At 37.5% G+C, this 72089-nt stretch overlaps 4 protein-coding genes across 8 annotated transcripts; 3 read left to right on the forward strand and 1 right to left on the reverse strand.

Annotated features, from left to right (window-relative positions):
* Nucleotides 1-6125: 6125 nt before the first annotated feature.
* Nucleotides 6126-10998, forward strand: LOC130935332 (monodehydroascorbate reductase 4, peroxisomal). 2 transcript variants are annotated; one of them, XM_057865031.1, is made up of 7 exons: nucleotides 6126-6425; nucleotides 7230-7281; nucleotides 7755-7835; nucleotides 8553-8671; nucleotides 8922-9141; nucleotides 9308-9426; nucleotides 10016-10998. In XM_057865031.1, the coding sequence occupies exons 1-7, from the start codon at nucleotides 6306-6308 to the stop codon at nucleotides 10745-10747; spliced, it is 1443 nt and encodes a 480-aa protein (XP_057721014.1). In that variant the 5' UTR covers nucleotides 6126-6305; the 3' UTR covers nucleotides 10748-10998. The 2 variants fall into 2 exon arrangements, with proteins under 2 accessions (XP_057721014.1, XP_057721015.1); XM_057865032.1 differs by lacking the exon at nucleotides 6126-6425 and adding an exon at nucleotides 6432-6909.
* Nucleotides 10999-12084: 1086 nt separating this feature from the next.
* On the reverse strand, nucleotides 12085-16506 carry LOC130933024 (uncharacterized). Of its 3 annotated transcripts, none has more exons than XM_057862516.1 (2): nucleotides 15799-16506; nucleotides 12085-12313 (listed from the first exon to the last, which is right to left on the reverse strand). In XM_057862516.1, the coding sequence occupies exon 1, from the start codon at nucleotides 16437-16439 to the stop codon at nucleotides 15942-15944; it is 498 nt and encodes a 165-aa protein (XP_057718499.1). In that variant the 5' UTR covers nucleotides 16440-16506; the 3' UTR covers nucleotides 12085-12313; nucleotides 15799-15941. The 3 variants fall into 3 exon arrangements, with proteins under 3 accessions (XP_057718499.1, XP_057718498.1, XP_057718497.1); XM_057862515.1 differs by having other exon boundaries at nucleotides 12086-12313; nucleotides 15411-16506; XM_057862514.1 differs by lacking the exon at nucleotides 12085-12313 and adding an exon at nucleotides 12741-12922 and having other exon boundaries at nucleotides 15411-16506.
* Nucleotides 16507-34889: 18383 nt separating this feature from the next.
* LOC130935263 (PWWP domain-containing protein 3-like) lies at nucleotides 34890-38345 on the forward strand. 2 transcript variants are annotated; one of them, XM_057864942.1, is made up of 2 exons: nucleotides 34890-35027; nucleotides 35221-38345. In XM_057864942.1, exon 2 carries the CDS (start codon nucleotides 35278-35280, stop codon nucleotides 38050-38052), a length of 2775 nt encoding a protein of 924 aa, XP_057720925.1. In that variant the 5' UTR covers nucleotides 34890-35027; nucleotides 35221-35277; the 3' UTR covers nucleotides 38053-38345. The 2 variants fall into 2 exon arrangements, with proteins under 2 accessions (XP_057720925.1, XP_057720926.1); XM_057864943.1 differs by having other exon boundaries at nucleotides 34892-35027; nucleotides 35226-38345.
* Nucleotides 38346-64855: 26510 nt separating this feature from the next.
* Nucleotides 64856-65951, forward strand: LOC130935709 (uncharacterized). The gene has a single exon (XM_057865583.1). It carries the CDS (start codon nucleotides 65001-65003, stop codon nucleotides 65718-65720), a length of 720 nt encoding a protein of 239 aa, XP_057721566.1. The 5' UTR covers nucleotides 64856-65000; the 3' UTR covers nucleotides 65721-65951.
* The last annotated feature ends 6138 nt before the right edge of the window (nucleotides 65952-72089 follow it).

Raw genomic sequence — 72089 nt, forward strand, 5'->3', positions numbered from 1 at the left:
GAGGTCTCCTTAAAATTTGAATTTCCGGCTTCAAACAATCAGGCAGAATATGAAGCCTTGATTGCCGGATTAAAATTAGCAGAAGAAGTTGGCGCTACAAAGGTGATAATCTACAGCGACTCACAAGTGGTGACGTCCCAAATAAGTGGAGAATATCAGGCAAAGGACCCCAATATGAAGAAATACTTGGAAAAAACCTTGGAACACCTCGGGCGCTTTGCGGAAACCGAGGTTAAGCACATAACTCGGGATCTAAATAGCAGAGCTGACGCCCTATCCAAGTTAGCAAGTACCAAACCCGGAGGGAACAATAGAAGCCTGATCCAAGAAACCCTCCAAGAGCCCTCGGTATCAAAAACAGAGGATCAACAAGAGGTACTTGAGGTAGTCGGCTTAAACCTCGGATGGATGAATCCCTTAGTCGAATACCTGAAATTCGACATCCTCCCCAAAGAGGAGAAAGAGGCTAAAAAGATCCGAAGGGAAGCACAACATTATACTTTGGTGAGAAATGTCCTTTACAGAAGAGGGATATCAACGCCATTGCTGAAGTGCGTACCGACCTCAAGAACCACCGAGGTGTTGGAGGAAGTACATAGTGGGATCTGCGGAAACCATCTCGGAGCAAGGTCGCTGGCCAGGAAAGTAATCCGAGCAGGATTCTATTGGCCGACCTTGCAGAAAGATGCAACAGACTTTGTGAAAAAATGCCAGCCATGCCAGATGCATGCAAATTTCCACGTGGCTCCACCAGAAGAGCTCATCAGTATAACTTCCCCCTGGCCTTTCGCAAAATGGGGAATGGATTTGTTAGGTCCTTTTCCCCAAGCACCAGGGCAAGTCAAATACTTGATCGTGGGAATAGATTACTTCACAAAGTGGATAGAAGCAGAACCACTAGCCACTATCACCGCTCAAAGAAGTCGCAGGTTCCTCTACAAAAACATCATCACAAGGTATGGAATACCTTATTCCATCACCACAGACAATGGAACTCAATTTACTGACGCTACCTTCAGGAGTCTAGTAGCCAGTCTGAAAATCAAGCATCAATTCACCTCGGTTGAACACCCACAAGCCAATGGGCAAGCCGAGGCAGCTAACAAGGTCATACTGGCAGGACTCAAGAAGAGGCTACAGGAAGCAAAGGGAGCTTGGGCTGAAGAGCTCCCTCAGGTGCTATGGGCTTATAGGACAACTCCCCAATCCGCCACGGGAGAAACACCCTTCCGACTAGTCTACGGCGTGGAAGCCATGATTCCAATAGAAATCAATGAGCAAAGCCCAAGGGTAATTCTCCATGACGAGGTCGGAAACATACAGGGGCACAAAGAGGAGCTCGACTTGCTCCCCGAAGTCCGAGAAGGGGCCCAAATAAAAGAAGCGGCATTAAAACAAAGGATGACTGCCAGGTACAACAAGAAAGTCATTCGAAGAACATTTGCCCTAGACGACTTGGTCCTAATCAGAAACGACATTGGAGTCAACAAATCAGGAGAAGGAAAGCTCGCCGCAAATTGGAAGGGGCCATACAAGATCAAGGAAGTGTTAGGGAAAGGTTATTATAAAGTAACCGACCTAAATGGCACTGAGCTACCAAGGTCGTGGCATGCTTGTAATTTAAAAAGGTACTATAGTTAAAAGCGAACTCTACTCCCTGATGTACTCTTTTCCCAACTTCATGATTTTTTCCCAAAAGGGTTTTTTTCTGGAGAAGGGTTTTTAACGAGGCATCATAGTAGAGACTAAGGGAACAGACTATCAAAGCCCTTAGTAGCGAAAGAAGGTACCTCCCCAATCAATAAAGATCTTTTTCATTTATAATATCTCTTACAAATATCCTCCTTTATTTTTCTAAGTCTTTCTACGAAACGCGCCGACTTAAGCTCGACAAAACGTGAAAATCCCATGAATCGACCTAGATGGTCGTCAGGATAAAACGACGAGGTACAAGTCGGTGTAAAGAGGTTATATGAGTCGATCGTATAAACTCGGGAAACAACCCGACTCATAAGTCAGAACAAGATCCCGAGTAGGAAAACTTGGAAACACTTCGATCCACAGATCGGAGTATAAAACCGAGTAGAGGAAAAACGCATCGCAAAAATAACCTAAGTCATAAAAACTCACTAAAGCAAAGTTGAGTATAAAGGATAACAAAAGAGATATGAAAACCTGAAAAGTTTAAAGTTTGCATATAAGCCTTTGCACGAAAAAGGCTCGAGAAAACAATACAAGCTAACAAGGGCTCTTTCCGAAAAGATCAAATACGTTCAAAACAGAAAAGCATGCACACGCGCAAAGCAACTTAAACCCTTATCCAAAAAAGGGCATTTATTTTGTTTAAAACCCTTATCCAAAAAGGGCACCGAACAGAATATTTTGTTTACGGCCTTAAAAGGCCAGAAGAAAATTGTTCACAACCACCAACAAATAAATAGAAGTTTAAAAAAGGGGGGACCCACAAGCCGGGTCCCCATATAGCCATAAAAAATTAAGAGTCATTTCTTCAAAGGAGTCGAGGAATCACCACCGCTAGGCTCGGGAGGGGCGCCACCAGGACCGGCCGGAGGAACAGAGGAAGAACCCGAGGCATCCTTAGGACGAGGAGGAGACTCTATAATCCTCTGCCCCCGAGTCTTCAGGTCTGACTCGGAAATGACCTCGGGGACAGGAGGATCCACGATGGCGCCATCAATAACTACCTTGTCGGGATGTAAAGGAGAAAGGTCCAAGTCGGGAGCAATAACCCTGACTTGTTCCAAGAAAATTCTCCAAGACTCCTCGGCACCATCGGCGATAGAGTCCTCCAACTCGGCGTAGGCGTTCCGAGAGTTCAGCAAGTCCTTCCTCACAGCAACAATATCTTGAAATAAACTGTGGTAGCTGTCTTGTGCTGTTTTCCTCAAATTTGCCTCCAAAGTGCATTGAGCCCGCAGCTTACCTACCTCCTCCCTGAGGTGATCCCTCTCCTTCCTCAATTTGTCTCTCTCCTCCTTCAACTCCTTCTCATGTTTTTCGTAAAGAAGAATCCTCCCCTCCAACTCCTCAACCTTCGAGGATGCCCCCAAGGAGCTGAGGGGAGTCTTCTCAAAAATGTCCAAAAGTTTGCCACAAACACCCGCTGTCCTAAAACTCTCCTCGGCCATGGTGCTGAGGTGGTTTCGAACAGAAACATCATCCATATTTATAAAAGGATAGATGTTCTTTCGGACGAATGCCAAAGCATCCGCCTTAACCCCACCATCAAAAGAAGAAGGGCCAGACTCTGAAGTCTTGCGTTTCTTCTTCTCTGGCTCGGAGAGAATTTGGGCAGAAGGGGGTGGTCGAGGCAAACTTGAGGAAGAAATAACAATGGGTTGAGAGGGAGTCCCAGTATTTGTAGGAGGAGGAGGAAGAGGAGGAGGAGAGGTGATCGCCCTGGCACCTCCCGATCTAGCCCGGGACTTCGCCTTAGCTTCCTGGACCCTTTGGTAGGCCTCTTGCGCATTCTTCTTTGCCATATCTACAAGAAAAACGACCAACAGTCATAAGTCGGTAATGTCCAAGTCGGTAATGTTCAAAGTCATTAGAAACAACTCGGAAATCAAGAATGCATGCACTACCTAATTGAGTTTGAACAAAGGTCGGCGTTCCTTGAAGGATTTTTCGGGTATCCAAGTATGGGGACCTCCCCCACGCTTCTCGGAAAAACCCCACAATAGCCGCCTCCACCTCGTCCAGGTCATCTGGACCATATTTTTCACAAGGGGAGGCCGGCAACCAATAAAGGGGAAAGCGAGGGGAGGAATGCTCATCCAGGAAAAAGGGATGGTGACCCTCTACAGCTTGAAGTTTGAAAAAGAAGTTTTTGAAGTCATGAAAAGATTCGTCAAAAAGGGTGAAAATCCTCCGACCTTGTATGGCTCGGAAGGATACCCACTGCTGTTTGTTGTTTAGCCCACTAAAGGGCTTGGTCATATGGAAAAGAAAGAAGAAAACCCTCAAAGAGGTCGGGAAGTCCAGAGCATGGCTTATAAACTGGTAGATCTTTAAAAAACCCCAAGAATTGGGGTGAAGCTGAGTAGGGGCAACTTTACAGTGGTGCAAAACAGATATCTCGAAATCGGAGAAAGGAAGAAAAACACCCAAACGGGTGAGCATACACTCATACATAAAGAAAAAATGAGGGGCCGCCTCATTTTCTCTCCCAAAACAGACCCGGTCTTCAGGACCCGGGGTTATCAGTTCATATTTGGGCTCGTCCTCCTCCGAAGTACAGAGCCGGTGATGAGTGCGAAGATGAGTGATAAACTCAGCATCGACCAGGGGTTCCTCCCCAAGAACAGTGTCATCAACCCACAAAGAAAGAACATCTACGGAAGCCATTTTTTATACAAAGAAAAGTGGCAGAAACCTACAAAAAGAAAAAGAAAAAGAAAAATAAAAAAACACGGCCCCTAAAGAGAAGAGATACGAATCTGAGGTCTATGGGTCAACCTATCTACTCGCTAAACAAAACATGCAAACAAGACATGGAGAAAGCAAAACTAACCTTTATCCGAAAATGAAGGTTGGAGAAGAACAGAAGTCTTCGAACGCAAGAATGCAGCACAAACAAGATAAGGAGAAGTTTGAAAGATTGCAGAAATGGAAAATAGAGAGAGAGGGAAAGTATTTATAAATGCACCCAGGGGCATAATGGTAAAAACGAAGCAGTCATTAATGAGATTGCACCGTTACCAAAGCACTTCCCCAACGGACACGACGCTTGAACTGACGTAACTGTCAGAAACAAAGGGTCGCGAAAATCACGTCGGTTTCTAAAACCCACGTTTTCTTCAAACAAGTCGACTACGCACCCGAGTTGAATACTTGAACCCAAACTTTTAAGAAAATTTGGGCTCAAGTAGGGGCACTGTTCATACCCTGGCCCAATGCGAAGGCCCGGGTCCAACCAAAAGGACTAATCTAAAGGATTAGAGCCTTGCTAAGTGCCGACCTTCACATAAGAAGTCGGTGCCAACCATGACTTGGTCTGAAGAGGTCGGATGTGAGATTAGCTGGCAGATAAACACTCATTCAAATGAGTAACCGCCCCTAAAATCTCTCTAACCGCCTCATAAAGCCATATCTTAACCTCCCCAAGATATTAGGGACGGTTACCACCCTAAAGATATGGCACTACCCCAACGGTGGTTATTGGCTCACCATTATAAGTACACTGACACCCCTCAGGTATCTCTAAGCCCAATACTCTCTAGACCTGCTCACACTCTTGCTAACTTAGGCATCGGAGTGTCTTTGCAGGTACCACCCCCCATTCACACGCGAGCACAAGTCGGACGGAGCCTCCCGAGTTGCGGACCTACCCAGAATTCTCCTCCACCACACACTTGGGCCGCTAAACGCCATTCGTCGTATTAATCTCCGGTTACCTACCGTAACAACAACTAAATTCAGCCAAATTTAAATAAGTAAACAAACTAACATCATAATTAACTTTAAAAATATTATCTACATAAAAATTTTAGGATAAACAGTCTTAAAAATACTAAAAAGAATTATACCTATTTATATATAGTCTTAGATCCATAACCATACTTTTAATGAAAAATTATAACTATCTTATAATCTGTCTAATGATTTTCAGCTTATTTTTCCATGACAAATTTACCATGCTTATCAATAATTATTTCTCACTATTTGTTATAAACTTATAATGGACCGAGAAGTTATGGTTGTTATCTATTTCGCATTATTTTTGTTTAGAATTATAAAGTAAAGAATGTAATAAATTATTTTACAAAATATGGTTCATTTAATGAAAAAAATAAATAATAGAATATATTGATTTTTTCCCAATGGAAATGGGATTCCAATTAGAATTTGTCAGTTGCTCTAACTTCCCTAAACCAAAAATGCCCCCCTGATTCACGCAAAAGACGATATGTACGGCCAGGATTCTACGTATCCAAAGGCATCTGCTGCGCCAAGCAGCAGAAGAGTGGCAATGAGGGTATTACAGTAAATACAGTTCCCATTGTCACTCATCGTCGTTGTCATTGTCATCGTCATTGTCATCTTCATCCAGAGGCCCCCACCATATCGCAAATGTGTTAAGACAATAGAGAGAAAGAGATCTTCCAAAAGTTTTGTTGGGACTTGGGAGTGTCTTGAAAGAAAGCGCTCCCAAAAAAATTCAGCACCTTTGAATTCAAGATAGATATACAGATAAAGAGATTTGTATTTATTCAAATAATTATATGTGAAGAAGAATAAGAAGAAGAAGAAGCAAGAGTCTCGGTGGGGGAACCGAACCGAACATGGGAAGAGCCTTCGTTTACGTGATTCTTGGCGGAGGCGTCGCTGCTGGCTATGCTGCTCTTGAATTCGTCAAAAAAGGAGTCTCTCATGGCGAACTCTGCATTATTTCTGACGAACCCGTGAGATTAACAATCTTTCTCTTCTTTTATGGTTTCGTTATTATAATCATCGTCATCATCATCATTATTATTGTTTTCGATGGATTTTGCGTTTTATAAGTTTCCTTTCACACTGGATGGATTTGGTTAGGTTTGTATCTATTGTGGATATGGAATATTTTATTTATTTAATTTATTTATTTATTTATTTTTGGTGTTGCGTAAACTTGGAATGCATTCTGCTATTGCTTTACATTAAATGTTGTGGTCTTTAATTTCTTTGGTTTTGGTTCTCACATGTTGATTGTGTAATTCCTCCGGCTATGAGTAATTTCGTTGAAGTGGGTGGAGTAAACCATCAGTACCTTAAACATTTGGCGCTAACAAAATAGACCCGGAAAGAATGAAAATTCCTCATGGTTCTTGAAAGAATATCGAAGTTTGACAAAGTGTTTATGGGTGGGATATCATACATACTTCTTATCAGCTGCCTTGGATGACTCAGGTTGGAGAATTTTGTCAAACTTACATAATTTTTCGGGGTACACAGGGGATCCAGCTCTTTTGGATCCATTTTTTGTAATCTTTCCAATAATGTTTGGTGGTTTACTCAAGTGTGATATTCTTCTGCTGGGATTATTGCTCTTAATGATGTATTAATAGCTATTTGTTTATTTGTGGATGGTCCTCTGGATTGATATTTATTCAGAATTCAGTAAGGAAATTGTTGATTAATATTTGCTTGCATTTTTTCTTAGTAGTAATGACTATATGTGAGCCTTCATTTCTAAATATGTAAATATTCTGAAAGGCCTATTATTTCAGGTTGCTCCTTATGAGAGACCTGCACTAAGCAAAGGATTTTTGCTTCCGGAAGGTAAATAGTCTCACGATACAAACCTCCTTGTGAATTTCTTTAAGAGCAATATCAAGACAATATATGGCTGAACCTTTGAATCTACAAAATTATGTTAAAAATATCACAGCAAACTTATATGATTTAATACAAATGAATTTTTTTTATCTGTAATGAGGAGGCTAATATATAAGCTTCATCAGAGTCTCTTGACTGTTTTTGTTTACTTTTAGGGAACAATAACTGTACCTTTTAGTTTTGTGCCATCAATGCATTTTCCAAAATATGTAAAATGGATTTATGGAGGTAAACTTGATTGAATTTGAAGTTAGGACAATATATGCTTTAGGAAATTTGAATTCTTCATTTTTGAGATGGATGATGCTACATATTTCTGCATTGCCCTTCTTTGTCTTGTATTTTCCTTTACTTTGTCTGTTAACTTTTTGGCTTTTTGCAATGATCGGCTGCTGAAATAGTGTTTTAACTTACAGCTCCTGCTCGGCTTCCATCCTTTCATACTTGTGTTGGTGCAAACGAAGAACGGCTAACTCCAAAATGGTATAAAGAAAATGGTAATTATATATTTCATGTCACGACATGGATTATTTTGCCCTTATGTAGTAATTTTGCAATTACTTCCTATTTCTCCTTTGAAATAGTATGTATTGAATGCTTTCCTTGTCTGGTATTTGTTTTGTCTTGTTTAACATTGATCCAGTCTGGTAGTTGATGCCATCTTGATTCAGTGAAATCAACCTGAATCATCATTTCCATTGATTAAGAAATTATTAACTTGAAATTTTGACATTTTAAGGTGAACAACTGTATTTCTTAGCTAAGGATGCATTAAACGAAAGCTATAATTTTTTTTTTTTTTTGCCTTGGTTAATCATCTTCTCATGCAACCTTTAGGGTGGTTGACACCTGTAGTGATCCTATGTGAGACAGTTGTTATATTCTTGGAAGCTAAATTTCACTTTTCTGAACATTATGTGTGGCTCATGTGGTATCAGTTCATTTTCCTGTTTTGTTGGTGAGAGTTTGTTCAGGCTGTTGCACCTACAATATAAACCTAGTTGATGAGAATATATGGGATAAATTTGTATTCTCTTAAATAATTATCTAAATCTTTGACTCAGTAAATGATAGTTGTTATTTTCTGTCTTAATTATCTTAGTATTTTCCTCAGTAAATGATTGTTGTTACTGAAAAGAACAGTCATCATGCTATGCTATATTTTTGTTTAAAGAAGTTTCCTTTCCTGAATATCTAATTCTTTCCTTTTTCAGGAATTGAATTAGTACTTGGAACCGGTGTTAAGTCTGCTGATGTGAAGCGGAAGACACTATTAACAACAACTGGGGAGACCATAAGTTACAAGATTCTTATTGTTGCAACTGGTGCTCGGGTATTAAAACAGATTTTCCATTGGGAATTTTCCTACTTAAAATATTTTTTTTCCTGGAGTATGCATTCTAATCTTGAATTTGTCCACCATATTTTCTTATCCACCATTTCGACTTGTCCTCTCCGTGAACTTGCTAAATGCCAATGTTAGAAAAAATTGAAGATAAATTCTCCAATCTGTTGAAGCAAATAGAATCTTTTCTCTCTTTACGGAAATAATTTTTTTTAACATATTTGCAATTTGAATTTAGGCTTTGAAGCTGGAAGAATTCGGTGTGAGTGGATCTGATGCGCAAAATGTCTGCTATTTACGTAATATAGCAGATGCAAATAGGCTTGTCAATGCTGTGCAATCTTCTCCTGGTGGGAATGCTGTTGTCATTGGTGGTGGATACATAGGCATGGAGTGTGCAGCATCTTTAGTGATCAATAAAATTAACGTAACCATGGTCTTCCCTGAAGCACATTGCAGTAAGTACTTTAAAACTTGAATGTCTGTTAACTAAAAAATATGTTAAAAGAGTTATGTTAATTTGCATGTGTTACACTGAATAAAGAGGATGCATGTTTTTCGCCCTTGTGAATGAAAACATAACTTCAAAAACTGATATTCTTTTTAAACCTGTTTTGTTTACAGTGGCTCGTTTATTTACACCAAAGATTGCAAGCTACTATGAAGAATATTATAAATCAAGAGGAGTAAATTTCGTTAAGGGAACTGTTCTGTCATCATTTGATTTTGATTCTGATGGAAAGGTACTTAAAAATATATCTGTGAAGTTCACCATGCATAAAATGGTTTTATCATTTAACAAAGTTTTCAGAAGATACCCAGTAAGAAGAGTTGATAAGTTGGCGGATATCACAATATTCAATTTATATAGATATAGGAAGACCAAAGGAAAGATTATGAGAACACAAAAAGAAACTCTTCAACCTAAATGGACTTCACAAAGATTTGGCTTTTGATAGAACGAGTTGTGCTGTTTGATCTAAGTCGCACATCTGTAGTTTTTGTTTGTGATACCAGAAGGTTTTCAGTGACATGGAAGACTGAAACTGTAAAGAAAAAAGATATATGAGGTTTGGTTGCGTCAAAACTTCCTCTAATTGAAGCTGAGTAAAATTGGTGTTTTTTGCTGGTAAACTTTCTCCAATTTTTTAATATTTGCATATGTTGATATCTGGTAAGCTTCTTGTTTATTATTTTGAATGTAAACAAATTAACCATAACCATATCCTAGATCCTAGAAAATTATTAAAAGAATCACTCCAAAATTGTGCATGTTTGCATGGGGCATCTGTTCAAGTCGAACCATAACTAACTAACTAACTCTTTTTACAGGTTACAGCAGTGAATCTTAGAGATGGAAGGAAGATATCTGTTGACATGGTTGTAGTGGGAATTGGAATACGTCCAAATACCAGTCTGTTTGAAGGTCAACTTACTTTAGAGAAAGGTGGAATCAAAGTAAACGGAAAGCTGCAGTCAAGCAACAGCTCGGTCTACGCAATTGGAGATGTTGCGGCATTTCCAGTCAAAGCATTTGGGGAGACTCGTAGACTCGAGCATGTGGATTCAGCACGGCAATCCGCAAGATATGTTGTTGCTGCTATTATGGAACCTGGTAAAACAGGGGAATTCGATTACCTTCCGTTTTTCTACTCAAGAGTCTTCACATTGTCTTGGCAATTTTATGGGGACAATGTTGGAGAAGTCGTCTACTTCGGAGATTTTTCCGGTAGTACATTCGGAGCATACTGGGTAAACAAGGGCCACCTTGTTGGGGCATTCCTTGAAGGTGGGACTAAAGAAGAGTACGAAGCTGTAGCTAAGGCCACTAGGTTTAGGCCAGCTATTGAAGACTTAACCGAGTTGGAGAGGCAGGGTTTAACATTTGCAGTTACTGTTAGTCAAAAACAGTTGTCTTCGCCACCACAGATTCAGGTTACCTCCTCCACAGACTTGGTTTTGGAGAAACCGTTATATGCTTGGCACGCTACGGCTGGGGTTATTCTTGCTGCATCAGTGGCTGCATTTGCATATTACTATGGGAAAAAGCGCCGCAGATGGTGAACCTTTCTGGAGAAGATTATTAGTTCAAGGGTGTCAACATACTATATACAGATTCGTAAGCTGTAACATTGATAGGCTTAGGATATTTTGACATACGTAATTGTATCCGAATTACTGGACTAGAGTTGTTCAGTTCCATTGTGCATACGGTGTTATTGTTGTACCAAAACAACCAAGAAAGCAAAATATAAATGGCCATCCTTCTTCGGAAGATATTCTTGTAAGAGATCAAATCCATGTGTTTTCTATGATCTATTACTTAGGAGTTGGTGTTGATCCTATATCTCTAGACTAAATTTTTGATGATCAACAAATGAAAAATATAATCTTATAAATTTTTTAATTTATTATTTGTGAATATGATTAAAAAATATTCATATTTTATAATTAGAGATGAAATTTTTAGATTTGTGAAAAACAAAATATTTGCTAAGGATATTTTTATTAATCAAAAAAGAAATTGAAACTCAAAATTAATTAGATAACGTATTAGTTTTAACCATAAACGATATTGATCATGGATTAACGAATATTTCTTTTAGGATTCTATCGACACCTTCTGAAAAATGAAAAATCATTTATTGCAAATCAGAAATGTACAAGACTTTAGAAGGGTATATTTATTACTTAACCTGAAACATCAAAATTATAAAATATGTTACTAATTTAATAAAAAATTTATATAATAACAAGAAAACATCTCACTCTAAACATATATTACATCTACTATAAAAATTATCAAGTCTCTCGTAGTCAACTCTCTCGCCATTTAAATAAGTGTGGTGGATTCACATTTTACATTGTGTATACAATAATTTATTAGCCAATAATAAAATTTTAAATTTGCGACGAATTAAATTTTGATCTGCCGAACAGTAGGATATCGTGAAAAATAAAAATTGTTATATCGTAAATAATACATTCCTATGCGCTACTACGTTTTATGAACAAAGTTTATATTTAACTATGCAACTATAATTCCAATCTACATTGCGGAAATAAGAAACTTGAAAAAAGATTAACATGTATATGAATTTTATTTTCCTATCTAGCAAATGTATTGAAATACATTTACTTCTAAAGTTATGTATTATAATGTATGAAGAATTAACTTGCTCATTCAAATGATTGACCATGTGTTTATCCTCGTTCAATTATTTAACAGAGTAAATAGTCAAATTAATTCTTGAAAGATTGTGATTTTTAAATTAGTTCCCGAAAGATTAAATTAATTAAAATCGTCATTAAAAGATATAAGATTAATCACATTAGTCCTTCCATCCACTCTCTGTTCATTTTATTACTAACGATGTTAAATTTTACTTATGTAACCATTAGTGTGACATATCAGCAGTACAAATTACTGTACAATAGTTAATGACAAAATATGTTTAAAGAAGTATGTCAACTTAATCCCTTTTTCTCCTTAAATGTCATTATTGTTGCAGCAACAAATTGATTTTCCAGAGGCCAAAATTATTGTTGAACTGGATCATGGGTAGTGTAACTGGAGGGCGCAGTCGGTCACTGTCGCAATCACACGGTAGGAATGGTTCTAGCTCTTCGCTGCGAATAAAGAGGAAGAACATGGATCAAATATGTTTTTGTGGGTTGAAAACAGTGATCAAGAAATTTGGGACAATAGAGAATCTAGATAAATTTTTCTATGTTTGTCCAAGATATCGGGTGAGTTATAAATATAGTCTTCTTCAACCTCTTGATTATCTGTGGGGTTTTTGAAATTTTTGTAACCTAATTTTTTGCAGAAGGACAGCCACTGTAATTACTTTAGGCGTGTAACACCCTAACTACCAAAGCTCACGCTTCTGGCTGTGCAACTCTGATAGCTCGGACATTACGGCGACACTTATACTATTTAATACCAAAATATGAGCCTATTTAAAACTTTAAACCGCCATACCGCTCCCAAAATTACTTTTGTTTGATAACGTACATCCATAGATACCACACAACTTACAAAACTCATAAAGAGTACACCCATACGTATAAACATACATATATATAAATAATATTACAAGCATTACCCAATACAATTCCTATCCCTCTTACAGAATATATCAAGATAAAGGCGAGGGTACAAAATAATAATCTAACGCAATACAGAGCATCTCAATAACAAATAAATAAACTCTTCGTGACTTTTGCGCCCATATCCTGAAAGGGGAAAAATGTAGGGGGTGAGAACATCATCCTCGAAAGGGTTCTCAGTAGACGGTTTTTGGGAATTACTGTAATAGGATACATGAAGATAAACCGTACCAGTGATTAATAACTGTCTTATGCCTCTTTTCAAAAACAACGGTTTACAATAAAAGTAAAGTCGGAAATCTTTTCTGAAAGAGGAACCGTTCAATTTTCAAAACATCAAAAGCCTTTCAAAAAGGTTTATCTAAACTGAACCAAAATATCCTTTCATATTTTATTCCAAACCAGAAACACAAAACCGAAATCAACCATCGGTTCATCTCATTCCAACCACGGCCCTAGGCCCAAACAATCCAACCATCAACCAATCACCACAATCCAACAGAGTCCCAGATGCAAACACAGATAGGAAGTTCAAGCACAAACAAACAGTTACAGCAAGTAGAACAATTAGCAGTTAATCACAAAGGCAAACCAAATACAATATGCACACCCAAACAATGTCACATAGATGCATATGATGCATGCCTATCCTAGTGGCTGATGATATCATCTATCGGTTATATAGCCAACCCGACACGTCCTGGTAGCTAACCATGGACAGAAACACCCATTGCTACTACCCGCTCAACCCAGAGCCAGTGGAATAACCACTACTGCGGCTACTACCCAGGCGGGTGTTTAAAAGCTCAACCTGGACCGAGTGGAATCACCACTACTACCGCTACTACCCAGGCGTCACAATCTTTGACCTGGAGCAAGTGGGACGAACCACAACCCTTGCTACTACCCAGGTATCTCAAGCATATATTCATTCAGTCCCAGCCATGGATCAACATCCATCTCAGCCATCCAGCTTAAATTCGTAATTCATAGTCAGCCATACGGCCCATAATTCATTCGGTAATCAACCGTAAATCAATATCATACACAGCCATTCCGGCTCACGGTTCAATCCGAAACCAGCCAATATTCATAATTATACATAGCCATTCCGGCCCATAACAAAATAGCACTTCCACCATTCAACATCATCAAATTCATAAAACCGGCATTTAAGCCATAAATCACTTTTCTCAAGCCATTTCACTTTGAAATCAAATTTCAACTCTTTTCAGCCTTGGCTTTAAAGATCTCATTTCTCAAATCATCTCAGGCTCATAAGCCAAATTTACTCAAAGTGAGTTCACTTTTTAAAACAAAGCCACTCCCGGCATTCTCTTTCCAAAACTTCCAAAACCATGGCAAGTTAAAGATTTATTTCAAAGTATTCAAAACCACCCATCCAACAATGGGATTTTATAACAAAAGTTTCTCGGCAGAGTCCCAAGTTTTTAGGGGAGAATAATAAAACTTAGTTCGCCAAATTCATTTAAAATCATTAAAACCTTGGCTTTCCGTTTTGAGTAATAAAATAGGATCTAAGTCAAATCGAGTCACGTAATCATTCACTTCTTTCAAATCTGTTTCCTCTACTTAGGCAAAAACCAACTTCAACCCCCATGATAAATTCTAGAACGTTTCAACTGTTCAAAATTGTTTTAGTCTTGCAATAATTCAGAATTCAAAGAGTACTTAAAACCTTTCTCAAAACATTTCAAAATGAAACAAGTCAAGAGACATTCAAGTTCTTTCAAAGTCATTGAAACTCCGCTAATTGAAACCCTCAAGTCAAATTCAAAGGCATTGCCCTTGTCACATTTAAAACAGCTTAAAAACATAAGTTTCATCTAAGTAACTTTCTCTTAAAAGAGATACAATACCTTTCTTAAGAAGCAAGACTAAATCACAATTTCCTCTTTAATAATTCATTTCAAAAGCATGAATCATCCTTTTCTTGATAATTCAAAGAAAATAGTAGAAGCCTTTAACCCATCATTTCTCCATACAACATTCAATAAAGACTCAGATTTTATAGAAATTTTGGCAACACCTCCCCTAAAACTTGGACTTTTGCCACCCGGTTCGGGTCCCAACTAAACTATTTTTCATTCCTTTTCAACAGCTCAAAACCAGAAATCAATTCAAAAGCAAGCTAAAACCAAGAGTCGCCTCAGTGGCATATCTCAAGGAAACCATTTCAAAATCAACTCAATATCAACTGATTTAACTCATTTCCAAAGTTTAAAAGAATCGGTTCAGCAATAAATCATTTATCAAAGACCAAATTAATTAAAGTAACCCAGGCTGAATTTCAAGAGTATTCTATCTTTCACATCATCAAAATAATTGACTCAATCCAAACCAATCCTCAACGGATTAAACTCATATTTCAAATCTTTAAAAAATCAACTTGAAAAACATTCTGTTTCACAAAACCACACAACAATCCGTTCATCAAAACCAAATAATAATCCATTCAAATATATAATAACATTCATCCAAGATAATCAACATCACATAAGGCTTATAAAATCACCAAATACATTATCTCACATCAGTATCCATGTGTAATAATTCCGACATATAAAATATAGTTTTTGGAAAGCGCCCCTACCTCAAAATGCAATTCCATAACCTAAATGCCTCATCAAGTCCTTTCCGTCTCAAATCGAACTGACGGCAACCAAAACCTCAGCTCCAAGCCACTTTCGCAACAGTCTCAACAACTCTAATCGCAACATACAACAACCGAACTCAATCTCATAGCAATTAACGCCACAACCTCAACGTATGATAACAGAACGGTAACTAAATGGCTTTCAAATCAAAAACGCTTATCAAAACGTAGAAAGAGCGGCTGAACCAAAACAGCGATGGTCTCTGAAATGGTTCGGCGGTAGCCCGGCAGCCACCTCAAGCAGCAGCGATGATCTGAACCATATGCAGTGGCAATGAGGTTCCCAGAAACTCAACGGAAAGGAGAACCAATGTAAAACCCTTACCGATAGAATTTTCCGGCAACGGCAAAAGCAGCCAAAAGCTCCGGCGGTGCTCCCGGAAGTCACAGAACCACTCCTGGCGGTCAGAATCACAATGATGCAGCTCCCTTTTTCCGACAGCGACACCTACAGTGGTTGAAACCCCTTTATAACGGCGACAGCTCCGGCAGAGGCGGCATCGGTGACGCAAGCACGGCTGGGCACGGTGGTTGAACCCCAAAAGCGCCGGCGCAGCTCAACCGGGACGAGTTCCTCCGGCCCGTGTAGCGGCGGTCTTCCCTGGACGACAACGGCGGCGCGACAGACCGGAGCAATGCGGCGGCAGCGAGCTTCGATCGCGGCAAGGGGCAGCGTCGTTCCTCCTTGCACGGTTTTGGCAGCAGCTTGTTGCTGGACCTAACGGCAGCGGCACAGGGACCGCGGCGGTAGCGCGACCTCCTCTCCCTCCTCCTCTCTTCGAATGCGTCGCTATCTCTCTCCTCGGTCCCTCTGCTGCGGTGGTGGTGAGGCAGTGTGGCACGGCGGTCTTCTCCCTCCTCGGTCAGGCGACGGCGCGATGGCGGCGGTGAGGCCTCCTCTCCTCCTTCCTTCTTCTGCGGCAGCTCAGTCTCCCCCTGTCTCTTTGCTTCAGATTCTTTGCTCATGGAGGAAGGGGAAACCGTATGGTTTGCTGCTGCTGGGTCATGGGGGAAAACGGGTATTGGCTAGGGTTTTAGAGTTTCATTCTTTTTGAGTAAAAATTAGGGTTAGTGGCAAATTGATAATTTCAAATAAAAATTGGAAATAATATAGTAATTAAAATTTAAATTAAATCCAACACTAATTGTATATAGAAAATACTATTTGATCATTCATTTTTATAAATTATTTTTAATAAAATGCCTAAATCAAATAATTAGAAATAATATACTTAATTTTTTTATTTTCCAAAATAGCAGTATTAATATTTAAAATATTACTTACCTAATCCAAATCATACAAAATCCTTATTATTTCATAACTATCAACTTTATAACTCAAATATAGAAAATAATCCAATAATTATAAAATTGGATAATAATCATAACTCATCTCAAATTCAATAAATCAAAACTTGCCTTAATTATCTTTAATAATATAATTTCTGAAATTAAGGCTATAAATAACTATGATTTGAGACTTGATCATAATAAGACTTTTCAAAGGTTTTGGATCTTACAAGGCGGGTTAAGAATAATGAGTATGAAGGATTAAATGGTGCAAACGAAGATGATGAAATTGATGTAGAAGTGGAGAGTGATCTTGTTGACTGAAAACATAACCTATCATGGAAAATGATGAGTTTGGAAGATGAAGTTAGAGCACCTAAGATGCAACTGTATTTTGGATTAATAGTTGTCATTGTAGTTATTATGATTATGTGTATGTTATTTAGTTCCCAGTGAAGCACTATGATCAAATTGTGGATGTTGTAAACTTTGTCAAATATAGGGTCTTATGGTATATGAAGAAACTTTCAAAAAATATATTGATATGCCATGTTCATCTTAATTTAGTAATACAAAAGCTTCAACGTCCACCATTTTTTTACCATAACATAATTTCAGCATATCACAAAAATAACACATAACATAATCAATAGTCTGCTAGTTACCATTGTTTCAAATAGAAATAACAACACTCTTTTAAGATGATATAACATAAAGTAGTATCAACTCCTTCAAAGTAGTATGCTCCAAAAGACTAACATTAGTATGTGCTTCTATGAAGGTTACCATTACCTAAAAAGTTATACAAAAAATAGGGCTATCAAATAAACTACGGCTACTACATTGTTTATAAATGGCAACTTTTGGACCTTTCAAAATTGCAAATACGAAGCTCTATACATTATGTCTTCAAATCTTCAAGTCATGCTTTGTTTTTTTTTCCTAGGAGGTTTGAACCTCGAAATTGGAACAAATGTCATCAAGCTAGCAACTTTCTTGGCCATTGTAGAGCTACTACTCTTGATGGTTTCAACAGATATAGCAACTGATGTCTAAGCAACAGGATTTGAAGAGGCATTTCCTCTTGCTTTGGCCTTGATGACATAGAGTTTTAGAGGCCTATCTCTAACTTTAGCCTGCATCAAACAATATTCATCATTAAAACAAACAAAATAGATTCATATTCAACAACGTAGGGTTATATTCAATAGATTCAACAAATTCATATTGAAACTGAATACAACAAGACAACTTGACAATCATTGGTTGAGTTATGTGATTGTTGTGTTAGTGGAAGTTGAGCATCCTGACTAGTAGAAATTTTAGTCTATTCTTCTGTGTTGGCTGGTGGGATCAGAAGGAGTGTCTAAATAGGATGAGTGTTAGCTACACCATCTACACCAGGGACAGGAGCACCATCTGCACCAGGGGTAGGAGCACCACCTGGTGGTGGCACAATTGTAAGCTGTAATTGCATTAGCCTTGTCTTTTTCTTAAGTATCCTCTTGCTTTCTCTTTTTTCAAGTTCTCTTGTTGTGACCCACCTCTCCACAGTACATGTACTTAATTGGATTATACTTCCTTTTTATCTTTGTTCTTGTGCCAGTGGGTCCTTCATCCTTGTCCTTTCTTCTCTTTGTTGTTGGTCTTCCTAGTTTGGGTTTTATTGGTGGTGGAACAGGTGCAGCTGAACCAATTTTTTCTCACAATTCTTGTCCCTTGACGGGATTTACATTGTATCAATAAGTTTCTTCACATTGAATCTTATAAGAAAACACAATTTTTAAAAATGATCTTAATCCAAACTATATGTCACGTATTCAAAACTAGGGTAATTGGCAAATAATGTATGGTGTCACACACTTTAAAAACCACTATGTTTAGTAGATTTTAAAAGTCATGTGACAGAGTTTTCAATCATAATTCGAATATTAGTTCTATCAAAGCAACAAATAAATTCAAAACGGGATTAGTATGCCTGTTGACACTACTAATCCTTTAGGGATGAAGAATGAAACAATCAATCATAAAACAGATCAATGCAATACTTTAAAATAGAAGAAAAAACTTTGGTTAATAATTCATAAAAACATAAACAGAGTTCTTAACCCTTTGTAGAGGAATTAGTTGCTCATGGTGGATGCAAAATTAACAATGAAACTGAGACGAAGGAACTAGGTGTTGGCTGTGAATGTAATTCACTTATTTATACCTAGATTTTCTCTAGTTCAAATTCAAAAACTAAATCTTATCTTAATTAAAATAAATGAGATAGCTCCTAATTCAAATAACAGAATCAAAACAGAATTAAATTGAATCCAAATCTAATCAAAATAGAATCTTCTTCAATCTTCAAATGAATATCAATTCCTTGAGGTTGGACTTTGGAGAAGTCATAGCTGGTGTGGCACGCAAGTTGACTAGTGTGTAATTGGGCCTAATGTTTTGGGCTAGGTGTGGCACGCTCACCAGCAACGTGGCACGCCCTTATTGGGCTGAGCCTAGGGTGTGGCACGCCCACTGCTTGGTTGTTCCCAGGGGTTTGGATTTCTTTTCAAGCGTGGCATGCCCATTCTTAATGTGGCACGCCAGCTTTGTTTCTTCATGGGCATGGCACATCCTTCTTGATGCGTTACACACTAGTCCTGGAACTCTTCATAGGGCGTGGCATTGACGATTGGATTTTTGACGGTTTAGAATTTTCCAAATGAAATCTCGTTGTAAAGTATAGTTTCTAAACCAAGCAATAATCCTTTCATACAAAAGATTGTTTGTCACAAGTAACAAATCCCTAATTTTATAAACCGAAGTATTCAAACCTCGGGTCGTTCTCCCTAGGAATTACATTAAAGTGTTTTGTTATTGGTTGTGAGTTATATTTGGGGTTTTTAGGATTTTTAGACAAGAATTATAAATGGCAAGAAAAGTGAACTAACAACTATAAAAGGCTCTTGGTAAGGTGTGAGAACTAGAAGTCCTATCCTAGTTATCCTTCTCAATTGTGATGAGAATTGTTCATTGCTACCACTTAGTTAACCCTTACTAAATAAAGGAAAGTCAAGTGGATGAATTGACTTGAGCCACAAGTTCTAGCCAACTCCCAAGGAAAGACTAGCTTTAGTGCACTCCAAACCAATTAGCAATCTCTTCAATTATCAATCAACAAAGGAATTGGATAACTCAAGTGTCACTAATTACTCTACCTAGGTCAAGAGGAACAAAATCTACACTAAAACTAAAAGAGACATTTCATCAAACACATAAAGTGCAATAAAAGTAAACATTATTAAATGCAAGGATTAAAGGAATCTACAACTACAAAAACAAGAGATCAACAATAGAAAAGCAAAGAAGACACATTTATTATGAATTACCTCTTATTGAATTGGAAGAATGTAGAAGGAACAATACTAGATCTACAACAAAATATAAGAACAACATAAAGGAAATTACAAGAAAAGAATAGAGGAAGATGAATGTAACAACAAGAAATTGAAAGGTAGAAGTAGAAGAAAGCAAAGATTAAAACCTAGATCTAAGAACTAATCCTAATCCTAATCCTAGAGAGAAGTGAGAGCTTCTCTCTCTAGAAACTACTTCTAAACTAATCCTAAACTAATGGTAACTAACATGTGTTTCCCTCTTCACTCCTTGGGTTAAATAGCATCAGAAATGAGTTGGATTGGGCCCACAAGACTTCTAAAATCGCTGGCTACGTGTTGCATTAAGTGGGTCATGTGCCACCATCGGTGCGTCCGCGTACCGTGCGCGTGCGCGCCCCTATGCGCGATGCAACTATGGCAAATCTTATATCGTTTCGAAGCCCCGGATGTTAGCTTTCTAACTCAACTGGAACCGCATCATTTGAACCTCTGTAGCTCAAGTTATGGTCGTTTAAGTGCGAAGAGGTCGGCTTGACAGCTTTCCGGTTCTTTCATTTCTTCATGAGTTCTCCAACTTTTCATGCTTCTTTCTTCATTCCCTTGATCCAATCTTTGCCTCCTAAACCTTAAATCACTTAACAAACATATCAAGGCATCTAATGGAATCAAGGAGAATTAGATTTAGCTATTTTAAGACCTAAAAAGCATATTTTCACTCTTAAGCACAATTAAAGGAGAAGTTATAAAACCATGCTATTTCAATGGATAAATGTGGGTAAAAGGTTATAAAATCCCCTAAATTCAATACAAGATAAACCTTCAAATTGGAGTTTGTCAACCTCCCCACACTTAAACCAAGCATGTCCTTATGCTTAAGCCAAGAATGAAGTAAAGAGTATGGCATTTATTCAATGGAACTAACTAAATGCAATCTACTTACATGCAACTATCTAAATGAATGCAATTGCTTGGTCAAAATAAATCAATTCTCAAGAAGCATATATGCACAAGGGCTAAGGACTAACAAGTCTAATCCACAATTGATTTAAGTTATTAAATATTTTTACAAACTTGCATGAAAAGTTGATCATAGGTGAAAACATGTAATTGAGCATCGAACCCTCACCCGATGTGTTTGCACTCTCTTCGCTCAAGTGTTTAGGGTTGAGTCTCTCAATTCTCCCCTAATCATGCTTTCCAAGATTTGTTCTTCTTCTAACAATCGACATATATTTCATGCATGCATACAAGTATCATGAGGTCTTTTCTTTGGTTGTAATGGGGCTAGGGTCAAGGTAGGATGCATATATGGTCAAGTGAGCTTGAAGTTTGAATCTTTGATAAGCTTAGACTTCCCACCTAACCTATGATATCCTATACAATTAAGTTTTAACCTAACTACCCATTCTTCACTTTTTCACATACTCATGCATTTTTTTTTCATTTTACAACACTTATGCATTGATCTTTATTGAGCTTCACTTTGCTTTGGGGCATTTTGTCCCCTTTATTGCTTTTTTCTTTTTTTTTTCTTTTTTTCTATATACATTTTTTTCTTTTCCATATTACTTTTCCTTTCTTTTTCTTTTGTTTTTCTCATTTTTTTTCTATATGCAAGAACATTAATGCATAAGGTCTAACATTTGATTAATACATGAGTGCGTACCCAATTCCCAATATTTCCAATAACATTACAAAACTACCCTTTTATTCACCCAATGTTCCAAGGTTCCCACACTTGAATGATACTCACACACACTAATCTAAGCCAATCAAAGATCCAAATTAAGGACATTTATTGTTTTTCGCTTTAAGGCTTGTAATGTGCTAAATTAAAGAACAAGTGGGTTAATCGTAGGCTCAAATTGGCTAACAAAGGAATATAAAAGGGTTGGCTATTTGGATAAGTGAGCTAATGAAATGATGGCCTCAATCATATAAATGCATGTATACACAAAATAATGGACATAAAGAATCAAACAAATCAAAGATTACAATCATAGGAAGAGAATAATGCACACAAGAAGGGAAATAAATGGTTATAAGATGTAACCACACCATTAGGCTCAAATCTCACAAGCTTGTGTTCTTAGCTCGAAACATGATCCACAATATATATAATTCAAGCAAGTTCTATGAAAAGTTTTTACTCAAATCAATTAAGGTGCCCTATAGATAGAAATCTTGAAAAATTCATTATTTTGACTAAGCTTATTGTGTATATATATGAAATAAGAATCCTAAAAACCTAAAATGAAATGCAAAAGTGTTGGGATTAGAAGTTTGTCACCCAAGATCGCCGAACGGTCGGACGACCTCCCCACACTTAAAAGTTTGCACCGTCCTCGGTGCACGCAAGGGAGAGCAAGGTGGATGGGTTGCTACAATTGATGAGCTCCTTCAAAAGGTTGTGCGGATGACTTGTTTGTTGCCCCATTTAAAAGCTTTTCCTTTCTCCCTCCTTGGTGGCCAACCTAAAAGGATAGAAAAGGAAAGAAATATTAAGCCTATAACAAAGATATCGAAGCAAATAGAACATAGGCGGGGGCTAATGCCAAATAAAGGTATGGTTCTCTACTACATGGTAGCTACAACATGTAGAGGAGGAAACAATAAGAGAAAATGGCATATCAATGATACTTGATGCAAGAGTAAGGTCAAAGCATGAAGAGCATGATGAGCATCAAGTTCGAACAAGGGAGAGTGGGCCATGAAAGAAAATATAAGGTCATATCAATGCACAAAGAACACAAGTGCATAAAAGATTGAGCATTGATTTGAAGAGAAACATCACCCAACAATATGAAACAAGTCAAGAGGCACCAAAGTAATGCAATGAATCCTCAACAATTGAGTAGGAAGATGCAACACCATTATTAAAATGACTAAAAAAAAAACGAAAACATGCTACAAAAACTAAATGAAAATGGGAAGAGTAGAAGTATGCGAATGTGATAAGCAAAAGAAAATGGAAGGGGAGAAAAAAACTCTTTTTTTTTTCCGACGCGTGCGCGTCATGCACGTTTATGCGTCGATGGGTATATTGGTCGAAGGACGCGTACGCGCCAGGTGCGCGCACGCGTGCATCGAGTTAGGCCGGAGGCATAATGTCGGCCCAAGTCTGGCACAACTCTCGGGTAAAAGTACCAGGAGTGTGGATCGTGCAATCGACGCGCGCGCGCACAGTGTGCGTGCGCGTGCATTGCCAATTTAAGATCATGTGCGCGTACGCGCCAAGTGCGCGCACGCGTGCATAGACTTATGCCTTAGGCCCAATGTTCGCACAGTGCAGGCCTAACTCTCGGGTTTTTGGCTGGAGGTAGAATTTTGCATCCACGCGTACGCGTACAGTGCGCGTGCGCGTGGATGGTCGAAAAATGCTCAAGTGCGCGTATGCGTTATGTGCGCGCACGCGTGGATGGTGTTCCGTTTTTTCAAAAAATATTTTTCTAAGTTCTTACACCAATCCAAGCCCTTTCAATCCTCCAAACAGCTACCAAAACACCCTAAAACCTTATTCAACATACTATACTACTAACTAAACTTGATAAAACAATAAAAACAAGAAATTAAACTAATTCTACCAATATTTACAAAAGATAAAAATGAAAATGAGAATCTACCTATAATGGCAACTCAATTCACTTATTAACAAACTAAAAGAGTATGGAAAGAGTTTACCATGGTGGGGTGTCTCCCACCAAGCACTTTTATTTATTGTCCTTAAGTTGGACTTTTGGGGAGCTTCTTATCAAGGTGGCTTGTGCTTGTATTCATCTTGGAACTCCCACCAATGCTTGGTTCTCCATTGTGCCCAAGATTTCTCATGGATTGAGCCAAGTGTTGATGGAGTTCTTCACAAGCTTGGGGCTCCCAAAGTTGATCCTCTTCTTGTGATCCGGGGTCCCACACTTTGTTTTCACACCCGTCTTGAGGTTGATCATCATTATTAGTCCAACCGGGTGGTGAGTAAGGTGAATTCTCTATGAAGTGCCCAACAATCCTCCTAGACCCATCTATTTGAGCACTACTCCAACCTTTATATCTCATGTTTGATGCATCAACCATAATGAGCCTTGATTTGCAATGCCCACCACAAAACCTTTTCCGCTTACGCTTCATCCCGCAAACTTCCCTAAGTTGGCCATCCGTTTCAAGCAAACCATATTCAAGTGGGATAATAAAGCTAATAGAAATAAATTTCACCCACTCAAATGAAGGTGTAGATGGCAACCTAGGCAAAAAAGCTTCCAAAGATCTTGACAAAGCATAGCCAACCCTCGTTCTTCTATTTCTAGGGACTTCCACCTCTTCACAAGATCTCTTAATCTCAATCCTTTATTCAATAATTTTATCTAAACCTTTTCCTTTACTCAAATTATAATAGGGAGGGTGAGAAAAATTTACCTCCTCAACGCTTTCAAATCCAACCGGAGAAGGTTCTTCATGCTCAAAGGATTCTTCACCACTAAAACTTGATGCTTGATCTTCATCACCAAGGGAACTCAATGCTTTCTCTATCCCATCCAAGTCTTCATATGGAATATGCCTTGGAAGGTGTGCACTTTCCTCCCTAGCATCAATTTCAATCATCTTGGAGGGGTTTTCTTCAACTCTATGTTCCCATGGAGGCTCCGCATCTCCTAAGTCTTCTACCACTTCTTCCTTGTCTTCAACAATTAAAGCTTCCTCCAATTGTTCCAATACAAAGCAACTTCCTTCATTTTCCACCGGAGTTTCCAATCTCTCCTTCATGCTATGTTCTTCATTCGATTCTCCACATGTAGCCATGGGAGTTCCTTGAGTGTTCAAGCATTGGGAGGCTAATTGATTTGTTACCGCATCCAAGGCGGCCATGAAATTTTGCACATCCCTTTGCATCTCTTCTTGCCCTTGAACAAGAACACCAAGGGTTTCATCCATTAGAGATTGGGATGGGTGGAAGGGTTCCTCATTTTGCGGAGAGGGTTCATAATAGGAAGGTTGTTCTTCTTGGTAGAGTTGTGGTGGTTCAATGTTTTCCACTCTTTCCACTTGTTGCACAACACACTCCATGGTTGCTTGAAATTGATCCAATGCTTCCTTGAGATGATCCCTTGACTCTTGTTCCTCTTGGATGTCATGAGTAGGATCATAGGGCTCTTGGATTGAAGGACATAAGTATTCTTCCATGGGAGGTTGTGGTGGAAAGTAGTATTCATCTTGTGGTTAGAAATTTTCATATGTTGGAGGTGGTTCATCTTGGTAATAATATGGAAGGGGTGGCTCTTGAAAGTGGTGATGTTGGGATGGTGGTGGCTCTATGTGTGGTTCATATGGCTCATATGGTTGTTGGAATGGTGGATATGGATTAGGATCATATGAAGGTGGTTGGTGAAAAGAGGCTTGTGAGTGTGGTTGGGGGCCATGTTAAGGAGGGGGTTCATAAGCATATGGTGGTGGCTCTTGAAAGTCACAAGGAGATTCACCATAGCCATTGGATTGATATGCATCAAAAAATGGCTCTTCTTCATAGTGCATTGGTGGAGGTTGTTGCCATGAAGATTGATCATATGCATATGGCTCCTCCCACCTTTGATTGTCCCATCCTTGATGCATCTCTTCATTGAAGTTCTCATCACCTACAACATAGTTGTAATCACACTCATAGCCAAAATGAGAATTCATGATAGCAAGAGAGGGCAAAAACAAAAAATAGTAACAAATAAAGAGAACAAACTAAAAACTAACAAAGAAGCAAAAAGCAAACATATTCACAATATTCACATATATACAATAACCAATAACACAACACCATTGCAATTCCCCGGCAACGGCGCCATTTTGATGATTGGATTTTTGACGGTTTAGAATTTCACTAATGAAATCTCGTTGTAAAGTATAGTTTCTAAACCAAACAATAATCCTTTCATACAAAAAGTTGTTTGTCACTAGTATAAACCCCTAAAATTTATAAACCGAAGTATTGAAACCTCGGGTCGTTCTCCCTAGGAATTACAATAAAGTGTCTTGTTATTGGTTGTGAGTTATTTTGGGGTTTTGATATGAAGTATGAAAGATAAATGGCAAGAAAGTAAACTAATGGCTAAAAAGGTCTTGGCAAGGGTTGGTGGTCAAGGATCTCTATCCTAATCACTAATCACAATATGAGAATTGGCAAGGATTAATCTCATTAAATCATCCTCTAACTAGTAGTAAAGGAAAGTTAAATGAGCTATATCAATCCTAGTCCATAAGTCCTAACTCTCCACTAATTCAATTAGTGAGAACTAGAGTCAATGGCTCCCAATCATCAATCACTTGGACATTAGTAACTCAAGAGGTCCTAAGTTACCTTTCCAAGCCAAGAGTATAAAATCCTACTCTAAAATCCAACCAAGCATTTCATCAAACACTTGGAAGGCATAAAAGAAAAACATAGTAAATCAACAACAAGAACAAAATCTAACAACAATTATTGAAAGGAATTAACAACACAAATCAAAAAGAACACAATTATTATGATTTACCTTGAATTGAATTGAAAGAGAAAGGAAGGAACAAAAGTAGATCCACAACAAAGCATAAGAACAACATAAAGAAAATTACAACAAAAGAATAGAGGAAGATGAATGTAACAACAAAGAATTAAAAGGTATAAGTAGAAGAAAAACAAAGATTAAAACCTAGATCTAAGAACTAATCCTAATCCTAATCCTAGAGAGAAGTGAGAGCTTCTCTCTCTAGAAACTACTTCTAAACTAATCCTAATGTGTGGAAATGAACTAATGGTAACTAACATATGTTTCCCTCTTCACTCCTTGGGTTAAATAGCATCAGAAATGAGTTGGATTGGGCCCACAAGGCTTTAGAATTCGCTGGCCACGTTTTGCTTTAAGTGAACCAGGTGGCAGCAACGGCGTGTGCGCGTACTTTGCACGTGCGCGCCACTATACGTGTAGCAACTATGGCAAATCTTATATCGTTTCGAAGCCCCGGATGTTAGCTTTCTAACCCAACTAGAACCGCATCATTTGGACCTCTGTAGATCAAGTTATGGTCATTTAAGTGTGAAGAGGTCGGCTTGACAGCTTTCCGGTTCTTTCATTTCTTCATGAGTTCTCCAACTTTTCATGCTTCTTTCTTCATTCCCTTGATCCAATCTTTGCCTCCTAAACCTTAAATCACTTAACAAACATATCAAGGCATCTAATGGAATCAAGGAGAATTAGATTTAGCTATTTTAAGACCTAAAAAGCATGTTTTCACTCTTAAGCACAATTAAAGGAGAAGTTATAAAACCATGCTATTTCAATGGATAAATATGGGTAAAAGGTTATAAAATCCCCTAAAATCAATACAAGATAAACCCTACAAATGGGGTTTATCAACTGCCTTGCTCCAGGGCTTTTCTTCTTGATAAGGCGTGACAGGCCTCCTTGCTGCATTGCACGCCCTTGATTCTTGATTCCAGGGCGTGGCACACTCTGCTCCTTACGTGGCACTCCTAGCCTTAGCTTACTTACATGTCTTGGATCCTCACGTACCATGCTTGCTCTTTGATCATCCTCTCTATGCTACTTGATTTTCACCTCTTTATTCCTGTATTTCCTTAAAAATACTTTGAAAATACTAAGTGGCAAATGATATTTAAAAATAATGAGATTAAAGACAGATTATGTAATAAAACCTACGAAAATAAGAAGAAAACATAAGAAAAACCACTAATGATGCGAACGCATCAACCCTAACATTACAAACAACAATAGGTTTCCAATCATCATAGAAACATGATAATGAGAAGATAAGGATACAATCAATTTCAAAAAATAACAAAAAATAGGTAACCTACCTCTCACACAAGGCGATTGTGTGCCCTCTTTGCTTGACCAACGTTCTTGCGAAGCTGTCACCTTCAACACAAAAACAATATCGTCGTCGGACTGCACTAAAGGAAGCCATTCAACGCTTCTTCTTTATGGAGGTGAGAATCAAAGAATAAGGATGAAATTATAGAGAGGTTTTGCTCTGAGAAGAAGGATTGAAAATTCCCTTCATAGGAAAACTCAGCCGCTCATATAATGAATCAAAGTCACATATCATTAATTGAATGGGCATCCACATCCATATCATAATACTTCCCTTTGGATTTCCATTTAAGATTATGTCTCATTTAAACCTTACTAAAGAAAAATCTAATAGAAAAAAAAACTTTAGTGAAGGAAAAAAGTACAATATCCTTTGTGATGGGGACTACCTCATTAAAAACCTTGTCAAGAAAAACTCAAAAAGGAGAAAAATTTTACCAAGGAAAAAAGAATACAGTCTTCCCCTCTTGCTGACATTATTTTATATCTCAAAACTAGTGTATCCCAATCTGATGTACCAATCTTTCAAAGGAGGATTTTGGAAGTGACTTCGTAAATAAATCTGTCAGATTATCGCTTGAGCGAATCTGTTGGACATCAATTGTTTCTTGATTTTCAAGGTCATGAGTGAAAAAAATTGGGAGAAATATACTTTGCTCTATCACCTTTGATGTATCCACCCTTAAGTTGAGTAATACATGCTGTATTATTTTCAAACAGAACAGTTGGAGCTATTTTTCTATCAATCAGTCCACATGATGATAGAATATATTGGATTAAACTCTTGAGCCAAAAACACTCGCGACTAACTTCATGTATCGCTAGTATTTCAGCATGATTAGAGGATGTTACTGCAATAATCTGTTTCTTGGACCTTTGTAATATAACTGTACCACCATATGTGAATAGGTATCCTGTTTGAGATCTTTCTTTGTGTGGATCAGACAAGTATCCTTCATCTACATAGCCAACTAGTTGTGACTTGGATCCATATGGATAAAACAATCACATATCAACCGTTCCATAAAGATATCAAAAGATTTGTTTGATTCCATTCTAATGTCTTCTAATTGGAGAGAAATTATACCCTGCTAGTAAATTCATAGGAAATGATATATCGGGTCGTGTATTATTAGCAAGATACATTAGTGCCCCAATGACACTGAAATATGGTACTTCAGGATCAATAGTATCTTCATTTTCTTCTTTATGACATAATTGTTCTTTTTCCACATCCAAAGACCTTACGATCATTGGGGTACTTAATGGATGTGACTTATCCATATAAAATCTTTTCAAGATCTTTTCTGTGTATGTTGTTTGATGAATAAAGATCCCATTTTTTGTATGCTCGATCTGCAAGCAGAGACAAAATTTAGTCTTTTCAAGATCTTTCATCCCAAATTCTTCTTTTATAGTTTTTATAATTGTTGGAATCTGCTAAAAAATTTCAATGATATTTACATCATCAACATACATAGCATTATAATGAATCTAGATGCAAATTTTTTTATAAAAACACATGGGCAGATATCATCATTCTTAAATCAATTTTTGGTCAGATATTCAGTAAGACGATTATACCTCATTCGTCCATATTGCTTTAGACCATATAAAGATCTTTGCAATTTTACTGAGTATAAATCCTATATTCATTGGATGGTTTAGATATCTTTAGTCCTTCAGAATTTTTCATATAGATATCACGATATAATAATCCGTATAAATAAGTTGTCATTACATCCATTAGATGCATATGTAGCTTATGGTATGCGGATAAATAGACCAAATAACGCAATATTATTGCATACTAGGTCTTTGTGAAAAACTTTGCGTTATAAGTCGAGCTTTGTAGCGTACAACTTCATTTTTCTCATTTCATTTTCTCACAAATACCCATCTGTATCCAACATATTTTACATCTTCTGGTGTATGGACTACAGGTTCAAAGACTTTATGTTTTGTAAGTGAGTCTAACTCAGCCTTCATAGCTTCTTTCCATTTCGGCCAATCATTCCTTTGTCAACATTTTTCGACTGTTCTTGGTTCATGATCCTTACTTTCATGTATGATATGTAATGCCACATTATATGCAAATATTTCATTGGTAATTATTTTATTTCGGTCCCATTTTTCTTCTAAAAATATATAATTTATCGAGATCTCGTCATTTTCACAATTTTCAGGTACATGAATGTCTTTTGGTGTCAAAATTATATCTGAACTTTGGACAACTACAGGTGTCTTTACTATGTCTTAATTTTTTTCGACAGACCTACCACGCTTCTGATGTGAATTTGTTTCGATGGCCATTTGTCTGACTGGGGCATCAATTTGAATTGGAGCATTTTCAGCTGGTATATAGGATTTAGTTATCCTTTTCGTATCAGAAAATGTATTAGAAAGTTCATTTGCTATTCTTTGCAAATGTATAATCTTTTGAACTTCTAGTTTACATTGTCCTGATTGAGAATTTAAATGCACCAATGATGATGTATTCCAATTAAGTTCCTTTTTAGGAAGCTTATTCTCTCCCCCTAATGTTAAAAATTTTGATTAATCAGAATGACAATCTGCAAATCAACCTTTAAATTCATCTCCAGTTTGTATCTCAAGATACCTTACTATAGATGGAGAACCATATCCAATATATTTTCCCAATTTTTTTGGAGTCCCATTTTGGTGCGAGAAAGTGGTGCAATGGAAACATATATTGCACACTTGAATATTCTTAAATGAAAAATATTTGGCTGTTGGCCAAAAGCTAATTGCATAGAAGAGAACTGATAGTAACTTGTTGACCTCAAACGAACAAGTGCTGTGACATGTAAAATAGCATGCCCTAAGCCGAGGTTGGAAGATTTGTTCTCATAAGTAAGGGTCTAGCAATTAATTGGAGGCATTTAATAAGTGATTCTGCTAACCCATTTAGTATATGAACATGAGCTACCGGATGTTCAACACTTATTCCATTAACCAAATAATAAACATCAAAGGCTTAGGAAGTAAATTCACCAGCATTATCAAGACAAATTATTTTAATTAGATTTTCTAAAAATTTACTTTTAATCGAATAACTTAAGCAAGTAATCTCGCAAATGGCAGGTTGCGAAAAGACAATAAGCACACATGTGACCATTTCAAAGATGTGTCTATTAGGACCATAAAATATCTAAAAGATCTACATGGTGGATGAATAGGTTCACATATATTGCCTTGAATCCTTTCTAGGAATTCAAGGGACTCAAATCCAATCTTTTCCCGTGATGGTCTTAAAATTAGCTTTTCTTGAGAACATGTAGCACAACAAAATTCACTAGATTTAAGAATCTTCTAGTTATTTAGTGAATGTCCATGAGAGTTTTTAATAATTCTCTACATTATGGCTGTTCCCAGATGACCCAATCGATCATGCCATATTATAAAATCATTTGGGTTGGTAAACTTCGGGTTTACAATGGCATGTGATTCAATTGCACTAGTTTTAGTATAATATAATCCGGATGAAAATGAAGGTAACTTTTCTAATATAACATTTTTTATTTAAATCCTGAGTTGTGATATCTAAATACTCATGATTTATCTCATTCATTGTTTCAATATGATATCCATTTCGGCGAATATCTTTAAAACTCAACAAGTTCCTTAGAGATTTAATAGACAATAGTGCATTATTTATTATGAATTTTGTTCTTCCGAGAAATAAAATTATAGCTCTTCTGGAGCCTTCTATCATATTTCCTGAGCCAATAATAGTATTAACATATTCTTCTTTTGGTACAAGATGTGTAAAATATATAGGGTAAAGTACTAAATTGGTCCTCTACGTTTGGGCATAATCCTGTTTTGGTCCTTAAGGTTTAAAGTGTTCTAGTTGAAGCCAAAAAAATTTCATTTAGTTTCAATGTAGTCCCACCGTGAGGTCAAAGTTAAATAATTAACGAAATGTCCTACATGACAGCAGTACAAGAATAAGGTTGATAATCTGGAGAACAAGTATAAGCTCCAGAGGCACAAAATCAACCGTGGATGCTTCAATACATTTATTTATCATTCTTCTTAGTTCTATAGAAAATATTTCATTTAAATTGTAAGAAAAATGATAAATAAATATTTTGATGCATCCACGATTGCTTTTGTAGCTCTGAAGCTTGTATTTGTTCTCCAGATTATCGACCTAGTTCTTGTACTGCTGTCATGTAGGACATTCCATTAATTATTTGATTTTGATCTCACGGTAGGACTATATTGAAGTTAAATAAAACTTTTTTTGGATTCAAATAGGACACTTTAAACTTTAAGGGCCAAAACAAAATTACGCCCAAACATAGGAGACTAATTTAGTACTTTACCCAAATATATATTACTTTTGATAATGGTATGCCAACTTGCACTATTCGCAAGGCAAACATTTTCATTATATCTCCTTGTCATTTTCTTCAAAAATAAATAATAATAATAAAATAAGTAAAAGTATATGCGCAGTAAAATTATATTCCTGATTGGAATTGTTTTTCTAAAAAGTATTGTACATAAAAATAGTGTCATATACTAAAAGTTTTATTATTATTACTATTATTATTATTTTAGAACTTGAGACATTTAGTAATTTTGAAATTTATAAACATAAATATTAATTTTTATTAAACATTATTTATATACATCATACTTGAAATTTAAATACATAGAAAATAAAACTTAACGAGAAATTTCTTACATTATTTATTTACATGAGTACTTAACAAACCCACATATTAAACTTTTCTATCATTGATCAAATGACCAATATTTTCTTCAAGATCCTTAAAGAAATTAGATATTTTATAATGAGTGGTATAATTTTTAACAACATCCTTTGAAACAAAATTTGTCTTCTTTCCTTTGTCATTCTTTTTCAAAAATACTTGATAAAGATCGACTATATGCCTTGGGGTACGACATGTACGCGACCAGAGGCCCTTTCTACTACAACAAAAATATTTATCTTCTGTTGATTTATTTTACCCATTGTTTCTTTCTTTATCCTACTTCTAATGAGATCATTTCTTGTTAACATAATTTTTCTTCCTTCAATAATTTTTCTTGTTACCAAAACATTGTCATTTATCTCTTCTGGGGTTATGATTTGCCGCATTTGTTTTAGGAAATGGGGCAGCGCCAGTTGGACGCGTTTCATGATTTCTTAAAAGCAATTCATTGTTATGCTCAGCAACAAGAAGGCAAGAAATTGACTTAGAATATTTTTTAAATTCTTTTCTCGATACTGCTGCTGCAGGAGCATATTCGAGGCATGGAAGGTCGGAAAATTTTGTTTAACATGTCATTATCAGTTATCTTTTTCCCACATAATTTCATTCGTGAGGTAATTCGGAATATTATTGAATTATATTCATTTATGAATTTAAAATCCTATAGACGTAAGTGCATCCACTCATATCGGGCTTAAGGAAGTATCACTGTCTTTTGATGATCATACATTCCTTCAAGGTTTTTTCACAGATTTGCACGATCTTTTAGTGTGAGATATTCATTTTTCAATTTTTTGTCAAGATGACGACGAAAGAAGATCATGGTTTGTCCTTATCCTTTGGAATGCATTATTTTCAACTTTAATAATATTTCTTAGATCCATTGAATCAAGATGGATTTCAGCGTCTAGTATCCATGATAAGTAGTTGTTCCAGATATATCAAGAGTATTAAATTTAAGATGAGAGAGCTTTGACATAATAAAAATTTATTATCTAAGTCTTCTTAAAATTTGAAGAGAATCTCGTGATGATAACATATTGTAAAATAAATAAATAAGAAAAAGGAAATAAATATAAAATAAAAAATATAAATAAAAGATTCTAATATTAATGTTACCAATACTATTATCTCACTATAATAAAGTAATTTATATATTTTTACTAATATTATATATGTTGCAGCTTATACTCACAGAGAGATAGAGAAAAGAGAGAGAGTTTATATTATGAGAAAGTATAGGGAGCCAATAATCTAAGCGTATAATGTGTACAATGAAGGTTTAGAAAGTATTAGAAATATGATTATTAGTGTTACATTGTCCTATTAGGTTACGCTTTTGGGATGAGTGGTTTCAGATAGCACTACTCTTATATTATATATATGAAAGAAAAAAGTATTTTGTTGTACATTGTACATGTATTGTCTAAGACTTTCTCACTACTTATACACACACAATATTTATTTTTTTAACTTCATTTAAATTTAGGTTAACTTGGGCGTTTCATTCTTTTATAGGAAAACTCAGTCGCTCATACAATGAATTAAAGTCACATATCATTAATTGAATGGACATCTACATCTATATCACAATACTTTTAGAATATTTTTTTGTCATTTTATCTCTTAAAGTCTTAATAATATTACTAATTTTGGAATTTTTTTCAAAAATTTTTTAAGTTACTCAAAAATTAAATACTTTTACCATGTTTAAAAGAAAAAAAAAAAAAGAAAAAACTATGTAAAAAAGCTAGTCACGTGATAATGACTTCGTGACTTCGTGACTTCGTGTGCTATCCTGCTTCTCCGGGTTAGGGACGAAAAAGAAATGACGACTCCTAAATCAAGTCACTAATGGAGTAATGGTTGTAGAAAAAAACAGACGAATTAAAGTTGAGATGAAAATTATTCGACCTTCTCCACCGCTTAGCCGCAACCGTGACGACAGTTCCAACTTCCAAGAGAAACTCAAAGTTCTCCCGATTATCTCGTTAGTTCACGAGATAATCAAGTTTATATTCGAGAATTTGGTACATCTCTCACAGTTTGATAAACTTGACTGTGACTTTGACTTCATCTTCTGTTTTTATTGTTAATAAATATAAATAATAACAACTATTAATTAATTAATCATATAAAAAGTTAAAAATTTTATCTTGTCCAAGAATCACATTCCTCATCCATCTCCTATGCCTCTCTGATCAGATTATAAAGTCAATCGTTTCGATTTGAGAATTGGCACAAGTCATAATAATCTTCTTTGCAACCCTAACTTTTGTTCTTCAGGTATACTTATTTTATTTCCTCTGTTATGCTTATGTTCATTGATATTTGATTCTTGTTTAGTGCATATATTTAAAATTATTTTATTACATTTTTGGGGCTAGTATTTCTTTTTCTTCTTTTTTCTTCTCTCCATAATTCCATTTCTTGCAACCAAAACCCTAGAATGTGTTGATTTTCTTCCCTGTTCTCGCAGGATAGGTTGATTTTAGTATTTTACCCATCAAAAAGAGAACAATATATCATTTCTTTGATGGGCACGGTAGAGACACCATCGAAAAACCCAGCTGGGTGTTCATCTCCTTCGCCAGAAAATGACAAGAATGAGCTCAGAGAAGCTCTTTGTGCTCTGAAAGGAGGGGCAATAGAAAACGGAGTAGGTTTTTCAAGTCATGGAAGCCAAGGTGATGATGATGATGGTGGTGGAGGTGGTGTTGAATTGGTTAAGAACAGGGTTAGGTGTGACTCTGTTGGGAGAGAAGTGGAAGATGGTTGTCAAGGTTTGGCTGATTCGGAGATGAATGGGGTCTCCTCTTTGTTGAAAATGAAAGGAAGTGGGAGACGGTTGACGTATTCCTTTGGAAGTGATAGTGGAGATTCTGAGAAGTTGAACTATGGAAGTGGTGGTTCTTTTGGTGTTGGAATGGAAAGAGGAAGAAAATATTGGAAGAGAAGTGAAGAAGAAGGTGATCAATTTGGAAAAGTTGTGAGTAAAGATGTTCTGGTTACTGAGACAAGTGAGAATAGGGACTTGGATGTGGAAGATTTGGGTGAAGAAGGACATGGGTTTTCTGTTGGTGATTTTGTTTGGGGTAAAATTAAGAGTCATCCTTGGTGGCCTGGCCAAATTTATGACCCTTCGGATGCATCGGATTTTGCTTTGAAGCTAAGACAGAAGAACAGACTCCTTGTGGCCTACTTTGGGGACGGAACCTTTGCTTGGTGCCATCCTTCTCAATTGAAGTTGTTTCGGGAGAACTTTCAGGATATGGTGAAGCAGAGTAGCTCAAGGTCTTTTGTCAATGCTGTGCAGGAAGCTGTAAATGAAGTGGGGAGGCTGGTAGAGATCAAAACAAATTGTTGTCCATGTGCTTCGGAGGAAACTAGGTCTGACTTCGCTCTGCCATTGGCTAAGAATGCTGGAATCAAGGAAGGAGTTCTTGTGCCTGGAAATGGTGTAGAGAGATTTTTGGATTTTCTGATTAACCCAGCAGAGTTACTTTCTCAAGTAAAACAAATTGCGGAAATTATTGCCGTTACTAATATGCTGGACCTGGAAATCTTGAAGGCTCGGCTTTCTGCCTTTCATCTAGCAAGAGGAGGTTATAAGTTACCTAAGTATGAAGAACCCCTGCCAGTTCCTGGGCTTGAAGATAGTTCAATGGATGAAAGAGTAGATGTAGGTAACATTCAGGGTGGAGTGGAAGCACATGTCCAAGGGCCATCCGAAGACGACTACTCTACTGTGCCGACGAACCCAGAGTCTCTTGAACTGAGTTATTCTCATGAGATTTCAGGAAATAGGTCGACTCATAGGATTAAACAGAAAAGCATTGCTGAAATTTTGAGGGAAAACAAAGTTGTTAGTACCAAAAGCAAGGAGGAAGGTACAATGGAAAAAATGAAGGTTAAAAGTAAGAGGAAAAGCAGTGAGGATGCAGTGGCTTCTAAACCATTGCAGAAGAGGAAAGAATCACTCCCGAGCACTGATAGAAATTTGACAAATGCTGCAAATGATGTCAGTATTGGCAAGGTAAAAAGAGATAAGGGCACACCATCACAGTTGAAGGAGAAGAAAGAAGCTTTTGGGAATGAAAACAATAGAAGTGGGAGGAAAAAGAAGCCTAAAGAAGGGAATCCCAAAGAACAAAATGAGAAGGGTTCTTTGTCAAGAGAAAGGAAGAAAAGCAAGTACTTGTCCCCTCCCTTCACTACTCCAGCCAAAGGGCAGAGGAAGGAAGACTTAGATAAAGAATCCCATAAAGATTCTGACAAAGCTCATGTTTCTGAAGCAATGCCCAGAGAAGGCAACCAGTTTCACAAGTCCCCTGAACCTCCAAAATTTAACGGTGAGGCAGTTCATAAGTCCCCTGAAAGTTCAAACTACCAAACATCAGAAGACAATAACAAGGTTATTGATCCAGCAAAAGTAGAGACTCCTGCAGTGGAAGTTTTATCCAAAGTCCGCCATGCAGCTATAAATCCATTAGTACCTGGGGAAATCAGTTCTCTTGAAAATTTTGTGGACTTTGTTTCTGTCTTTAGAAGCTCATTGTATCAGGAAGGATCGTACTACAAGGTATATAAGAAGCACCAACGTGGCAGGAAGAGAAAGAACCCAGAATCTGAACTTAGGAAGCTGAAGAAAGATGAAAAGCAAACCAACCAGATATCACCTAATGATGTTTCTGAGCCGAGAAAGCGAAGAAGGAAGGAAACAATGTCTGGAGTACCTGAAGATCAGAAGCAAGCTGCTGAAGCTAAGGCTGTCAAAGGGAGTGATGAAAATGTTTCATCAGTTGCACTTTTGGTCTCATTTGAGCCTGGATCCTCTCTGCCTTCAAAATCTGACCTTATCACACTGTATAGTAAGTTTGGGGCGCTGAACGAATCGGCAACAACTGTATTCTCTAGTAATTACTCTGCTCAAGTGTCTTTTCTGAAAGCTTCTGATGCCAAAAAAGCCTTGAACCATACGCAAAGTGCAAGCCCTTTCGGATCTTCCAAAGTCAGATTCAAGCTCAGTTACCTTTCTGCTGAATCCAAGTCTGCGAAAAAGGGCGAAAAATCAAAGTCCAAAGCATCTCAGGTTAAGGAGAAAGATAAGACTCCAATCAAGCCATCTGATTCGTTGTCCCCGGAGAAGGAAGCATCCCAATTGAACCACATAAAGCAGAAGCTCGAGTATCTGTCTTCGATGCTTGAAGCATCAAATGGGAAATCACAAGCTATGAAGACAAAATTGAAGAGCGGGATTAAAGAGCTTTTGGAGGACGTGAACAAAATGGTTGACTCATCATCATCATAGATCGTAATACATGGAATATTGGTAAAGTGATACATATGTAGCTAATAATTAGGTTAGGTTTAAGATTTGTTGTTTTCTTTAGAGGTTTCTGTTTGTTTCGTTTTTGTGCTTAGATTTATTTCAGAGGAAAATTTTTTCATTTTCTTGTGTAGAGTATGTAATATGTTGTATGCATAGTCTGTATAAACCAAAAAGCCTTTTAGATCATCGTGTCTGTTATCATAGTGATGAAAACAGCTTTTAAAGGATCATTTCTTTTAACCTGACTCGTTTGTGAAGAACCAATTGATTCCTTTTATGGTATCATTTTTATTTTTTGATGCATGGCAGTTGAATAGAAAAAGAGACGTGGAACTTATTTGTAGAAATATGTAGTTTTTCATTTCTCGTTTGGCCTTGCCATATATAGGCAAGTTGAACATCCCTTTTATTTTCATTGTTTCTTCTATTATGTCGATTGGGTTTATATATAAATATCAGAGAAGCAGTTATATATTGGAAAGTTTAAAGGTATGCCACTGTGGTAGTGTACTAGTGTACCTTCGTGTGGTGTCATACCCTTGTGATACGACGTATGGGGTATGGACTACGGATCGATGAGGTTTTTTTTTTTTTTTTTTTGCCAGCGCTGTGAAATTACAAGTGTGACAAATTATACATATGATAAGTGAACCAATAGGCTAGAAATAAACCTTTAAATGCCAACGAGCCTTAGCTCAGTGGCATACATTCCCCTTCTTTACCAAGAGGTTTCCAGTTCGAACCTCATATAGGGCAAGCTTGACAAAAAAGGGGATTTCATGTGTGTGTGGGTGTGGTGTGTGTGAGTGTGTAACCTAGAATTGGGGGTTGTCTAATCCATCGACCAAAAAAAAAAAAAAAAAAACCTTTAAATGAAAATTTGAACTGCATGATTTAGTCCTTAATATGCGTGAAGTAGTAAAATCTTTCGACTAGAAAAAAAACAAGCCTTAACTATTTTATGTAGTCTGACAAAAAAAGTTAGTTGTACACTTCTTTTTAAAAAAAAATTAACTAAAATGTTTGTTAAAAATAAATAAAGTATGTGTTACGATGGGTAATCGGAGATTAATGGGTTGGACAAGTTTGACTGGCCCAATCGTCTGAACGATAAAACGTCCAAGTGAGTCTGTGCTCCGAGACCCCGTCCGACTTGTGTAAGGAAGAACAGGGGGTGATACCTGCAAAGACACTCCGATGCCAAAGTCAGCAAAGGGGTAAAACAGGTCTAGAGAGTATTGGGCTTCTGTGATACCTGAGAGGTGTCAGTGTATTTATAGGGGTGAACCCATAACCACCGCTGAAGTAGTTCCGCCTTTTAAGGTGGATAACCATTCCTTTATCTTAGGGATGTTGAGATATGGCTTCTGGAACTGGGTAGAGAGATTTTAGGGGCAGTTACTCATTTGAATGAGTGATTATCTGCCAGCTAATCTTCGTCCCCGACTTCTTTAGGGTTAGTCGTGGTAAGAACCGACTTCGTAGGGAAGAGGTCGGTTCAGGGCGAGGCTCAATCCTTTTGGGTTGGGCCTTTTGTTGTACCTGGGCCTTATCATTGGGCCAGGGTATTAACAGTGCCCCTACTCGAGCCCAATTTCTTTTAAGATTTGGGTTCGAGTATTCTACTCGGGGTCGTAACCGACTTGTGAGGGAACCGACGTGATTGTTTGCAACCAACGTGAATTTTCGTGACTTTTGATTTTCACAGTTACGTCTAATCAAACGTCGCGTCCGTTAGGGGTATGCGTAGGTATTAATTACCTTGGTAACGGTGCATTTATTAATGATCGCTTCCATTTTTACCACTATGCCCCTAACGTGCTTATAAGTGCTTCCCCCTTCTTTCGTTGTTTCGTTTCTTCGATTTTTCAAATTTTTTCCCTTTCATCTATTCGTGGAACACTTTTGTATCTGTTCGTGGAACACTTTCGTTGAAGGCTTTCATCTTCCTCTACCCCTTTTCAGGCAAAAGGTTGGTTCCTTCTTCCCTTTTATTAAGTGCTTCTGTTTGCATGCCTTTTATTTTCTTTGGAGAGGGAGAAGATGACGCCATAGGTTTCTGTTTGCCCCCTTAGGAACTCTCGTTTTTTATTCTTTTTTCTTTTTCCTTTGTAGGTTTTCATCGTACCTTAGGAAAAATGTCTTCTGTAGAAGTTCTTGCTCAGTGGGTTGATGTTACGGTCTTGGGGGAGGAACCCTTGGTTGATGCCGAGTTTATCACCAACCTTCGCACTCATCACCATATTTGTACCTCTGAGGAGGATGAGCCGAAGTATGAATTGGTGGTCCCGGGTCTGGAAGACCGGGTTTGTTTTGGGAGGGATACTGAGGAGGTCCCTCATTTTTTCTACATGTATGAAAGCATGATTACCCGTTTGGGTGTTTTTCTTCCATTTTCTGATTTTGAAATAGCTGTTTTACGTCACTGCCGAGTTGCTCCTACCCAACTTCACCCCAATTTTTGGGGTTTTCTGAAAATTTACCAGTTTATCAGCCACGCCTTAGATTTTCCGACCTCTTTGAGGATTTTCTTCTATCTTTTCCACATGACCAAGCCCTTCAGTGGGCTAAATAACAAGCAGCAATGGGTGTCTTTCCGAGCCATACAAGGTCGGAGAGTTTTCACCCTTTTTGATGAATCCTTCCATGACTTCAAAAATTATTTTTTCAAAGTTCAAGGTGTAGAGGGTCACCACCCCTTTTTTCTGGATGAAAATTCTGTTCTTCGCTTTCCTCTGTACTGGTTGGAGGCCTCCCCCTGTGAGAAATATGGTTTGGATGACTTGGATGAGGTGGAGGCCGCCATTGTGGGGTTCCTCCGAGAAGTGTGGGGGAGGGCCCCATATCTGGATACCAAAAAATTTCTCCAGGGGTCGCCAACTTTTGTCCAGACACAATTAGGTAGCCTTTGTCTTTTCTGCTTTATTTCCGACTTGTTTTCCCGACTTGTCTGACTTTTTTGGCTACTAATTTGTTTTTTGCAGAGATGGCGAAGAGGAATTCCAGTGAATCTTACCAGAGGGTCCAGGAGGCCAAAGCGAGGTCCCGTGCCAGGACCGGCAGCGCCAGGGTAACTAGCTCTCCTCTTCCTCTTCCTCCCCCTTCTTCCCAAAATTTGGGGACCTCTTCTCGTCCTATTGTTGTTTCCTCCTCGGCCTCTTCTCAGCCGCCCCCTTCTCCCTGATCTTTTCCTGAGCCAGACAAGAAGAAGCGCAAGACTTTAGAGTCTTCCTCTTCTTTTGAAGGTGAGGCTAAGGTGGATGCTCCTGCATTTATCCAGAAATACATCTATCCCCATACCCGTATAGGTATGGATGATGTTTCTGTCCGGAACCACCTCACTATTCTGGCTTAGCAAAATATTAGGGCGGCGGCGGTGTGCACTAAGTTTCTTGATATTTTTTAGAAGACTCCTCTTAACTCTCTGGGTTCAACTTCGAGGGTTGAAGAGTTGGAGAAAAGGCTTTTCATGTATCAGAAGCATGAGAAGGAGTTGAAGGAGGAGGTCGCTAAATTGAAGGAGGAGAGGGATGGCCTCCGGGAGAAGGGGAGCAAGTTACAAGCCCAATGCAATATGGAGGAGGACTTGAGGAAGAAGGCACATGAGAGTTATTCGAGCTTGTTCAAGGACCTCGTGGAGGTGAGGAAGGACTTGTTGAATTCTTGGACTGCTTACGCCGAGTTGGAGGACTCTATTGCTGAGGGAGCCGAGGAGGCTTGAAGGATTTTTAAGGAGCAGGTCGGAGTCCTTGCTCCCGATCTGGATCTCTCTCCTTTGGACCCTGACAAGATTGTCATTGATGGGGCCATTGTGTCTCCTCTCCGACCTATGTCTGAATCCAAGTTGAAGACTCGGGGTCAGAGAATCATAGAGTCTCCTCCCCGACCAGACGATGCTCCGAGTTCTTCCAAGGCACCCGAGACTTCTCTTCCAACTCCTGTGGGTGCTCCTCTCCCTGGTCTTGGTGGCGTTGCGGCCAATCTTCCTGATTCTGGTGGTGATCCGACTACTCCCGGTGGTGATGCTTAAAAATTTGTTGGCTATATGGGGGCCCGGCCTGTGGGTCCCCTCTTTTTAAACTCTCTCTTTCTTTATGTTGGTTGTGGTGGTTGACATTTTATTTGGCCTTTTAAGGCCGTAAACAAAATATTTTAGAAATACCCTTTTTTGGATAAGGGTTTAAGTTATCTTTCGTGTGCATGCTTTTCTGTTTTTGATACTTAGAAAATTTCTTCGACTTTTTCTTGAAAAACCTTTTCCTTTGGCCTGTCTGTCCTTCTGAGCTTTTTTCGTTTTGAGGACTTAGGATAGTCTTTTGGCTTTTTTAATAGGTTTTTCGATCTCTTTTTCACTATTCCTTATACTCAACTTTGCAGTTTATTGAGTTTTTATGACTTAGGTTATTTTTGCGATGCGTTTTTCTTCTACTCGGTTTTTCATTTCGATTTATGGGTCGAAGTGTTTCCGAGCTTCTCCACTCGGGTTTTCATTTCGACTTATGAGTCGGAGTGTTTCCGAGTTTTTCACGATCAACTTTTATAACCTCTTTACACCGACTTGTACCTCGTCGTTTTATCCTGACGACCATCTAGGTCGGTTCATGGGATTTTCACACTTTGTCGAGCTTAAGTCGGCACGTTTCGTAGAAAGAAAATAAACGAGAAGGAATTTTTATAAGAGATATTTGAAAAAGATCTTTATTTATTTGAAAAGGTACTTTTACTGCTACTAAGGGCTTTTAGCAACTTATTCCCCTTAGGCTCTACTATGATGCCTCGTTAAAAATCCTTCTTCAGAAAAAATCCTTTGTTTTTTTGGGAAAAAATCGTGAAGTATGGAAAAGAGTACATCAGGGAGTAGAGTTCGCTTTTAACTATAGTACCTTTTCATGTTGCAAGCATGCCACGACCTTGGTAACTCGGTGCCGTTTAGGTCGGTCATCTTATAATAACCTTTTTCTAAGACCTCACTAATTTTGTATGGTCCCTTCCAATTAGCAGTGAGCTTTCCTTCCCCAGACTTGTTGACTCCTATGTCATTTCTAATTAAGACCAGGTCGTCTGCAGTGAAGCTCCTTCGAATGACTTTCTGGTTGTATCTGTTCGCCATTCTTTGTTTTAATGCCGTTTCTTTAATATGGGCTTGTTCGCGGACTTCAGGGAGGAGCTCGAGTTCCTCTTTGTGTCCCTGTATGTTCCCGATTTCATCATGGAAAATTACCCTTGGGCTTTGTTCACTGATTTCTACCGGTATCATGGCTTCTATGCCATAAACAAGTCGGAAGGGTGTTTCGCCAGTGGCAGATTGTGGCGTCGTTCGATAAGCCCATAACACTTGTGGGAGCTCTTCTGTCCAAGCTCCCTTTGCTTCTTGCAGTCTTTTCTTCAGCCCTGCCAGTATGACTTTGTTGGCTGCCTCGGCTTGTCCATTGGCTTGTGGATGCTCCACCGAGGTGAACTGGTGTTTGATTTTCATGCTGGCCACTAGGCTTTTGAAGGTAGAGTCGGTGAACTGGGTTCCATTGTCTGTAGTAATGGAATAGGGTATTCCAAACCTTGTGATGATATTTTTGTAGAGGAACCTCCGACTTCTTTGGGCTGAGATGGTGGCCAATGGCTTTGCTTCTATCCACTTTGTGAAGTAGTCTATTCCCACGATCAAGTATTTGACTTGTCCTGGCGCCTGGAGAAAAGGACCTAACAAATCCATTCCCCATTTTGCAAAGGGTCATAGAGAAGTTATGTTGATGAGCTCCTCGGGGGGAACCATGTGGAAATTTGCATGCATCTGGCATGGTTGGCACTTTTTCACATATTCTGTGGCATCTTTCTCCAAGGTTGGCCAATAGAATCCAGCTCGGATTACTTTTCTGGCTAGTGACCTGGCTCCGAGATGGTTTCCGCAGATCCCATTATGAACCTCTTCTAGTACTTCCGTGGTCCTTGAGTTCGGTACGCACTTCAACAACGGTGTTGATATTCCCCTTTTATAGAGAATGTTTTTCACCATAGTGTAGTATTGTGCTTCCCTCCGGATTTTCTTAGCCTCTTTTTCCTCTTTGGGGAGGATGTCAAATTTTAGATATTCGACCAAAGGATTCATCCATCCGAGGTTTAGTCTTGTTACCTCAAGGACATCTCATTTGTCTTCTACTTTTACTACAGAGGGTTCTTGGAGAGTTTCCTGGATCAAGCTTCTGTTATTCCCTCCTGGTTTGGTGCTTGCTAACTTGGAGAGGGCATCTGCTCTGCTATTTAGATCCCGAGTTATATGCTTAACTTCGGTTTTCGCAAAGTGCCCTAAGTATTCCAGAGTTTTTTCCAAGTACCTTCTCATGTTTGGGTCTTTGGCCTGATACTCTCCATTTATCTGGGAGGTCACCACTTGAGAGTCGCTGTATATCATCACCTTCGCTGCACCGACCTCTTCTGCCAGTTTCAACCCTGCAATCAAGGCTTCATACTCTGCTTGATTATTTGAAGCTGGGAATTGAAATTTGAGGGACACCTCTATTTGGGTTCCCCTTTCGTCGACTAGTATTATGCCTGCGGCGCTTCCTGTCTTGTTTGAGGATCCGTCTACATAAAGTTCCCATATAGTTGGTTTTTCCTCTCGATCTCCCGCGCATTCCGCTATGAAGTCGGTGAGGCATTGGGCCTTAATTGCTGTCCGAGTTTCATACTTTAAGTCGAACTCGGAGAGCTCTATTGCCCATTGAACCATTCTCCCTGCAACATCCGTCTTATGGAGGATTTGCTTCATGGGTTGGTTCGTTTGGACTCTTATGGTATGTGCATGGAAATAAGGCCGTAGCCTTCGTGAGGCTATTACTAAGGAGTAGGCAAACTTCTCTGGTTTGTGGTACCTTAGTTCAGGGCCCTGTAGAACTTTGCTGATGAAGTAAACTGGATGCTGTCCGACCTCGTCCTCTCTTATCAGGGATGATGCGACAACTTTATCTGCTATTGACAGATATAGGACGAGATCTTCCCCGCTTAGAGGTCGGGTCAAGATTGGTGGTTGGCTCAAGAACTTTTTGAACTCCTGGAACGCTCCTTCGCATTGTGGAGTCCATTCGAACTGGCATCCCTTTTTTAATAAAGAAAACAGTAGAAGGGATTTGAGTGCTGATCCTGCCAAGAACCTGGAGAGGGCTGCTAGTCGGCCATTCAATTGTTGGACCTCTCTTAAGCAAGTCGGGCTCTTCATTTCAAGGATAGCTTTACACTTGTCGGGATTTGCTTCGATCCCTCTTTGTGATAGCATGAACCCTAGAAATTTTCCGGCCTCTACTGCGAAGGTACACTTTGCGGGATTTAACCTCATCTCGTGCAGCCTTATGGTGTCGAAGACTTGTGAGAGGTCTGACAAGAGGTCGACTTCTTCCTTGGTTTTCACTAGCATGTCATCTACGTAGACTTCCATTGAGCTCCCCAGGTGAGAAGTGAACACTTTGTTCATCAGTCTTTGATATGTAGCCCCTGCATTTTTTAATCCGAATGGCATGACCACGTAACAAAAATTTGCTCTGGGCGTGATGAACGATGTCTTCTCCTGGTCTGGCTCATACATCGGGATTTGGTTATATCCCGAGTAGGCATCCATGAACGAAAAGTATTGATACCCCGAGCTGGAGTCTACTAGACCGTCAATACTTGGAAGTGGATAAGGGTCCTTGGGACATGCTTTATTTAAGTCGGTGTAGTCGACACACATTCTCCATTTGCCATTTTGCTTCTTGACTAGCACTACATTTGCTAGCCATGTTGGATATTTGACTTCTCTGATGAAGTCGGCTTCTAGGAGTGCCTGTACTTGCTCTTCCACCGCTAGAGCTCGTTCAGGGCCAAGCTTGCGCCTTTTCTGTTGTACAGGTCGGGATCCTGGGTACACCGAGAGCTTGTGGGACATTAGCTTGGGGTCTATCCCGGGCATGTCGGAGGCTTTCTAGGCGAAAAGGTCGGAATTGTCTCTTAGGAGCTTAGTCAACCCTTGCTTCAGGGTTTCCCCTAGGCTGGCTCCTATGTTGGTATTCTTTCCTTCTTCTTCGCCGATCTGTATTTTCTCGGTTCTTCCCCCTGGCTGTGGTCGCAACTCTTATTTGGCCCTTGCTCCACCGAGTTCTATGGTGTTGACTTCTTTGCCTTTTTCCCTTAGGTTCAGGCTTTCATTGTAACACTTTCTTGCCAATTTCTGGTCCCCACGCACCGTTGCTATCCCCGCTGATGTCGGAAATTTCATGCAGAGATGGGGGGTAGATACCTGATGAGCGGATAATTTGTATGCTTTTTGGCATTGTTTTTAGTATGTTTTTAGTATCTTTTAGTTAGTTTTTAGTATATTTTTATTAGTTTTTAATTAAAATTCACTTTTCTGGACTTTACTATGAGTTTGTGTGTTTTTCTGTGATTTCAGGTATTTTCTGACTGAAATTGAGGGTCCTAAGCAAAAATCTGATCCAGAGACTGAAAAGGACTGCAGATGCTGTTGGATTCTGACCTCCCTGCACTCAAAGTGGATTTTCTGGAGCTACAGAAGCCCAATTGGCGCGCTCTCAACGGCATTGGAAAGTAGACATCCTGGGCTTTCCAGCAATATATAATAGTCCATACTTTGCCCAAGATTTGATGGCCCAAACCGGCGCTCAAAGTCACCTACAGAAATTCCAGCGTTAAACGCCGGAACTGGCATAAAATTTGGAGTTAAACGCCCAAACTGGCATGGAAGCTGGCGTTTAACTCCAGAAAAGGTCTCTACACGAAATTCCTTCATTGCTCAGCCCAAGCACACACCAAGTGGGCCCGGAAGTGGATTTTTCTGTCATTTACTCATCTCTGTAAATCTTTGGACATCTAGTTCTTAGATCATTGGGAGGCTGGCCATTCGGGCATGCCTAGACCTTGTTCTTATGTATTTTCAACGGTGGAGTTTCTACACACCATAGATTAAGGTGTGGAGCTCTGCTGTACCTCGAGTATTAATGCAATTACTATTGTTCTTCCATTCAATTCCGCTTGTTCTTGTTCTAAGATATCACTTGTTCTTCAACTTGATGAATGTGATGATCCGTGACACTCATCATCATTCTCACCTATGAACAAGGTGACTGACAACCATTCTTGTTCTACAAGCAATCAAGGCTCTAGTGAATATCTCTTGGATTCTTTAATCGGAATCTTCGTGGTATAGGCAGGACCTGATGGCGGCATTCAAGAGAATCCGGAAGGTCTAAACCTTGTCTGTGGTATTCTGAGTAGGATTCAATGACTGAATGACTGTGAGGTGCTTCAAACTCCTAGCAGGCGGGGCGTTAGTGACAGACGCAAAAGTATCAATGGATATTATTCCGGCCTGACCGAGAACCGACAGCTGAATTCCGCTATGCCGTGACAGGACATATGCAATCGCTTTCACTGAGAGGATGGGAGGTAGCCACTGACAACGGTGAAACCCTACACGAGCTTGCCATGGAAAGGAGTAAGAAGGATTGGATGAAGACAGTAGGAAAGCAGAGAGACGGAAGGGAAGGCATCTTCATGCGCTTATCTGAAGTTCCTACCAATGAATTACATAAGTATCTCTATCTTTACCTTTTATGATATTTTCGTTCATCACCATCATACATTTGAGTCTGCCTGACTGAGATTTACAAGGTGACCATAGCTTGCTTCATACCAACAATCTCCGTGGGATCGACCCTTACTCACGTAAGGTATTACTTGGACGACCCAGTGCACTTGCTGGTTAGTTGTGCGAAGTTGTATTGATCACAATTTTGCGCACCAATACCACTGCTCCTAGTCAGTTTAGGGTAGCTCTTCCGATTAGGGCATTATATGCTGACCCCACGTCGATGACTATGAAGTCTATATTCAGAGTTTTGGATTTTTTCCTTTTCCAAAAGTAGTGTGGAGGGGCAGGAAACCCAGTGGTTTTATTGGTGTGTCGCCTAGCCCATACAAGGTGTCGGGGTAGGCTCTCAGCTCCCTTTCATCGAGCCCTAGTTTATCAAACGCAGGCTTGAAAAGGATGTCTGCTGAACTTCCTTGGTCTACCAAAGTTCTGTGGAGATGGGCGTTGGCTAGAATCATGGTTATCACCACCGGATCATCGTGTCCGGGGATTATTCTTTGCCCATCTTCCTTCGTGAATGAGATGGTAGGAAGGTCGGGCGATTCACTTCCGATCTGGTAGATTCGCTTGAGATGTCTTTTGCGAGAGGACTTGGTGAGCCCCCCTCCCGCGAATCCGCCTGAGATCATATGTATATGTCTCTCCGGAGTCTGCAGTGGTGGGTCTCTTCTTTCCGCATCATCCCGCTTTCTCTTTTCATGATTGTCCGACCTCTCCATGAGATATCTGTCAAGTCGGCCTTCTCTGGCCAGCTTTTCTATCACATTCTTGAGGTCGTAACAGTCGTTTGTTGAGTGACCATATATTTTATGGTACTCGCAGTAGTCGCTGTGACTCCCCCATTTTTTATTCTTGATGGGTCTGGGAGGCGGCAGCCTTTCAGTATTGTAAATTTCTCTGTATACGTCCACTATGGAAACCTTTAGAGGAGTATAAGAGTGATATTTCCTGGGTCTGTCGAGACCGAGGTCTTCTTTCTTCTTTGGCTCCCTTTTTCTATCTTTTATCGAGGGGAGGTATCCAGGTCGCCAGCTTGGCTTTCTCAGTCTAGCGTTTTCCTCCATGTTGATGTACTTCTCAGCTCTTTCTTGTACATCACTCAAGGAGGTGGGGTGTCTTTTTGATATGGACTGTGAGAAGGGTCCTTCTCTAAGCCCATTTACCAGCCCCATAATGACTGCCTCGGTGGGCAGGTCTTGAATCTCTAAGCATGCTTTGTTGAATCTTTCCATATAATCCCGTAGAGGTTTTCCGACCTCCTGTTTTATTCCCAGGAGGCTCGGTGCATGCTTTACCTTGTCTTTCTGAATGGAGAACCGCATTAGGAATTTTCTCGAGAGATCTTCAAAGCTGGTGACCGACCTTGGAGGGAGGCTATCAAACCACTTCATTGCTGCTTTCGATAAGGTGGTCGGAAAAGCTTTGCAGCGTGTTGCATCAGAAGCGTCAGCCAGATATATCCGACTTTTAAAATTGCTTAAATGATGCTTTGGATCAGTGGTTCCATCATAGAGGTCCATGTCGGGGCTTTTAAAGTTTCTTGGAACTTTTGCCCTCATTATGTCCTCACTAAAGGGGTCCTCCCCTCCTGGGGGCGACTCTTCTCGGTCCCCGTGGGAGTTCCGACTTTTGAGGGAGGATTCTAACTTTAAGAGTTTTTCTTCTAACTCTTTTCGTCGTTTCATCTCCTCCCTTAAGTGCTTTTCTATTTCCCTTTGTCGCTCCCGCTCCTGTTCCAGTTGTTCCAAGCGACCTTGGTGGCCATGGAACAACCCCATTAGTTCGGTTGTATGGGGTGGCCCATCCTTTTCCGATTCACGCCCCTCGGAGGAGTTCATCTTCAGATTTTTAAATCCGGAGGTTTCTTCCCTATGTTGGTCGTTGGTTCCCTGGTGAAGGGTTAAGTTTGCGTCATTGTTTCCGGTATCTAGATTCTCTTGTTCAAAATCTGATGCCACATGACCATCTTCCGGTGACATGTCCGCCATTACTGGTTGATCTTTCGGGTCCCCGGCAACGGCGCCAATGTTACGATGGGTAACCGGAGATTAATGGGTTGGACAAGTTTGGCTGGCCCAATCGTCTGAACGATGAAACGTCCAAGTGGGTCTGTGCTCCGAGACCCCCGTCCGACTTGTGTAAGGGAGAAGGGGGGTGGTACTTGCAAAGACACTCCGATGCCAAAGTCAGCAAAGGGGTAAAACAGGTCTAGAGAGTATTGGGCTTCTGTGATACCTGAGAGGTGTCAGTGTATTTATAGGGGTGAACCCATAACCACCGCTGAAGTAGTTTCGCCTTTTAAGGTGGATAACCGTTCCTTTATCTTAGGGAGGTTGAGATATGGCTCCTGGAAGTGGGTAGAGAGATTTTAGGGGCAGTTACTCATTTGAATGAGTGATTATCTGCCAGCTAATCTTCGTCCCCGACTTCTTTAGAGTTAGTCGTGGTAAGAACCGACTTCGTAGGGAAGAGGTCGGTTCAGGGCGAGGCTCAATCCTTTTGAGTTGGGCCTTTTGTTGGTACTTGGGCCTTATCATTGGGCCAGGGTATGAACAGTATGAATTATGAGTAGCTGGATAATATAAATTCAGAATCGTTACTGTACCTACTCTCTGCGTACACATATGTTAATTAATTATTAGCTAAATAATAGATTAAACTTAATATTTTAGAATTTAGATTTAACTTGCAACATATTATGCAAGTAAACTCAAGATATTTAAATATGACAATTTTGCGAACGTATTTATAATAATTACTTATTTTTGCATGAGTAAAATTAAGATATTTAAATATGACCATTTTCAATTATGAAATAAAAATGAAAGAAATTATTTTAAAGCTAATGTAATTTGTGTTCTTTAATTTCAGAAATTAAAATGAGTCATGAATACAAATTTAAGGACCAATTTGAATCACTTAAAATAATAATATACTAGTGACATATGAATAAATCTTGTAATGACACATAACACATCATTGACATGTAAACAAATAGTATTATGATATGTGGCACTATCATCTATATCTACATGCCATATGTTACTAACAAACACGCCATCTTTTCGTTCTACATAGTCGAATGATTTTTGACATTTAGCACTAGCTGTTTACGTCAACATGTCATGTCGCCTTCAGTAAGACATTAACAGAAATTATTTGAGAGACTAACGTGAGTTACGAAGTGAAAATTCGAGAGCCAAATTAAGACAATTGAAATTTTTAAGACCAATTTAAGACTTAGGTAAATTTCAAAAGCCAATTTAAATATTAACTCTTTTCTGCCCCCACCTCATTTAATAAGCATATACCTGTTTTTTGCCTTTGTGGAGGAAACAACTAAAGGTGGTAATGAGTAGGGTAGGGTTTGAATCCAATACTAATCTTATCTGTGGGTTGAATTTGCTACTAAAATTTAACCATATTCTGTCCGCAGGTTGAGAACAATCCAACCCTAATCCTATCCACAGCCAACCTATAGATATCCGATCCTACTCATGGGTTTTTACAAATATACAACATTATTATATAACTTAATGAACATGCAAATTAAAAATTCAATACAAACAATACAATCATCTTCCAAACAACACAATTGTTCCATAAACAACATAACTATCAAATGTTTAATTCTACATAAAAGTCTTTACTTAAATTAATAACACAAATACAAATAAAATATTGTGATATAATATTATATTTCTATATCACTAAAATAGAATTGAGCTTTATATAAACAAAAGTGTTAAAATGTTAATTGATGAGAACAACTCAATCCTAACCTTACATGCAGTCAATCCGCAAGTATCCGACCCTACCCGCAAGTTTTCAAAATCATTCAATATTATTATATAATCTAATGAGTATTCAAATTAAAAATTCAATACAAACAACACAATCATCTCACAAACAACACAATCGTCGCATAAATAACATAACCGTTAAAAGTTCAATTCTACATAAAAAAATTTTATTTAAATTAATAACATACACACAAATGAAATATTGTGGTATAATATTATATTTATATGTCACTAAAATAGAATTGATTTTTATATAAACAAAAATGTTAAATTCTCAATTCATGAGCTTGGCTCAGTGATAAAGATCTTTTACACTAAATAAGAGGTCTTTGAGACTCAACCCACATGCTACCCAACCTGTTTAAAATTTGCTCCGCACTCAACCCTATCCGCAACGGATTGGGTTGGCAACCCTACCCAACCGGGTTGGGTAGGATTGAGTACCCGTGGATAGGATGCATGTTGCCAACCCTATAAGAGAGTAAAGTGTGATCTCTAACCCTTCAATATTTTCTCTTTTATATTTTTTCTTGGTCTCACCTATAAAATATATAATAAAATATCACACTTTAACCTTTCAAGTAAAACAAAAAATTGAGAGAATCCGTTCCCCTACATCCCCCTTCAGCGGATAAATCCCTGCAAATAAAGGTTATGAAAATTGCGTGCTTTCTCGTAAACTCATATGTTTCAATGAGTTTGCTAGTTAGATAGTATTGATATTCAAAGGAGAAAAAGCTAAAATTACAACAAATGTTTATAAAATAATAAAGTAAATTATTAAAATAGTATTAAAAAGTTTATATGGTTGAGAAAAATAACTCTTAAAGATACAATCAATAAATAAGCTCTTGAATGATTTGAAAATGTAATAAAAATAACTAATAAATATTATATTGTTTATAAGCTACAAAAGAACTTGTATATTTAGCAAACGATTCATCAATTTGATCTGAATTTTTGTGTCAATATTTGAATAACTATTTAAAAGGTGCACACACAAAAATCAGAGTAAAATTTGATCTATAGAATTTTTTATTTTCCAAAAATACCTTGTCATTCTCACTCGACATAAAATTATCAAATTTTAAGGATGAAAATATCATATGTTTCTAATAATGCTTGCAAAACATTGCATCAAAATTTGATCTTTAAATTTTTTTCAGAATATATATTTAGTATCTAGTTATTTTTGTTGTGCTTTTAAATCTTTTGGGAGGTTTATTTTTATTTGTATCTTTTAGAATTTTTTTTTCAATGATATAAACTTTTAAGTACTATTTTTAGCAGTCAATATTAACCAACTTTTTTAAAATTTTATTTTTTACCCTCACATTAACACTTGGATTTTTTATTTAAATTAAATAAAAATAAAAATTATGGAAATACATAAAGTATAAAATAATTACTTAAATGCACAACGTATCACATTTCGAATACTAAAGAAGGAATTAAAAAATAGCTAGATCTCGGGTGCTCAGATCCCATTCTGTAACGCAACAATGATCGACGTATCCAGGGTGCACCCGTGATACGTGTTAAGCAGGAAAACGAGTCTTGAGTATCCGAGATACGTGTAAACGCTAAACAAGGTCCCAGTATCCGAGATACATATAAATACCTAATGCGGGTCTCAGCATCCGAGATATGTGTATTATGATGTAAGTGTCTCTGCACCCTAGATATCTTGAAGAAAAACTCTATTTATATCCTCTCATCTTCAACCATACCCTCACAATTCATAATTCAATCTTTTCTCTCTGTTTACCTTTCTTTTTTCTCATGAAGAATAATCAGTTCTTTTTTGTTGTAATTTATCCCAACAGAATAGTAAGAAATGTTGATGAAGGCTGGGAGAGAATTTTGAAATTTCAGAGAGGCCATATTCAAGTGGGATCATGGCGGACAAAAATTGTTTGTCAATGTCGACGTCGGTCTCTCCCTTTGTTGCTGTCGAGCTCTCTCTCTCTCTCTCTCTCTCTCTCTCTCTCTCTCTCTCTCTCTCTCTCTCTCTCTCTCTCTCTCTCTCTATTGTCATCGATCTCTCTCCATGTCAACATCAAGCTCTCTCTCCGTTACGGTTGAGCTCAACAACCCCTTCCTCTGGTGAACACTGCTACTTGAATTTATTTTTGCTGGTTTTTGTACTTTTGTTAATAATGCTGATTGAGTTGCTAGTTTTACTATTTTAAAGATTTTGATTTGCTGAGTTAAATACTATTGAATTACTGATTTTGATATTTTTTATTATTCTAGGTTGTTGAGTTTTGAAATAATGTTGCTGCTATTTTCTGGAATAATATTATTGTTGGTTTTCTAGTTTTCTAATGTGGTATGTCTTATTGAGACATTAGAGGGCAAAGTCAATGAAAAGGGAGAAAAATCAAGTCTTAGGCCCTCAGCAGCAAGGTTGATGTTGGTGTGGGAAAGGTGGGAGGTGGTTGGTTAGACTAGGGCTGTGATGCTGCTACAGGATGAGTGCTAGCGATACTGGAGTAATTTGGCTCCAAAATTTATGTTGTGAGATGAGGATCCCCGCACTACAAAATCGAATTTCAAAATATTAGTTAGCAGGGTTGATGTTAAGCATGTTGAAGAAGCAAAGCCCATTGCACAGCAGGTGCAACCAGCTGCAATTAGTTAGCCCTTGCTCAATTAACTTAGCCTAATTTGTTGTAGTCGGTTGTTGAGCTCCCTGTTCACTGATCACTGAACTCCCTGTTCATCATTACCTTGAGTCTGGTACCTTCACATGTCTGATGTTGTCAGTCTTTAAATGGGACTTTTTTGTGTGGCACTTTTGTGCTTTGAAAACTCTATCTATGATGAAAATTTTGAAACTACTACTTAATGATGATTATGATTTTTTATGATTAGAGTTTTGTTTAATTAAAAACTATTATTCAATATTTTTTTGTTAGTAGAACATTATATGTTTGTGTTTTGATCTATTTATTTATAAATTTTGATGTTTGAAGTTGTTTATAAATTTTATTGATAAATTATAAATAATTTATTATTTAAAATAGTAAAAAATTTGAATTTTATTAGGTTAAAAATTATTGAATTTAAATATTTAAAATTATAATTTGATTTTTTAATAATTTTATTTAAAATTTATTTAAATTGGTTAAACTCCAGTTGAATCATTGAACTAGTGAACCAGTTACCTTACCAGTTCATTGATCGATCTGGTTCTCACAACCTTGGTCTTCATTCTTCCAAATCAAACAAGATTAGTATTTTTTATCAATAATTCATTGATTAGGTTTTAGCACATTAGAATTTTTATGTTTTTTATTCTCACTTCTAAAAGATTGGATAGATAACACTATGCAGAATATTTTTAGTAATAATTTATGGTTTAGGCTTGTAAGTATTAAAATATATTTAATTAAGGTGTGATTATTTTTATTATATAATGCAGCTAAGTAGGTGTACTTACAGTGTTCGAACGCAATAGAATATGTCTTTACATGACCAGATCATACCTTAGTTAGAAAGGGCTGGTTTGTATCACTTGTCTAGGCTGAACACTCATTGGTTCTGGTCAGATGAGCCTATAGTGAGCGTATTCATTGAGAGGTGGCATCCTGAGACACACACATTTTATATGCCATTCGGAGAGTGCACCATCATGCTACAGGATGTGCTGTATCAGTTGGGGTTGCCCATGAATGAAAAGGTTTTTAGTGGGTGCTTCACTAATTTCAAGCACTTTATGAGGATGGCAGACCAGCTTGGGAGTGGTTTTAGGAGTTATTGGGAAAGCTGTTATTGACTAAGATCAAGAAGATGACAGTCCATTTCACATGGTTTCATGAGAAGTTTCGGGTGCTACCAACCGATGCAAGTGATGATACTGTTCGCATATACGCATGTGCATACATCATGATACTGTTATCCACCCAGCTGTTTAGTGATAAGAGTGTGAATCAGGTTCACCTTCTGTGGTTGCCATTTGTGACGAAGCTTGACGAGATAGCCAGTTATAGCTGGGGTGCAGCTGTATTGGCATGGTTGTATAAATGCATGTGTGGATGGCCAACAAAATGTCACCAACTTGGCTGATACTCTTTAGCTATTACAATATTGGATCTTCTGGCAGTTTCCCACGCTGAGGCAGTATAGGTTTGATGATTTTACTTTTCTATTGGCATCCAGGTATCATTTAATGAACTAAGCGTATTATGGGGGGTTGGAGATTTGGAGACTGGATTGGCAGAGTCACATTTACTATTGGTTTGAGCTATCAGGTATTACAGGATGTCAGCACCCAGATGGACATTGATTTTGCTACCACTACGATAACCATGGACATTGACGATCAGATGGGAGGTTCACAATTCTACCCAGAGTTCACGGCCATGACACGGGATGATGATGGTCAGCACTACATGCCTCAGATGCCAGAGGTCCATGCATAGGTATCAGATTACCAGCTCCAGATGCTATAGGTTTAGGCTCAGATACCGGAGTACTAGCCCCAGATGCCGGAGGTTCAGGATCAGATTCCAGGCTACCAGGCATAGTTTGTGGTCGACCTCAATGAGCCTGCAGGTAGTTTATATGACACGTGGTTCACTATGGGAGGGACGCCCCCCATCTGCATTTGGAGTGGCTTCGTCGACTGATATTCTAGCAGAGCAGCCCAGGGAGCCACTAGAGTGAAGTGTTTTGCTAGGTGTGGCACATGATCTCATTTACTTGGTACATTTGGGGATGATGATCATGACAATGGCGATGATCAGTAGCATTATTATGATGTATGACTGTATTTTTATTTGTATGACTGTTTTTATTTGTATGACTATTTTTATTTATATGTACCTAGCTTATGTATGTTTATTTGTATGACTATTTTTATTTATATGTATGCCTTCTATATTTGTGTTTAAATGTACGCCTTTTATGGTCACTTTGGTTGCATCTTTTTTTTATCTAAAACGAATCAAATAGACAAAAAACTAAGGATCAAGTCCGATGGAGAAATTTATGAATCCATACATGAATTTTAAACCAATACAATATTCCACAATACCTTGAATGAAGACATAACAGCAACAACAAGAACAACATAAACTAAAAGAAAGACATCATAACATCTACGCATCATCTCTGGCCGTGGAGGCTCGCAGAGGGCAATTTCTGCGAGTGTGCCCGAGCTATCTGTAGAGGCCATAATGCTTTGGTCTGGCAGGATCGGCCTCATCCATGGTATTACGAATTCTGGTGGATCTAGGTCGCCCTTCTCTTACACGTCTCATGTTAGGATCAGGAATGACAGTGAGACCATCATACGGCGGCCAAAGTCCTTCTAGAATAGGCAGTACAAACCTCATCCGGTATACATTGAACACCTTTGTCATGTTGTAAACATCGTCAACATATGTAGCCCAGTTCAGTCGCGACTGAGCACAGCATGCAATCGCATAGCAACATGGGTAATGGAGAGACTGAAAATAGCCATAGTCGCAGGTACGATCTCTAAGTGAAACTCGATATGTACCCAGCCAAAGCTTATCAATAGGAGTCATTTCGGCCACAGTCTACTCGGACTGATTCCTGTCAAACAGAGTCATAGTGAAGCATCTAGAATCTCTCATGTTGCGCTCTATTACTTTCCCCAGTGCTTGACAAAACTGATGCCTAGTCCCCAATTGCGCCTCTGTCGTCTATCCTCGAATCATAAACAGCTCTGCAAGCCGTCCGTATATGGACTTCACCAACGAAGTGACTGAAAGATTCATTGTGCCCTTCATAATAGAATTAATACACTTAGATATATTAGTGGTTATGTGGCCGAAGCATCTGCCACCATCTTGGTGCTGGATCCACTTATCGTATTCTATTCTGTTTTCCCAATCATACATAGCCAGATTTTCAGTCCTCATAATATTAAACCAGTAGCCATACTCCATCTCAGTCTTTGCATAAGCAGCATTCACAAGTAATCTTTTTCATCCTGCTTCTTGAAACTGAAGGAGAAATTAGCTGCAACATGACAAATGCATAATGCTCGATATGCATGAGGAGGTAGCCAACCATTATCAGGTGCCTCCATTGTAGCCTTGATGCCATTGTGCCTGCCAGAGATCACCAGAATATCCTCTTGTGGAGTCACATATTGTCGCAAGTTGGTCAAGAAAAAAGATCAAGACTCCGCATTCTCTCCTTCCATAAGTGCAAATGTAATGGGCAAGATATTCGAGTTTTCATCTTGCGCGATAGCCAAAAGCAAAGTACCTCCATACTTGCCATACAAGTGAGTACCATCGATGTTGACCAGTGACTTGCAATGTCAAAATGCCTCAATACAAGGAGGAAAAGTCCAAAAAAATGATAAAAGTATATTGTAGATTCATCAACCTGATCACCAACTCTAACCGGAGAAGTCTTCAACAGTGCAATGGTTCCTTCCATGGTGGATTGTACACTAGGCATCCAAAGGGGCAAATTTCCATAAGACTCTTCCCAATCTCCATAGATATGTGTTATTGCCTTATACTTTGCCAGCCAAACCTTCCTATAAGTAGGTTTGAATCCATAGATTGCTTCTGTAGCTTGATGCAACACCTTTATCGTAACCGCAGCATCGGCTCTAACCAATGGAAAGATCCTCGCACAAATGACATGATAATCAAGCTGCCGGTGATCACTTGAAATTGATGTAGCCAAGCAAGTGTGAGATCCATTGTACTTTCTAACCTCCTAGGTACCCTTTTGTTGCCAAAGTGTGGTGCGAATCAACCACGTGCAACCTTTACTGAACTCCTTGCATCTCCCATAGTACTTAAGATGATCTAACTCTAATACCCTGTACTTAACTCCATGACGGATGCTATAATCCTTTACACTCAACACAACTTCCTCTTTATTCTGGAAAGATTGACCAATTTAAAATTCCGTAGGATCGATTTCATCATGTAATCTTTGACCCCCCTAAAGGCAGGATCTACGTCTGGCTGTTAGTCGATGGCTTCCAAGTTCAAAGTTGAGAAATGTGGAGGATGTTGTTGTGTGCCAGAACTTGATGGGCCATGCTGTGTAAGTGGATTGCTCCGAGTATCCTCATCACTATCCTCAAGTATGTCAACAGGCTCTTCATCCGAATTATCCTCTCGCATTGTATTTTTAACTCAATTCGGTTCATCCTACCTGCAAAATTAGGAATCAGACGAGGTGAACTAAGCATCCCAACTACAATAGATGGAGGTTCAACCAACGAACAAGCAGGTACAACCACAGGCATCGAGGTAGAAGCACCCCAACAAAGTTGACTAAGGATTCGGAGCTGATGCCCCAGAACTGTCGACACCATCTTCTAACTGGCATACAACTCGTGTATAGACACTTCTGAAAACCTTCGCTGACAATGAACCAAAACCTGCATATCTTCGTCGAACCCTATCACAAATGTATCATACTTCACACCAGTTGATACAACAGCAATAGGAATCTTGTAAAACAACTTCTTCACCCACTTAATTCCACACACCCCAAGCTTTTGCAATATACTTATTTTTAGCTTTGACAAGCTATTCGATGACCGGATAAAGACACTCAATGGTTCTCTATCAGTAAACTTAACACTGTGCCTTTTATTTTTTAAAATTTTTCTAGAGCAATGCACTAGAACTGGAAAACTCTCCTCACTATCCATTATGAAAATGACACTCTACTTCTTCATAATTGCCTTCCACTAGTATATATAGAGAATCCACATATACATAATCTGCTACAGGGTATTGCAGATTATGCTACCCCCTTTTTTCTCATAAACCACTGGACCCTATAGCGGTTTATGCATGGCCCAATTCCTTCAGAAACTGCGACACTCTATAGCAATTTCTGTATTGCACGAATTTCAACGTAATTTATGCTACCCTGTAGCGAATTACGTGCAAATTATAAATTGCTACACTCTATAGCAGTTTACATAGTTTTAAAACAGGACAAAAATGTAACATGTTTCAAGAGTAAATAGCTATTTCTGACCATGAAAGATTCGAATGCTGACAAAACTAACCATGAAAAATTGAAACTAAAGTTATACTCATATAAGATAAGTTTTGTTCAACAAAAATAACTGATCGCTAAATTTTTGTTGCTAATTCTGTAAATACCCTTACCTACCCTAAATCCATTCATTCCCTTTCTCTCCTCCTTCTTCCACATCCTAAACCCATTTTGCAGCACTCCATTCCCATGCTTCCATGCTTTCACATTCTCAAAAGATTTAAGTTTCAACTGTTTCAACTTTCCCAATTCCCTTATAACTCAATAATACAACCAAAAAATTAAATTAAAAAATAAAGCAAATTAAAAAAATCTTGTGAATCCCATGAACTTTTTTTTTCTTTTATTCCTCTCCACCTCACATCGATTTGCATCCAATAAGTCGAGATCTTCCAACACATTAAAAAAATTGGCCGTCTACGCTTGATGGCGTTGATGGAGGAAGACATCGGCGACAGCGGTAAAGGGAACAACAAGAATTGAAAAGGAGGAGGCGATGATAAGTATGAGCCTGTCGGGCGTGGTGTTGGACATAGTGACATCATATATCCACGACCTAAAGAATCGCAACGCCGTGTTGCAGGTATGCCAGCGGTGGTACGAACTGGACTTACTGACTCGAAAGCACTTGACCATCGCCCTCTGCTACACCACGTCATTGGACAGGCTCCGCCGCCGCTTCCCCCACTTAGAGTTCCTGAAGCTCAAAGGAAAGCCACGTGCCGCCATGTTCAACCTCATACCTGAGTCTGCGAGTGGGTTGTAAAGAAAAAAAAGGGGATGCATCAATTTAGGATAGAAGAGAGATATTTATAGAATTAGCAACAAAAATTTAATGATTAGTTATTTTTGTTGATCAAATTTATTTTTTATGGGTATAACTTTAATTTTTATTTTTTTTATTTTTTTTGTCAACGTCCCAATCTTTTATGGTTAGAAATGACTATTTACTCTCTGTTTCAGAAAATTATAATTGCATAAATTAAAAATCAATTTGATTTATATATGTAAATTGTCCTAAATATTTAATATTAAAAAATTATAGGCTAAATTTCAACTACATATAACGGAAAATAAAAATTAAAAAATAATGTGAAAAATGAATCAGTCTGTGTCTTTGTGTCTCAATAACAATTCAGAGTATATATATACACTAAATAACAAGTGTAATTAGCAATATGATATAGAATCATCGATTACGAACAAATTAATTGATAGTACATAACAAGTCTAATCAGTGACGATTTCCTTAACAAATTAATTATTGTGTTAAATTTGCACTAGCACGTTTCATAAACAAAAATGTTAATTTAGAAAAGAATTTAATGTAATTTTAGGATAGAAATTAAAATTATAATTAATAAAAAATTTAAATTTTTTATTTTAACAAATACACAACAGTTCTATTAAAAATAAAATTTTGTATTTTTTATACTAGCTTTTTTTATTAGTAACTTTAACATATATCTTTAAAATATATATTAACTAATAAACACTTTAAAAAATCTAAATAATAACTACATTTTTTTTATTAAAAATAGAGAAACTTAAACTTACAATCTTTTAAATAAATATAAAAAAATTATACCATTTAAATTATAATTTATTAACTAAATAATAACTATATTCATAACTACAAAACAAAGAATATATATATATAAGTATGTATGTACTTATGTATATCTCTTCTTTTTCTTTTCTATTACAGTTGTTGATGTAGGTAGATGGAGTCTTCAAACACCATACTGCTTCCGTCATCAATTATTGTCACTTTAAAAATGTTTAAAATATTTAAAACTGAATGCATATTTAGACATAAATTATGTTAAAATTTATTTAATTATAAATTACATTTTAACAATTATTATCACAGTCTTGAACGTATAAAATATTATTGTTCAATGCTTATTGACCATTGGTTGAGGTCTCCTCTTGCTTCCTGGCCAAGTTGATATCTCGTTGCATTATTCAGTTATTTTTAATTAATGATGTCTTCGGAAACAAGGTTTTGATTTCGGGTTTATTTAATCTAAGTCTAATCTTCATACCTCTCTCTCTGACCTCACTATGAGCATAGCGTCATGCCTGGCGCCATGGTATGTGTATTCTTAGAAAGTCCCACATGTTTGGTTAAAGAGCATAATTGATATTCTAGAAATAGAGGACACATGAATAAAGATTGAACCTCGAAAGACTTTTCAATTCAAAGTTGTCTTATAGGTAAAGTATATATTTTTTTTCTTAATAGTATTGGCAATGAAAGTTCCTTAGCTTCCATACTTCCATGTATATGTGATTCTTGTACGGTTGTCCGAGAGGCTTTAGCCAAACAGTACTATAATATTCAATTGAACAAAAATGTTCAAATCATTACCATTCTCAACATTTTGGCTCGTCGGATTACTAGGTCCTAACCTCCATGTTTTGTGTAAACATATCCTAGGCAATTAATTTTTGTTTTGAAATAAAAAGCTAAAAGACAATAGGGTGAAGCATTTAAAAAGTACAGAGTTACAATACAAACACTAAATAAAAATCGTAGTTATCTCCAACATTGTCATCAACAATTAGACGGAACAAAGCCAACCCACTTTTTGTAACTCCTAATCAATTTGGCAATAACTTCCGCAACGCATGTTTATTAATTTTTGAAAATCATATCCTTTCTTTTCAACCACGTATTTTAAATAATAACAAAAAAATCAATCAGCCACCTGTTACGTTCGACTTTTTTTTATAGGAGTTTCTATCCAATTCTCAAAGTGTTGCTTAATAGTTTTGAAATAGATCAAAATAGATTTTATTATGAAATTGAAATAAATTTAATTAAAATATCTTTTAAAAATATCAAAACTTACGTATAAACCTTTTCCAAACGCTCATCTACGCACAAAGTCCTTATCTCCTTTTTGGTGGAGAGATATCTAATGACTTCTAGACATTTGACTCACGTTCTAAGTCTTTGGTCTACACATAATTGACAACAAAACATGTTGCATAATCAATTTGTAATATAACATACAGTTTCAAAATTTTCAATATAAGTTAATGAGTAAGCAACCAAAAGCGTCCTTAATTTTTAAAAATGCTGATGAGGATAATTTTAAATTTTGTATTTAACAAATTATTTATGCATATGATCTAAAATTGTGTATGAATATTTAGATAATTATTTATAAAATATATAAAAAAAATTAGACTAAAATTCGATTCCTAATTTGTTTTTATTTTGTTAAAAGTGTTTTTGTGCATTGATAAAAAAAATTTTACTTGATATAAAATTATCAAATTTTTAAAATAAAAATATTTTATTTTTTAATTATATTTATAAAAAAATCATATCAAAATTTTATTTTTAAAATTATAGATTTAATACATTAAAAATAAAAGATATTTTTTCAGTATATTAAAAAATTAGAAACGATTTTAATAGTTATTTTAACTAAGAGAATATTATACCGACCAAATTTTGATGGGCCCCAAATGCAATGAGTCACCCTTGGCACACCCATGGTCGTGTTGTTTGTAGCATAGGGGTGTTTTATACAAATTTGGTACAATGTTTTATACAAATTTGGTAACGTGTATTTACGATGGAGGAGAGAGAAAAAAACACATTTTCCAAACAATTTAACTTGATTAACATACTCACTTTTTGAGACCAAAAAAAAAATATCTATTGATTTGAATATTATATTTTTAAGATCTTTAATCAAATTAAATTGATTTAGTAGTTAGCTTGTTAATTTATTTAAGTAAGTATTGAGAGTTCGAATCTCGTCTTATGTATATAGTAATTTATTGGTCAACAAACTCTTAAATAAAGATTAAATCTACGACAAATTAATTCTTAACTTATTAGATTATGAAATATCATGAGAAATAAAAAAATATTTAATCTTTTAATGATATATCACTTATTTATACTATATTTAAACCAAAATTTTGCATCTTTTGAAATGGGATAATAACTCAAAAATACGTTTTAGGTGTTCTTGTAATCAATTTATCCTTCTTAGATATTAATATATTATATATTTATATATTTAACTAAAATTTAAACTAACTATTCAGTGAATAACTTACATTTAAAATGGTGATTCAATGATCCAATAATTTGGTTAAAAACAAGGCTAAATTTTTTTTAATATCGGTCAAAAATGTATATTACATTAGATTATTTAGTTTCATGTGAGTTTTATTCTACTATAAAAAAAAATTTACTTTTTAAAATACACAAAGCAGTACTAATATTTTATTTATTTTTCAATTAATTTAAAAAGGAAAATCATTGTTCTTTCCATTAAAAAATATTTTTTTTAATTTTGACAATGCTAGACGGCATTGTCATTTTTTTATTTTTTTAAATTATTAAAAATAAAAAATAACGTTGCAGTTTTTCTTTTTATTTTTTAAAAATTATAAAAATATAATTTTTTTGGTTGCTGTATACACAAGGCGGAATTCGAACCCCCAACACTTACTTAAGCGAACTAGTGAACTAACCACTAAACCAACTCAACTTAGTTATTCTAATGAATTTAGAGAACAAAGTTGTTGGGCCAACACAACTTGGTACAACACACATAATAGACTATTTATAGGATACACTCCTCTTAGTCCAATATTAAAACACAATATTTTAAATAACAGAACTCATCACAAACATCATATAAAGGGGGAAAAAAAGCCACTACGTAGCTACATACGTAAGCAAGAAGAAGTGCCAAACGTGGGAAAGAAGAAAAAAAAAATAAAAGATAACAAATTACAAAATAAGATGAAAATTTATTACGTAATTAATTACTAATATATTTTTTATTTAATTTTAAGTAAAAATAATTTAAAAATTATTAATATTTTTTAATTTTATATAATAAATTTAGTCTGTATATTTAAAAAAATAATAATAAATAAAAAAATTAATAATTATTCTTAAAAAATAATAAAAACTTTCAATAAAAAAATTATTAATTTTAATTAATTTTTAATGAATAAATTAACCGTTTAATTTGATATGTAAACGGATTCTGTTAATACTTAATATAAAAAAATATTAAAAAAATTAAACAGTTTTACAAAAATAAAAATTAAAATCAAAAAACAAATATATATTTTTTATTAAGAACTCGTTATTTTTTTAAATAATTGTCAAAACTGTTTAAATTTTTTTTCCACAAAATGTCATTTTTGTAAATTGATAATCCAGGAAAGAGAGTGGAAGTGGAAGTGTAAGTAATGCGTTACGAACAAACTTTAGACGTACAGCGTGCGTTATTCCGTTCTCAATTTCTCATTCCTCTAGCTCCTTCCTATAAATACGCAGAAGTCCAGTAGTCCACACACATTCTTGGCGCTTATCATTCCCAAACCCACCAAAAAGCGAACGTTAAGAAAGAAGGAAAATTACAATTACTACAGTACTACTTCACGAAGCAACTGTGAGATTGAAGGAAAAATAAAACGGTAAAATGCAGAAGCAGAAGGAAGAACAACACTCGGACTCGTTTGTGTCTCCAAGCTTCAGCAGCTACTCCACCGATCAACTCGCAATTATCGCTGAAAAAGTTGGACGAGTCCACTACCTTGCTCAAAACGATGACTCCGATTTCGAGTTCGCCGCGTTTCGAAAAGCTGACCACAATAACGACCATGACTTTTCTCTCAACGACACCGTTTTTCCGCTTTTCAACCGCGACCTTTTAAAGGAGCACCGAAGTACCGAGGCGGAGCTTCGGTTACCGATAAGGAGGATATTGATTGCCGCTGGCGAGGGTCTCCGAAGTGAGAGCCATCAACCGCCGTCGCTATCGTCATCGTCGTCATCATCGGATGATGATTTGGAGGGAATTCCGCCGGGGACGTACTGTGTTTGGACTCCGAATTCGCCGCAAGCTTCCCCGAGCAGTTGCAAGAAGAGCAATTCGACAGGATCATCACCGTCTTCGAAGCGGTGGAAGCTTCTGAATTTTCTCCGGCGTAGCAAAAGTGATGGAAAGGAGCCTTTGGTGTTCCTGGCTGCGCCGGCGAAGAAGGATAAGGCGACCGTGGCGGCGCAGGAGGATTTGTACTTGAAAAGATTGGATAAGAGAAGGTCGTATTTGCCGTATAAGGAAGAGTTGATTGCCATCCGTACAAGCCGCTTGGGGAAGGCGTTCCTCCCTTCCGTCCATGTTCGCGTTGGTCAATGATTCTTCATTTCTTTGCCTTTCGGAAATGGGTCTCACTTCAGTGGATCGGTTCACTACACCTAATTAGGATACAATAGCTTCAAATTATTTGATTAAGTTAGACCATCTTTAGTGGGATTCTTTTAATTTTTCCTTAATTTTCAACTTTATTTTTTCTTATTTTTATTATAGAAAATTAAAAACAGTTTTGTTTCTTTTACCATGCCTGTGAAATGAATATAATTTGATGTCATTTATCTTCTTTGTGAATTTAGTAATCAATCATCATTGTACATTAAAATTCGGGTGTTTAAAATGCATCTTAGTCAAATACTGAAAAAAGAAAAAAGAAATCTAAAACTGAAATGAACCAACTAAATTTGGTTTTTATTTCAAGAAAACAACAAAAAAATTGTCAAAGAGTAAGCAATAAAATTTATATCCAAAAATTGAAAAGTTGAAACCTTGTACGGGTGAAAGATTTATATATGAAATATTTTTGGTGTAGTGAGTAGTGACCCAAAATGAGACTTGCAATTGAAATCGGAATCATGGATTTTGGCTTCTCCCATCGTGCGAGATAGTCACTTTTTGTTTTTTATATTGGAGGGTCAATGATATTTTTCTAAAATGTGAATTCTTGTGATTTTATTTTTAAAATATTTAATGTATAGAAATTAAATCCTACGATTTATATATCTTTTACAATTTTAAAAAATACAAAAACAGTTCAGATATATTATTATTTTTATTTTTATACAAAAAAAGCGCTCGAAATAGTATGTCCAATATGAATAAAATCGATTAATTGAAATTGAAAAAAAAAATCGATAGTCGAATAAATTGAAAAAATAATAAATTTTTGTAGTTTTTTATTTAATTTGATTTGATTTTTTATTTTGATATAAAAAATCTGAACCAAATTAAATCAATAAATTTAATTACACGTAAGTTAATTTTACAAAAATATTCTTACTTGATCTACCTAAATCCTATCCAATCACATTTACTCACTCACTCATTACTCACTTGCTCACTCACTCTGAAGAAGCGCCACACACTCCTCTCTCACTCACGCACACAAACTGTTGTCTCACTCGCTTAGTGTTAGTCTTTACTCTTTTTTTTCAATCTGAGTCACAAACTCATAATCTTCTATTCTTCTTTGTTGTCGCCGTCCAGCAACTGCCGTTTTCCACCTGTCATCCATTAAAATTTTTAGAAATACAGGAGATTGAAATTTCTAGAAAGAGAAATTGAAAAATATTTCTTTTCAAAAATACCCTCATTAAATTTTTTAAATTCTCATTCTACCCCTTCCACCATCTTCACCTATCCAATGTAGTAATTTCCAACAATTAGAGAGAAGAAATACGTGGCTATGGTGGAGCTTGCACTACAAAAAAATGTTGAGTATCGTCGAATTTATTGTCAAATTTAGCATCACAGAGTATCGACAGATTTACCTTTAGATTTACCGGCGGTAACCACATTGAATTCGTAAGGTTTTTTAATTACTGGTGAATTCTGTTTTTGACAGTAAATCCGCTGGTAATTTTTGGAGGAAAAGTTAATTAAATTGGCGCGTCTTTTACCATCGGGTTAATCTGACGGTAACTCAATTTAGTGAAACGATGCGTTTTGGTAACCCACAATGATGTACCGTCAGAATTTTCCGACGGTAAAAGTGGCGTAAATTCAAATCACGAACCCCTTTTCTCTCATTCGAAACCTCACCACCATAACCACCATTCTCTCTCTCTCTCTCTCTCTCTCTCTCTCTCTCTCTCGCACTAGCCACCTGCCACCGAGACCACTGTCGTCGCCGTCAACCCCCACCGCGACGCCTCCTCCCTCTCCTTCTTCCCATCCCTCTCAACGCCGCAGCGGTCCTTTCCTCCTTCTCTTTTCACCCTTCTTAGCCCATAGCCTCCAGCTCCCTGCTCCGGCGACTCACGACCGCCACATCTAGTGCCAGCAACAACCTGGTGCCGTCGCCTTCCTCCTTCCTTCTTCGTTGCTTTCAGCACGTTGCATTCAAAGTTCTTTGTTTGAACTTTTTTTTAAAATCTTGTTAATTAGTTTTAGTTCATTAGATTAGTTTAATTAGTTGAGTTAGTTTAATTTTCTGTTTGAGTGAATTTAGTTAGTTAGGAGAATTTAGATTAGATTTATAGGTTTTGAATTTTTGTTGAAAGTGTCTGGAACTATTCTGAATTTGCTGATTGGATTAATGGAGAAATTGTTGCTCAGTTTATTTGGTTAATTGTTTGATTATGCTCATTTGCTGTGTTAATTACTGTTTTATTGTTTTGCTACTTTGAATTAATTAGACTACCGTCTGATGAATTTATGATCAACGCTGCTGACTTGCTTTTTTTGTCATTGATATTGAATTTTGTGAATTGGTGTTGCACATATTACTTGTTAATGCTAACTTATGTTGTTTATGGCTTTGGATGCCAAATGTTTGTAAATATGCTTCAAAAAGCTTTTTATTGAAAATTTTTGTGAATCCCTTGAAATCGTTGATTGTTCTCCTCTTGTTTTGACTATTTGCATTGATGGAGTTTGATTTTTTTTTCATTGACTGACGTTTTTGAATGTTGAATGTTTGAGGTTTCTTACCTAATATTGCAAGTTTGATACACTTTACCCAATGGAATTTAATTTGTTTAATTTTAGTTGAATTTAGTTTAGGTTTGATTAGAATTTCAATTTTAATTTTCAATTTGTTTTGAAGTTAGTTCAATTTAGTTTTTTAAAATTAGTGAATTTAGGTTGATTAAGTTAAGTTAGATTCAATACATTAGGTTTTGAATCGCTGAAGTATTTGGAATCATTTAATTGTATTAATTGCTGCGTGGATGACTGTTTTGCTGAGAAAAACCCTGCTGATTGTTTGATAATTTAATATTTGTAGTCATATCGACAGGCAGAGATACTGCGGATCAGGCTGCTGGTCGTGGTCGTAGCTGTGATCGGGTTAGAGGGGGATTTTTTTGGCACCTCCGGGGCTTCTAGATCCTCTCCGTCATGCCGGTAATGCCGTAGGTTGTGAGTTTAGCGGACCAGACGTTCATCATGGTCCCTAACTCGAACTACGTGCCCCTATCTACGGTGATGACTTCGCCTCCTACCGGTCATCAGTAGCCAGCATCCACGATGACACTACCTCCAGCGAAGAATGCCGCATCCCCAGAGTCCAGCCACAGAAGTGAGGCAACGATTGATGCCCTCCATCACCTCTCATCGTGCGGTGACCATTTGACTTGATGGCAGCACAGGATATGTATCGTGTTCAGTCTTATATATTTCCTGTATATGGCTGACTAGTTATTGTTTTATGTTTTAATAATCATGATTCTTATTTAGTGGATTTAGGTTAATTTTGTTATTGTTTTATGTTTCAATGATTATGATTTCTATTTGGTGGATTTAGGTTGATTTTTGGTTATTGTTTTAAGTTTTAATGATTATGATTTAGTTATTGTAGTTGCAATTTATATGGGCCTCTGAGCACGATATGACGATCAGAAGATATTCGACCATAGAATGGGTTGGTGACTCCAGCAGATGCTAAATGATGTTTGTCAGGGGCGGGACCATCGGACGCAGTGGCTTCGACTGAATATAAAGAAGGATCTATTTGTTCATTAGGAAACCTATGAGGGGTTTTGGCATCGGTATCTCACCAACAAAACTAGTAAGGCCTCAGCCAGGTCGTCCAAGTATACTGGCGGCTCAACAACCTTCATGAAGATGAAGGCAAGACTAGTATGTAAAGTGACTTTAATTTTGTTAACAACTTAGTTATATTCTTCTGCATATCAATACTAGGCATCCCAACCATATTGTTTCAATGCAACATGTGTAGTCAAAGTCGTTGAATTGTGAGGCGACGTTAGCTGAGATGTTCAAGTACACCCATACGTTGAAGGAGAACAAAGAGACATTTGCTTATCAGCGGTCTCAGGATTATTATGTGAGTAAACATAGATTTGATTATCATCTGCTATAAAATTATTAGAGATTAACTGTATATCTATCGACGTACTAATCACAATAACCTGTGTTAATTACACAGGAGCCTACACACAAAGAGTAGAGGCCGCAAGTCAGCAGTCTCAGCAAGGTGGGGAGGACGCCACCGATGGATGTACAACTGTAGCCATCAATCATGATGCAGTTTGGTGCAAGTCTGCCTCAGCACCATACAGGAACTGCGTATACGGGATCGGGTCATTCTTCGCCAACAGCCTCTGAACATGCACATTGAGGCCGTCGTCAGGCTCTACCACTAGTCAAGCTGTCGAGCCTGAGGAAGGCATGGATTTGAGGCTGCAAGTGCAGGAGCTCTAACAAACCCTTCAGCAGTAGGCTCAGGAGCTTAACGATTATTGGGAGACGTATCAGGAGATCATAACTCACGTGACGTCTACTGATGAGCTCAGGCTAGAGTTCTGGGACTCGGTGGAGCGGATGCAGCGTATGGAGGCTCATATAAAGGTGTACCAGACCCAGATGTGCGCCGTTGAAACTAACCTTGCTGGTGGCAGCGATCCTATTGCAGGTGGCAGCGGTCTTGCTGCAGGTGGCAGCGATCTTGCTGCAGGTGGCAGTGGTCATGCTGATGGCATACGGACATGGCCGCTTTCTGCCTCGCCGACTCAAAGCCACGGGACCAACGAAAACGACGACGACTACCTAGATCTGTAGTTATTGGTTTTACGTTTTATTATTTTATTGTACATATTTGATGTAGTTGACTTTTAATATATTTGAACAGTGTATTATTTATTTTAATTAAATAAAAGTTTTTCATTATTTATAAATAGACTACTAATTGTTTGAAAAAAATTTAAATTTAAAATTAAAATTGACCATGTATTTCAAATTATAAAAAAAATTGAGATTACTATTGGAATAATTCGATGGCAACAGTGCGCGAAATAACATTTTTTTGCTCCAACAATACCGTCGAAAAATCTGCCGGTAACCAATTGGTTTTTCCAGCAAATGATCCGTTGTAACTTCCGACAAAAAAATTTGCGAGGTTTATACCATCTGATTGTTTCCGACAGTAAATTCGATGGTATTTAAATTACCATCGGATTTTTATTTATTTTTCCGATTGAAAATCCGACGGTACTCAACGTTTTTCTTGTAGTGTTGGTGACCTAGCTCTGCCCCTCTCCTATGCGGGCTTCGACAGCAGCAATTTCAACGAGCCTGTGAACGATGTAACACCCTACCACATAGAGTCTTATGCTTAAGTCATAAAACAGAGGTGGCGAGGTATTATGACCAATAAAGTAAAAGCGTATATATACTATAGGTGAAAAGAGGGTTTTATCTAGGAGCCTTTTGAAGAAAAATTAAACAAAAGCATTAAATAGAAAAGCGCGTCACTTACGTAAGCGATAAACGTAAACTAGATGGGATAAGAATAAAGCACCATATATATGTAGGAAAGACTTCCAAGGATGCAGATAACAAAGCTTCTGACTCAGCTCGCGAAGTTAAGACCAGCCAGAGCATACATACATACATGTGTGTGTGTGTGTGTGTGTGTGTGTGTGTGTGTGTGAAACCCAAAATATCCAAAATACTATTTACAGAACCTGTTTCTCCAAGTCAACTTCTAAGAGGGACAAAACATAATACATGTATATACATTGGAGATATATAACTATGTACATATGCATCTAAAACCAAAATAAAACCCCAAACGGGTAGAGTTCTTCGCTTGCAGAAAACTTCCAGTATGCTTCAGCGAGGTGCCTCACGTTCTGCATCTGAAAATCACAAAATATGTATGGGGTAAGAACCGAAAGGTTCTCAGCATGGTAACGGTGCCTTCATAACTAACATATAATATCCCGAAAAAGTCAGAGGTGATCTTAGAACTTCCAACATTCATATTTAAAGCTTAGAGTTAAAATTTTAAACCATAATACAAGGTGAGTTGTCTAAGGTTCTTAATCCTGACTCAATTCTAACTTATTCCCTCTATTTCTTGCCTTCCTCCAATCCTCCAAAACTCTGGTGCAGAGACAAACAATACAGACAAAGCAAATATAAGTAGAGTACAAATACAACAGGTAGCAAATATAGCAGATAAGCATATATATTCAGATAAGCAAACCCAAGTAGTGCAAAATCAAACAAGACACATAAATGCATATGATGCATGCCTTTCCTACTGGCCGTGAGCTTACGTGTCGGTTATTTTACCAGAGCCCGACACATCCAGTAGCTAAACCGGATATTGTCCTCTTGAAAACTGGCGGGCGGTACACCACCACGAACCCCACCTGGTGGACGGTACACTACCACGAACCCCACCATTGCGAGCGGTACACCATCATGAAACTCGCAAGATCTTCG

The sequence above is a fragment of the Arachis stenosperma genome, chromosome 6 (assembly GCF_014773155.1).
Source record: "Arachis stenosperma cultivar V10309 chromosome 6, arast.V10309.gnm1.PFL2, whole genome shotgun sequence".
NCBI lineage: Eukaryota > Viridiplantae > Streptophyta > Magnoliopsida > Fabales > Fabaceae > Arachis > Arachis stenosperma.

Coding starts and splice junctions, on each gene's coding strand:
- LOC130935332 (XM_057865031.1), top strand. CDS start 6,306: ATGGGAAGAGCCTTCGTTTACGTGATTCTTGGCGGAGGCGTCGCTGCT. Junction 7,836..8,552: donor AAAATGGTATAAAGAAAATG/GTAATTATATAT, acceptor TTCCTTTTTCAG/GAATTGAATTAGTACTTGGA. Junction 9,427..10,015: donor ATTTTGATTCTGATGGAAAG/GTACTTAAAAAT, acceptor CTCTTTTTACAG/GTTACAGCAGTGAATCTTAG.
- LOC130933024 (XM_057862516.1), bottom strand. CDS start 16,439: ATGAGCAAAGAATCTGAAGCAAAGAGACAGGGGGAGACTGAGCTGCCG.
- LOC130935263 (XM_057864942.1), top strand. CDS start 35,278: ATGGGCACGGTAGAGACACCATCGAAAAACCCAGCTGGGTGTTCATCT.
- LOC130935709 (XM_057865583.1), top strand. CDS start 65,001: ATGCAGAAGCAGAAGGAAGAACAACACTCGGACTCGTTTGTGTCTCCA.